Consider the following 72,089-nt stretch of genomic DNA (forward strand, 5'->3'; position numbering starts at 1 on the left):
ATGCTCAAATCATATTCATAAGCACTCATGAACGTTGCAGCAAACATTTGCTTATGTCTAATGCTCTTTAGACAATCCACACACCAATTCACGACAGTCTTCATTCATATCTACTTCCAACATATGAACGACTGCGGCCCGTTCGAATAATTCGATTATTCTTAATAAACTCAATTATTCTGGAAGTCAAAACATGCAAAGTGAAACACAAGAATAATACTAATCCCATATGGCCTCAAACCTTTGAGTATAAATAAAACACCTTTTATTTATCACCATATCAAATACTCATTATTTGTCGTTTCGGGTAATCAACTTCTTACTTGAATTCCAACACTTGTCCCATGCTCCTAACATGCACACAATGCTTACCTATGGTTCTTACTTTGTGAAATAGATCACATTGAACACATTTCTAATCCTTCTCATTTCACAACTCCAAATCCGTTTTTCATAAGTTAAAGAATATCAAATTCTTGTTACTTATAGAATATGCTAGATTCTAACATTCTATGCAACTATCCTTTCGTAATGTCACTGCACCAAAGTCACAAAGACTATTGCCAATGATATTACAAAGTCCTCTATCGGAGATTGTTACAAGACAATTCCATAGACGTGATGTCTCTCACTCAAAGTACATTCTTTGAACATCCTTTTGCATAGAAGTTTCTAATCTAGTCATAGATTTCTCAATATTCAATTCCCAATATGGACACACTTCCATATGTTCTATATGACAACTCATTCTTAATAGAATCTTATTTATTCGTAATGATGTTGATACGGTCCATCCAATATGGAAACATTTCCATATTTTCCAATACTATACTTCCAACTACTCACAAGCGACCAATCCTCGTCGAACTTTGGGTTGTCCTTTGATAGTTGTTTAATTGTTTTAGTCAAAACCAATTCTAGTCCCTTTTCCCTCTAAATGCGCTCGACATTTGGAAAATTTTAGAATGGTCAAACATTAAAGCATTTGCAATCGATCCTATACCCGAAGCGTATGGGACACGACGCATAATGTTTTATTTGCTATGTTCTCAAAATTCGAATTGTGAAGAGAGATGCCGTAATCATAATCAAAATTTTAAGAACACACTATGTACCTTTGACTAAATTTATTAATATTTCTCAACCTAATCCTTTAGATTTGAAATGAAGCATAATATTCTCTCCCTTAATTATAGCAAAACAACCTTTCAAGTCTTACAACTTTGCAAAGTATGACTCTTGTTTTCTATAATTAATATTGCTAACCTTGCAATACTTTCCTTAATAATCATACATTCATAACATTTATGCTCCCACTATCATGATGATTATTATAAAACATAACACTTATGATCCCACTAGCTTCGATATGTATTCATAAACATCTTAACTTTCAGAAAACAATACTTATTAAATTTCTTAAGTTCATGTTTCTAATACTTAGTGCTTTGATAATCTTTTATCAAGGCTTTTTGAACTTATACACCTTTGCCTTCGATAGTTCATATGTGTGTCTAGACAATTAAGACTAATTGCCAAACCTCACAATTCGAATTATGGAAAGGGATACCGTAACCATAATCGAATTCGAGAATGCAATTTTATAATCACTATCTTCTTAAAATCTTTCTTAGTGAAAGCATTTCCTCACAATCATTTTCATGAAGGAGGAAATCTTATGACACTTAGATTTAAACGGTGTATATGTTCCTATCCATGTGAATTTGTTAAAACCAAGTTTACGACAAATTCAAACTCATATGGAGCGAACTTTCTTAATCTTGATTTCTTGCCTTATGGTAGCACAGCTGCCCACCATGTCTTCCAAGTAGTTAAGCAGCTCACCCTTTCCTATCAATGTACTTTTCATTGATTAAGGTGCTTTGCCTTTTATGTGTTCAAAATGAGAACTCATAGAACTCACATGCATAATTAACTCGATTGGATTGGCACATAATCAAAATAATGTCAACACGATAGGTTGTAAACCTCAACTCGTGTGCTAGTGATGATCGATAAGGTTTATTTGATTTGTTCTTGAAACCTTTCAAGTCCATTAAGACTCCCACTGACTCCTTGACATATAAGATTCTCTTGTCAAAAACCATTTCTTGACAAACAAATATTCAAGAGTTAGTGTAGATTTTATCAAAACACTTCATAAATTGGTCCTAGTTGGTCTTTGTCTTATCCAAGACATCACAACTTTCCACATTTAATGAAAGTTACAAACCTTCTTGATACCTTTCACTCAATGTCACAATCTTAACTTTAAGACTTGTTATTGGAACGAAGTATGATTGACTTATTGATTTAACCATTTCTTTAATTCTTGATTCCTCTTCTTAGACATACAATTGTACTAAGACTCACTTAGAGGATCAATTGAGATATGGTTCTTAATCATTAAGACCTATCATAAAGCATAAAAGGTACTCTCCCATCTTCTTAGAATAGAGAAACTTTTATCTTTCTGCCTACTTGATTCTTGTTATTCATTCTACTATTGATTTAAATTTTTTCAATCAATTCATAATTACACCTAATCTTATAAGTATAATCATATTTACTAAACCTGTAGTAAATCATGACGAATATCTTGTTACTCTTATGGTGGACTTTGATCAACACACTACTTTGTGTACTCGATCTCCTAGTCCTTCAATTGACACTTTGTCAATGAATTAGTCTAATTTCCAAATATGAAATTTCTCATTCATCGTGCAACCAAGATGCATGATTCCAAGTTTCTGTCCAATTGAAACTTGGGCGATGAGAAACTCTCCCTATTTGGTAAATTCTCGACTTTCCATAAATAACATAATAAGAACCAAATCCACTATTGCTAATAATAGAAACATTTTAACATCAATTTTTCATACACGCCATTGTAAGGATAAATAAATAAAATTTAAAATCAAAATTTATTTTATTGCGGAAAAATTTTGTTCTTACAATGCAACTCATTGAAAAACTTATGTTAATACATCTTTCTTAGCAATCTAATTCTAACTCTAAGTAGTAGCTCAAGAATCTAATCTTCGAGAAATGCGATCGAAATCCATTCCTTTACGGTTAGATTTTGCTCACTTCTTCCCTTAAGCTCCCTTTCTTTTCTTCGATCCTACAAAACATCAATTGTAATCTTATTACATTATGTATTAAGAATCTAGAATAGAAGCTTAAAAGAGTTAGTAAATGGATTTTACCTATATTAGAGCCATACGTTTCGACTCTCCCATCTCTTAGATCTCTTAGGTAAATGGGGCAGCTTCGTCTCCAATGCCCCTTCTCTTGGCAATAAAAGCAAATCGACTCTTTTGGAACAGGACATGGAACTACTTCAGACATTGCCTTTTTCATATGATCAAACTTTTCGATCATAGCATGTCTTTCGTTGCCATTGTCTATATCCATAGAGGTCTCGAAGGCAGATTCACCAATCAACATTGCTTTTCTATTGCGCCAAATCATTTCTGATTCAGCAGCAATAAGCATATAGGTGAGATCTATAAGGGTCACATCGTAGTTCATCATATAGTACTCTCTTACGAACTCACTATATGAGTTAGGAAGTGACTGAAGAACCCAATCAACAGCCATTTCCTCACAAACAACGGATCCCAACATTCTTAACCTATCAATGTGTGACTTCATCCCTAGGATGTGTGCACACACCGACTTTCCTTCTTTATGTTTACTTGCCAAAAGGGCTTGAGTGATCTTGAACTTTTCAAGCCTTTGAACTTGTGGGTTAGGGAGAATAATTGGAGGAGGAGGAGGAAGTGAAGCATGATCTCTTGTTCCTCGATCGAATCGTGGAATATCATCTTCATGTGGAATGCTTGTTCCACGGGATTTGGGAAGACCATAGTTGTCGAACTTTGACATCTACAAAACGGGAGAAAAACGAATTCAAGTTAGTTGATAGATTGAGTCCTTAGTAAATCACCCAAATGAAATACTAAGGCTAGGACCCAACACAATATTCTACAACTCGGGAGAGGGATGCCGTAACCTTAATTGCAGAACATTTGAAGGTAAGTGAATGACGATTCACTAATTTCCACCATGAAAAACGAAAAAGAAATTTAAGTTTTAAATCTATAAAAACTCCTAGATCCTTTGAGATTCATTGAATTTTCAATGGCATGTTTAAATCTCGATATGCCCCTCTTGTTTGTGACTGGGATGCTGAGGATCACAAAGCGGGTGTGAATAACCATGCAAACTTACATGGTGCCCTCACATGTTACAGTCACCGATTCGATGTGCCGGTAAACCACACACGCTCCACCGAACTATGACAAACATTGAGTCACCCTTTGCTACCTTTGCTTAGACCCATTTAGTGTGCCGGTAAACCACACACGCTCCACTAACGTCTTCGCAAGGGCACATAGTGTAATTTCATGGAATTGCATCAATTCACTTTTGCCTAAGTAACTAAGATTGGGAATTTTATGAAAACATTTAGTTACTTTAATAATTCATTATACTTATAATGGAAGGTTTTGTCCCATCCTACCCGTTCGGCTAACGACCCTCCACTAGTCAAGAGTGCGGTGGGTAAGAGTGGATACCCATTCAATCGCCATTTTATAGGCAATTTCCTTAAACACCCCTTATAGACCAGCTTCGTGAATGAGGCCTACTAATGGTAAGACTGACTTTTACTCATACATATATATAATGTTAGACTTTTAATGTTATATATAGTATAGGGTGTATTTTATACTTTCAAAATACTAGGTGGTCTAATTTAACAATTATACTTTTAATTCAATTAAATTGTAGACCTTAAATTTTATGGATTTATTAAACTTCTTTTAATTATACACCTTAATTAATTAATAAAACCATAAGGGTGTGATTTGAATTTTTTTCAAAACTACACTAGAGTTTTAGAATTTAACATTCCTAATTAAACTTTTAATCAACTTTTAAATTCCAAAATTTGAGGGCAAGTTTTGAAACCTTTTTCAAAACATTAGGGTTTCAACTATTTGAATTTCAAAACAACAAAACTTTTGGGTTCAAATTTAAACTATAAAACCTAAAGGGCAAAATATGAAACTTTTCATAACAACAAGGATCAAATAACAAATAATTCAAATTAACATTTAATCACATAATTATCCATATTTGATGATTTCTTGCAAAATAATTTATCAATTTACTCAAAATAATTAATCAATTATCTTATAAGGAAACAATTATCTTATTAATTGATAAATATCTTCAATTAGATCAAAATTATAGTCAAATATATCATATAATCGGATTAATATTGATCTAACATGATAAGGTAACTATCCATAAGCAAAAACAGCAAGAAATCCCGAAGTACCCTCCTTCTGACGAGTTGACTCGTCGAGTCAGACTTGGACTCGTCGAGTCACCTTGGACTCGGCGAGTTCAGCCATGGACTCGGCGGGTCCAGCCTCCAGAATGCAAAAAATCGAATTTTTCAGTTACAAAAAGCATCAATACAATAGAAACCAATCAAGGCTCTGATACCACTGATGGGTTTTGGTCATAAGACATCCTATGTGCTCATACAAACCCTAATGCTTGGATCTAGGTTTCTCTATTGTACATACTTTGAATCCAAGACTATAAACCCTAATTCTAGCATATGGAATCAATATTAACATATAATTAGGTTTAAGAACATACCTTGATTGTTATATAGCAATAACAATCCAATTCCTCCTTGAATTGACCTTGGAAAGCTGAGAGTCACAAGTGTCACTCCTCTAATGTCTTACAAACACCATAAGCAAGTGGAGAAGGTATAAAGAGAGAGGAGGGAGGTTAGAATTCGTCCTTAGGACCTCTTGGGAAGGGTTAGACGAATTCCTATGCCTTAGGGGGTTTATATAGGTGTAAAGATTAGGGTTTTAGTCCTTATCCTTATCTAGTTGCTTATCCACCAAGCAACCATAAGATAAGTCCTAGAAATCCTTATCCTAGTCAAATTCTAAGTGATTAACACCTCAAATTCGTTCACCACATAAATAAGATAATTCTTACCTTATTTTGTGACTATCACATAATTACAATTCAGCCCCTCTAGTTTAATTAATTACATTTGATCACAAAATTAATTCTTAATTAATTATTGACCAATATTAATTAAACAAATATGATTTCTCCTTTAATATATTATTCTTATAAAATATTAATAAATCATAATAACTTCTCTCTCTTTATTTATTTCTCCATTCAAGTTGCTTTGGTGAAGGCAACCCAAAAGGACCATGCACCATCGGGTCAAGTACATACCAAAATAGTTATGGACTTAGACACTAATCCAACAAAAGATCCCCGACTACTGTCCCGGCTGCTCTCCGACTATCATGACAAGTCAAACACTAAATCAAAAGGGGAATCTCTTGATGGGTAAAATGACCATTTTACCCCTGTTATGGCATGGGTTACAATATAGCCCAAACCCTCAATTCCTTCCAAATCCATCCATGGCCCCGCTAAAGGCCCACTAATGGCCCAATTTGCTCCTTTGGCCCCCAAGCCCTTTATTGGACCTTACTCAAGCCCAATGATAATCCTTGGTCCTTAACAACTGAATTCTGATGGCCCAATAAGGCCCAAGGACCCTAAGTCTCAACTCAGCCCACACTGAGGCCCAAAATGCAATAAGCCCAACCGACTGTGCTACGCGGGGCGTACTCTAATATACGCTTAGCGTACTGGCCTGCTAGAGAGTACGCGGGGCGTACCTGCAATTACGCTCGGCATACTCATTCTGTTAAGACACTTTTCATTTAAGTGCTTAATACTCCGACTCAAGAGCCATAAACTTAGATCTAGGTATTATTCCATGCATTAAGCCATAAAGTCATTGACTTGGTGACTTTATATGACCCAAACCAACCCAAACTCTCAAAACACTCTTCTACTTCCATAAAGGGGACTAGATCTCATGCATGGACTTAATAGGACCACAAAGGTCGAAACTTTACTGCTTCTGGGACTCATATGACTCTAAGGGAGGCAACCTTGGTCTTAGAAATGAGCTTAAGTCATAAAGTCCCAATCTTGGGACCAAAAGGTCCAAAAACTTGCACTAAGGAGATCTAAGAGGTTAATCATCAAGCTCAAGGCTTTTACCTTGCAAAGGTCCGAAATGAAGCACTTATCCCAGATCTACAAGCTCTAGCCTCAAAGGTTCCTCCTTGCCAACCTTCTTCTCCTTGCTTCCAAGCTTTAATCCACCAGCATAGGTTCTCCAAGGTCAAGATCTCATAAAATGGAGGTAGGGACGTTCTAGGGTTTCTTCTGAGTTTGGGGAGTCTCATATGGGGGCTAGAGTTGAAACCATAATGTCCTTTATATATTGCTTAATTCGAAATTAGGGTTTCATAACTTTTAGCATACGCTGGGCGTACCTCCTGGTACGTTGGGCGTACGCCTTGGACATCCGCGACCAAGCTGCCTCATTACGCTGGGCGTACCCACGCGTGCTCCAAACATGAATGGAGGGCCTTCCATGCAAACTTTTCTCTATAAGGGCCATTCTCGCCAAATCTTCAAAGTGTCATAACTCCTTCGTTCTAGATCCGTTTCTGATAAACTTTATATCCACAGAAAGGTGGCGAGAAATCCTACGCTTCTAACAACATAACCCGACCCGGAAACTTCTCGAATAATAACTCCAAATTAATAAAGGACTAAAACGCCCCTGGCCTTGGCCTCTGAAATTCCATAAACGAATATTTTAGAACAGGGCGTTACATTCATGCTTAATTGTCATTTATCTTATGTTTATGATTCTAGTTCATATTTCTTATGCTTGTTTAATACTTTGATCATGAGCTTGGTACTTGAATGAGCAATTGTTGGTTTATTTCTTTGGTTTAGCATTGAATCAATGAATTTAATTAGAACAAGGGCTTTATGATGGTGGAAATCATCTCTAGCTTATGAATCATGACTCCTTTATGGATGTGTAAGCATTAACATCCTCTAGGAATTGGGGATTCCTTCATTCTTAAGGCTAATCAACTTCTTGGGTTCAATTGCTTCAGTTGGATCCTTGATTTTGATTAAGAAGGTGTGTTGTGGGCTTCCTCAACCTCCATACTACCTATGAGGAATCTTGGCATATCATGTTTCATGATTGATGATAGCTTATTTTATTTCCTTATTTCTACTAGTTTATTTTAGATTTTTAGCTCTTTTTAATTATTAATGCATTGTACATTCTTTATTTTCTTTATTATGGATCGTACCGGGTGCCTTTTATTTTGCATAAGGTATTTTGCAGGTTTTCAGTGCTCGTTACGGTTGCGAATTGATTGGAGAGTGGGCTCTTGAGGCATTGTTGGGCTTGGCGGATCCATAAAAGAAGATTTAGGCCTTAAGAGTTAAAGGCTTGGATATTTTGGGCTTATGAAGATTAAACTTCTATTTTTGGGCTTGGAGCATCCATTTTTGTAGCTAAATGATAATTGGTTGGTTTAAATCACATGGATATGGAGGGGACCAAAGGAATCTTTGATAGTGGAAGGGTGGAGTGGTGGAATGAAGGGCCAATAGCATTACAACAATACTTGCGCGGGTGGAATTTCCGTCGCGCAGGTACCCGCGCAACTACCCAGTTCCATAAGCTTGGGGGATCAGATCCATAAGCTACATTCTCGATTTTTCACCATTGGAGACCTAGAGGAGGCGATTTTGAAGCTCAAGACTCATTTCTTTTCATCTTTCCAAGATATTGATATTTTCTTTATGCAATTAGACTTTGGTGATTGTTACTTTGTTGCCATGAGTGGCTAATTTCTCTATATTGGTTAACTTTGGTTAATACCTTTGAATGTTTGTGGGTTTTTGAAGGATTCATGCTAGATTATCAATTATCTTATGTTTATGGTTCTAGATCATATTTCTTATGCTTGTTTAATGCTTTGATCATGAGCTTGGCACTTGAATGAGCTATTGTTAGTTTATTTCTTTGGTTTTGCATTGAATCATTGAATTAACTTAGAACAAGGGCTTTATGATGGTAAAAATCATCTCTAGTTTATGAATCATAGTTCCTTTATGGATGTGTAAGCATTGACATCCTCTAGGAATTGGGGATTCCTTCTTTCTTAAGGCTAATTAACTTCTTGGGTTCAATTGCTTCAATTAAACCCTTGGTCTTGATTAAGAAGGTGTGTTGTGGGCTTCACCAACCCCCGTACTACCTAAGAGGAATCTTGACATATCATGCTTCATGATTGCTATAACCAATTTGGGATGAATGATAAGCTTCATGTTGAATCCTAATGATAAACACACAAATGTTCATTGTGTTGAATTGCCTTAGTTAACCAACTCTCTCCAATATTTGAGCATCTCACCATCTTGCTTAATTGCAAGTTTTTAGTTATTCAAGTCTTTTAATTGAACTACTCTACAATCCGGAAATTGAAAAAGAAGCAAAAAGATTGAAAAAGTTAGCCAAACAAGCAAAGCAACAACAACTCGTTCAAGCTTCTTCCTCTTCTCCACTAATCAACATAAAAGATCAAGTTCATACTTCAAGTGATACCGACACCGAACCGAGTTCTCCAATTGTTGGTCAATCCTTCAAAGACATTCCGTCTGAAAACTACATAGCCATGAATCACAATCCACCTCATAATCCCAACCCAAACCCAAACAATCAAGATGCCAATACACCACCCAACAACCAAGACAACAACAACAAGAACCTCTCATTGATATGCCACCTTGGAATCAAGCCCCTCCTCAAAACCAACCCGATTATCAACCCCCACAACCACACAACCAACAATTCCACCAAAACAACCAACCTCAACCCAATGCTTTTCAAGTTCCACAACAAGTACATTACCCAAATCAACCCAATTACCCACACCCTCCAATGTATCAAAACCCAATGTACCCACAACAACAACCTCCCTACAACCAATACCCTAACTACCAACCTTATCCACCACCAATATACAATCCCCAATAATACCCATATCCACCTTACCAACAACCACCCAATTACATGCAACAATATCCCAATCACTCCTTTCAACCCAGTCCCCCTCAAGAGTTGAACTTAGACAAATGATGGAGATGGATGTTACTCATACACCTCTTGCTATTGTTTATCCCGCAAACCGCCAAGGAATTGAATTGAAGTCAAGTTTCATACATCAACTTACCAAGTTCCATGGATTAGATAGAGAAGATCCTCAAAAGCATTTGAAGTCATTTCATATGATATGTGTTAGCATGTTGCCCAAAAATGTGACATTGGATGATTTCAAGCTAACTGCCTTCCCGCCCACCTTGGAAGATAAAGCTAGAGAGTGGTTATTCAACTTACCATCAGGATCTATTCACACATGCTAAGAGTTACTCAAGGCCTTCAATAGCAAGTTTTATCCCACATCCCGGATATCAAGCCAAAGAAGTGACATTTTGGGGATTCATCAAGGGGAGAGTGAGACTTTTCATGATTTTTGGGAGCGATTCAACAACTTTTGTACAAGTTGTCCTCAACACAACATTCCCGAACAACTACTTCTTCAACAATTTTATGAGGGTATGAATGAAAAAGATCGAAGGATGATTGATGCTTCAAGTGGTGGTGACATCTTCAACAAGACACCTCACGAAATCTGATCACTTTTTGGCACCATTACTCAAAATCAAAGGAACTTTGGGACTCGAAATGAAATGAAGAGAAGTTCTCCACAAGTGGTTGGTGAAGGTAGCAACACTCAACACTTGGAATCAAAGCTCTTGGATTTGACTAATGTGCTAAGTCAAATGGTGGTGGGAAGTGGTCAACAATTGATGGTATGCGACATTTATGCAATGACGGGGCATTATACGGATAAATGTCCCTCACTTATTAATGAACCGGAAGATGTGAATGCAATGGGAGGATATCAAGGTCAACCAAGACCCATGGGATTTCAAAACAATTTCAACCCAAATTGGAGGAATAACCCAAACAACCCATACCCACCAAAGCAAAATCCACCAAACATTTTGATGAGACCTCAACATCTACAATACCCCTCTCAAAAACCTCCATATCCACAAACTTCTTATAACCCTCCAAATTACCAACAACCTCCACAACAAGGCCAATAAAGTGGCAACCATCAAATGAGCCTTCAAGAACTCGTTACTTCTCTTGCTCAAAGCCAAAGCCAATTTCAACAAGAGACCAAGAACAACTTCTCCAACATTCAAGCACAAATTGGAGACTTGGCCACCGCTCTCAGCAAGATGGAACAAAGGGGCAAACTTCCATCTCAAACCGAGAAGAACCCCAATGTGAGTGCAATAACTTTGAGAAGTGGGAAAACACTTGGAGAAAGCAACCCTAAAAGAGTTTCAAGAGAAAAAGAAGATGAAGTCATCATTGTTGAACCTTCAAAAGTAGTACCTCCAAAGGAACCGGTTGTTCCAAACATTGGTCAACCTGAATCTTCCAACAAGACAATAAAGCCATTGGTCATACCACCACCTTTTCCATCCCGGTTGGCTTCTTCAAAGAAACAAGAGGAAGAAAAAGAATTTCTTGAGACTTTCCGCAAAGTTCAAATCAACATCTCACTATTGGATGTCATAAAGCAAATTCCACGCTATGACAAATTTCTTAAGGATTTGTGCACCAAGAAGAGAAAATTCAAGGCAAATGAAAAGATTCAAGTCAATGCAAATGTGTCTGCGGTTATCCAAAAGAAGTTACCTCCCAAATGCAAGGATCCGGGAATATTTTCTATCCCTTGTACCATTAGTGATTTGCATGTCGAAAGTGCCATGTTAGATCTTGGAGCCTCGATCAATGTGATGCCATATTCGTTTTTTCAATCTCTCAATGTTGGACCTTTGGAAGAAACCGGAGTAATCATTCAATTAGCGGACAAGTCAAGTGTGTCTCCAAGAGGAGTGTTGGAGGATGTGTTAGTACAAGTTAATCAACTAGTATTTCCCACAAATTTTTATGTCATTGATCTTGAAGAGAAGACTCCTTCCAAATCATCTATGATCCTCCTTGGAAGACCTTTCATGAATACCGCTCACACGATCATTGATGTCCATAAAGGAAAAATTACTATGGAGTTTGATGGAGAGATCATTCACTTCAACATCTTTGAAGCAATGAGGTACCTTAGCAACATTTCTCCATTGTACCGGGTTGATGTGATTGAGCCAATAAACGGGATAAGCCCTAATGTATGCACACACAAAATTCTTATGGGAGATTATTGCAAGCCTATGAAAGAGGCTCAAAGAAGATTAAATCCTCCAATGATGGAAGTGGTCAAGAAAAAGATAATTACAAGGTTTAAAAGGTGCAAAGAGAAGAAAAAGGCATTTCATGACAAGCACATAACCCAAAAATACTTTATTCCGGGTCAAGAAGTTCTTTATCATTCACGCTTAAAGATATTCCCAGAAAAATTGTGATCTCGATGGCACGAACCTTTCATTGTTATAAAAGTTTTTGATCATGGTGTGGTTGAAATCAAGAGTTTGGAAATGAACCAAATCTTCAAAGTGAATGGGCACTATTTGAAACCATTTTATGAAGGCTTTGACACGGGAGAATTCGACAACGTAACATTAGAAACTATGATTTACGAAGATTGACGGAAGCGGGGCTATGTCTTGGCAAAGACGTTAAATAAATGCATTGTAAATAAATAATCTCCGCTTGAAGTTTTGGGTGTTTCTAAGCTTGAAGTTGGTCTAAAAATAAGCATATTGAAGTCTAGCAATGATTTTGGTGAAGTTTGAAAATTGTCAAAAATTTGCAACTTGCGAGGGTGCCCGCGCAAGCGTTGCGCGACCCAGCCCTACCCGCACAAAATCCGAGCTCAAATTACCCCCACATGGGATGTATTCTGATGTATGTGCGTGGCCGCCCCCCACTCGCGCAAAGTTTGCAAGGGTACCCGCACAAATATGACACTTCATAAGAAAATTCCGAGCCATTTCATATGCTTCCTTTGCGCGGCCAAACTTTCATCCATGTGTATTTAGGCGGCCAAGAACTCCACCCATACATCATTGTACGACCCATGTGTTGCTTCCATACCGTCCTCGCAGGCCTCTCCACCTTGATCCCGGTATGATCCTTCCTTACTCTCATCCTAAGCATTGAGGACAATGCTTAATTTTAAGCTTGGGGTGAGGTATTCTTAAACTTTATTTTTTATTGCATTTAGGTTGTATATTGTTGCATTTAGGCTCAGCGGAGTGGAGGTCGCCACCGGCCTCGCTACGCTCGTTAGCAAAATTGAAACACCACCCCTTTCCACTCGCTAAGGAGGTCGCTACCGGCCACTCGTTGAAGTTTTGGCGAGAAGAGAGAGAAATAGCAACTCGTTGTGATTGGTTGGAAGAAGACGGAGTGGAAATCGGGTTTTGATCTGGGTTTGCGCTTGATATTCTCCAAAACCATCGATCGGTTTCCAGTTGCTTGTGTTGCATCAAATCAAATATTAAGAGTGAGAAACGATTGTTCAGACCTCCAATAACTCGATCTCTTTCCTTTATCACAGTCTCAGTCTCGTTGTTATCCCGATCTGAAAATCTCTTATCTGTTTCATCTCGATTCATTGCAATTTGCTTCGGTGCTTCTTCAGGTAATCAACTACTTCATTGAACTATTGAAATTTGAAGGTTCCTATTAGTTACCATTCAAATAATTAGGTTCATTGAACTATTGAAATTAGTTCAATTTGGTGTTCTCCAAAACCATCGATCCGTTTCTAGTTGCCTGTGTTGCATCAAATCAAATATTGGGAATGTTAAACTTCCGTTGATGAATATTATCAGAATGAAGGGAGTACCCATCCTACACCAGTTACAGATGCAGAGAATCCTTTTCGTATTTGACCAAATTGAAAGACCCACTTTGTCTATCTGGAACATTGTGATCTGATGCTTTGCGCAGAGCGATAGTCCTGTTTTTGCACTCCATTTGTTTGATGAAATGCCCGACCGAGGATTGATAGAAAATAACCTGACCGTTGATTCAGATATAAAGACTTGGTTTCTTGGAACTCCATGATTTGTGGGTATAGTCAATCTAACAGATATAAAGAGGTTTTAATTAAAGGTTTTAATTGTTTTTGATCTTCTTCAAGAAGCTGATATGATCGTTGATTCAGTGACAATGGTGCAGGTTATATTAGCATGCATCAACATAGGTGACAAGAGCACTGGATGTCCATGGCTAAGTACATTAAATATAATACCATTGAAATGGATGTTTACCTTGGAAATATAGAAGTCAATCCACATTAATACAAGTTAACAACTGCAATGTTTTATATTTTCTTTGGCATTTTGCTTATATGTTTGAGTTCTGTAATCAACAATAACATAGATTAAATTGTGCTTTAAATTATTATAATCATTTTTATTTAATATGAACTGTCTCGTTAAAAGAAATCAAAAAAGTGTTTGTGTAATATTAAAAAAATGTTTGTTTATTAAAATAAAGTAATTAAATTAAATTAGAAAAATAAAATAAAATAAAAAAAATAGAGTGTTAAGTGTGTCACCACTCCTTACCAAATGTTAAGATAATATGTTAAATGGATAAAAGTGAGGTGGCATTCAAAAAGCTGACATGGCAAGGTGTTAAGAGTGTTACCACTCCCCTTAGCCTTAGAGTAAGTCATTTAGGTCATTCATAAAAATTGCATAAAAAATGCAAAAATATTGCATATTTTGTTTCTTTCATTTCTAATTTTCATACTTTTTAGACGCATTCTAGTTTAAGTTCATGCATTTTTGTTCTCTCTTGTCTTCTCATCCCTACAGATATCATAACGCCGAGTCATAAGTATTGAATCATAGATTGGTCCCGGGTCTTGATATGGAATTCCTTGTATTTGATAAATGGGACAAGTTTTGAGCCTCACAGACTATTTTGAGACCGCTTGTATGGGGGTCAGATGCAGGTAGCTTGATTGGGTCTAGGTGCGGAGGGATGTGGTTGGTCAAACCGATGTGTGTGAGCAAAGATTAGCCCTATATGGTATTTTGAAGACATTGAAGACTCGCATCTTGGTTTTGGGGGTAGTACCCCTTAGTACTCCCGAGTCTCGTCCGAGCCTTACTTAGTTAGATTCTCACCATCTTTTTAAGATATGTCATCATTTTTCTAGGGGTCTAGAGAAGATAGATAGATAGATTTTGTTTATTATACCTTGCATTGAGGTGCTTGATGAACTTTGAAGTTGGTCCCCCAATCCCACATTGGTAAAATAAGAAACTAGATGTTGGCATATAAGGAAGTGGGTAATCCCTTCTATCACCAATTAATTTTAAAAAATGAAAATTTGTTGTTCTTCTATGTTAGCATGGTTGGATTAGTAGCCATCCTAACAATTTACTCAATAGTTTATTTAATTGTAAATAATTAGCGTTGGCATTGTAGTTGGCTTTGATCTTTACGTTCGAGTGGTGATGCAAATGAAATAACAAATTTAGATTTCCTTCTTCAAAGAGTGGTTATTACATATTCTAGTGATATCGTGAAGGTGGGACTTATATCTTCTACCGGTGTCTTAGTGGCCTCCTTACATAATGGTATAGATGATATATGGTGGGTACAAATGGGTATTTTATTGAGAAAGTTTAGATTGGTTAGTTTGAGTAGCCAACCCATCATTCCCTTAAAATATGGTGAGTATTAATTATTATTACCTTAGCTTCTTACTATGTTTTCCTAATTAAATTTACTTTCGTTGAAAAGAAAATCATTTTTAATTAATAATTCCATTATCTCTCTCGAAGGAAAATTTCAATGCAAAAAAACCAACTTACAATATCGTCCACCGATACTAAATAAAAACTTACTAAAAAGGTCTTAATAAAATACAAAACATATATCATCAAGTACCTCTATATGAAATATAAAACACAACTTCCAACATTTTTTTTAAGAGTATAATTTCCCTGTCACATTTCCTACTTCATTCGAAGTGTCAATCGTTCTTCAAGCATTTTCTGCCCCATATACCTGAATTGTTAAAAAAAAAAAAAAAAATCTTAGTAATTTCTAGTATTTGAATATATTTCTATTAAACTAATAATGCATATATATGTATTAAGTATTAACCTTCCAATCATCATCATAGTAGCTTGAGGATTTGTTCCAGGAGAATTCAAAAGTGTTGAACTATCAATCACACGAAGTCCACCAACACCAACGACTTTATAGTTGCGATCAACAACTCTATCAACTTGACATCCTCCATGGTAATGCCAAATACTCATCACAGTGTCAATACAATACTGTTGAAGATCGAATGCGGTATTCACATGTCGAGGTCTCAAATTCAAAGGTAGAGCCACAACCAAAGCAAGCAAATCTTGAACTGATACTAATGGTTCTCTGAATGATGACAATGCTTTCGATTCCAACACCTTTACAATCGTTTCCATCCCTTGAACACATCGTTGGAGGTCTCGAGGGTCTTTAAAGTAGTTAAATGTGACTTTAGGATTATCATTGGGATTTATTGTCTCAAGCTCTAGAACACCTGAAGAAAGTGGGCCCATTACCTTTTCAAGGATGAGTCCAGCATCAAATCCTGATGGATCTATGTTCAGATGATGTCCAATTATAGATCTTAGCCTCTCAAGTTTTGTTGTCTGAAAATATTACAATCATAACATAAATATTAAGAAAACGATTTTGTTTAAACAAATTAGAAAAAATATATATATAACGATTTAATTATTACCTAAAATAATTTAGGTGGTTATATAAAAAAGATAATACAAACCTGGTTAGCAAAATGTCCAAAGTGGGAACTGAATTTATTGAGCAATGGCAAGTTAATATGAGTACTTGCGGTTTCAATAAAGCTTCCGAATCGGGTAATACCCACAATTTCAATGAGTGAAATCTCTACGGGTCGGGGCGAAGGAATGAGTACTAGATTCATTGGATTGTCAGATAAGCCCTGTCCAACCATGGGCTGGTCCAATAACACTTTGATCCCATGGCCCATTAAATGTTTAGCAGGCCCAATACCACTTAACATCAACAACTGTGGGCTCCCAAGTGTTCCAGCTGATAATATCACTTCATTCATCAATGACCCTTCGTTTAAAATCGCCATGTGCTCTTTCCCTTCCATATCTTTGTATAAAACACCCCGTGCTCTCCTTTCTGTTTCATAAAATATAAAAACATCAATCTATATATATATTGTAACCGCAACTTTTAGGGTTGTTTGATATGTTTTTTATTAGGTCCGAAAAGAAAATAGTCTGATCTGATCTGTTTCAGACTGTATGATATCACATTTAGAAGTGTATGATATCACATTTAGAAGTGTCTCACACTGTCATATTCATGGCCAGAGTCTTAATAAGATTGGATTAATCAACAACTATCAAACAAACCCTAACAACACTTCGGGTACACAACTACAACTCTAGGATCCTAGTATGTTTCTACAACAATGTGCTATATGCCGTAGGGCAATTTGATACGTAACATAGTCTAAAAAGTATGCATATATAATTAATTTAATACTTTATATGGCTAGTGACGATTGTACGTAGAAAAAAATATTATGCTGTTTACCATCGGTTTTGAATAGTACTCGGTGCACAGTTGCATTCAAGACGACAGTAATGTTGGTTGGATTAGCATACTCTAACAAATCGGCAGCTGTGTGTCGATTGCCACTCACATCAAAAATGCTACCACCAACTTTAGTTCCATAAATGTGTTCATAAGTAAATCCATTATCCGGCAACACTCCGACCTCCAGCAACCCATCTCTCACCGCCGCCTGCCATGCCAACACCTTCGGCTCAAACGCCACCTTCTTCTCCACCCACTCATAGGATTCCTTCACCAGTTTCGGATCGAACCCAGCTTTGTTAACATAATCAGGACTCGCCCTGGTGAAGAACCCGGCGTTCAGGGCAGACCCACCGCCGAGGACGCGAGCCCTCTGGCTGATAACACCGTCGGTGGACACAAAGGTTTGTGAGGCGGAGGTCGGAGTGAGGTCAGCGAGGGTGGTGATAAACCCGTTTATGGTGTTCACGGATGGGATGCCGTATGGTAAGTCACCTCTTTCAAGGACCAAAACTTTTGCGCCTTGTGAAAGTGTGGCTGCCAATGCGCAACCGGAAGTTCCACCGCCGACTACAATGTAATCGTAGGAAGACTCCGCCGGAGCTTTCGTTGCGTCTTTTGCAAATGTGGGGTATGGAGCTGTGAAGAAATTAAAGAGTAATTAATTAATGACGATATGCTGAGTTAATAACGTACTGAATGAATTCTATTCAATAAGCTTCATGATCAGTTACAAACCTTTTTCGGAAGTGGAAGAAGAAGCAAGAAAGAAGACGACGATTGCAAAGATAAACGGAGATGCATGAGAAACGGCGGTGGACTGCCGTCTGCGGCTGCTCCGATCCATGGTGGATTTGTGAATGAAATGGAGGTGATGATATTAAAAGAGAAGGATTGGTGAGAAAGGATTGACTATTTGAAGTGGATGAACTACCAGCGTTTATGCGTTTGCAAACACTGCCTTAATTGCTATGACGACACACCATATTTTGTTATAGATTTTGAGTCACAAATAATTATACAATAAAATATTCATATTATAGATTTTTTTTTCTTATGAGTTATGACATCTTTTTCTAGACGATAACAATTTCCTTTGAAAGAATCTATTATGATTACCAGAAATGGAAAATTTATTGATCATAATTATTATTCCGTGTTAAGGTTTTGCATTTGGTAGAAGATATTTTAAATAAAAATCTATCATAATGCACAAAAGTTACATTTTAAGGTTTTGCTTATAAAAAGATAGTGACATTTCCTATTATATTTTGTTAACTATATATGTATATATATGTCGGTAAAATGTTAAGCATAGATAAAAATCTGCCAAGTTACTAAACATTAATGATGTACGGTTTACGGATGGTTGGTTTGATGAATGATGTCTTTCAATATTCAATACAATGAAATTGTCAACAAATTTTTATATTATGTAATTTAAATAAAATTTTAGTTTTGTTTGTCAGGTTTTACAAAAAATAAGATGGAGTTACAATTTAACTGCAAAGTATACAACACCGTGATAATAATAATAATAATAATAATAATAATAATAATAACAATAGTTGTGATAATTAATAATAACAATAATAAACAAAAAAAAAAAACAAATATATATATATATATATATATATAATAATAATAATAATAATAGTAAATATAAAATATAAGAGTAACACACACACACACATATATATATATATATATATATATATATATATATATATATATATATATAGTGATAATTAAAAATAACAATAATAAAAAAAACAAATACACTACAACTATGAAAATAATAACTATAATATAATAATAGTAAATATAAAATATAATAGTAAGCTCATGGATACTAAACTCATTATATATATATATATATATATATATATATATATATATATATATATATATATATATATATATATATATATATATATATATATATATATATATAATGAATTATTTTTTTGATAACGTTTTTGAGGCAAAACTAAAGGAATTAGATTATGTCAAATTCTATGAAATTGAATATTTCTAAGGGTTAAAGAACTAAATTATTTTAATTCTACCTAATGGTAGAAATGTTTCCAAAAAAAACCTAATTTAACTTATATCTAAACATGTCATGGATATTAAACTTGAAATAAAAGTTTTAAATAACGTTAAGTTTGATTCCAAGGTAATGTCAAACCTCAACTTTTACGAATCGTAACGAATCACGTTGTTTGTAAGGCAGTAATTTTGTGTGCGTGTTTATATATATATATATATATATATATATATATATATATATATATATATATATATATATATATATATGTTAAGACAACATTTTCTTGAAACGTGATATAAAATACAAATTTTAAAAACGCGACAAGCTTTTTAAAACCTTTTTCGAAATAAGTGGTGGAAAGTAATGGGTCTTTGTTTGTTGAAAGAGTTTATATTAATAAAATAAAATAAAAATTAGCAGATGAAAATTCAATAGCTTCTATAAAAAATCAATAAAAATATTTATATGCTTTTACATAATTTACATTATAGTTTTTTGAACCTACTTGCAAAAGAAATATAACAAAAAAGAATTGTAATATGAAATATTCTAATTAATTTGGATTTCGATGCATTTTATTCATTTCAAAAATATTTTGGATGTGTTTGCACATAGTTTTTGGAAACTTCTAGTTTTAGCTTTTAAGAAAATTCACGAAAAAAAAAAAGTTTCTTTCGATGGTTGGAGTTTTCTAGTTTTATCTTAAACAAAAATATCCAAATAAAAAAACTAATTCAAAGTTGCTTTGACAAAAACTCATTTATATTTTTAGAAATTGATTTAGTTATCCTTTTCTAAAATCATGCTTGTATTATATATATATATATATATATATATATATATATATATATATATATATATATATATATATATATATATTAATTTCATTTTATGTATTTTAAAAGTTTTTAATTATTTTTACCGAAAAAAAAAAACCTACATCTTCTGGCTTCCAGATTCCAACTACCCAATTATTAGCTATCAATTACCAAATAATAGTTACCAGTTAATTTTTTTCAAAAAGACTCAAACTTTTCTTTGTTTGAAAAGAATTCTTTAGATTTGAACAATATTCTAAGTCTCTTAAAAAATGAAATCAAACAGTATATGAGTGACAATGTGGTCAATTTGGATTCTTAATTGAATTTTAATAGATTCAAGCGAACAAACTCCTCCTAAAAATGAAATCGTATTTTTTAACTTGTGAGACGACTTGTTTAAAAGATTGTAATATATTCATTGTTTAAACGAGTATAATATATTTTGCAATATGATAAAAATATTAATTCCAACCACTCAAAACCCATCTGTACAAGCTTATGCTATCCATTTTGTAACTTGTAAGACGAATTGTAAAGATGAGACTTTTTTTTGGCCAAGAAGCAGGACTCATGTTTGACATGTATCTATCAAATAAAAGATAGGGCTGTAAGCCTTTAACCTTCTATGGATGCTTATGCGACACATCTTGCAATTTGAAAACCAAACTATAAAACAAAAATACGAGTTCATATATGAATGAATCAATTTATATTTTTCATTATAATTCTTTTCTGAAAATATAAAACGAATTAAACCTGTTTTGTCAACTATAATTAAACAAAAAAAGTTTGAATTTCATTTTGCAATGTTTAGAGAAATAAGATCATGTTAGCCATATAGAAAAATATGAAAATCATTATCATTATCTTGGTTCGGGAATTCGACTTGACGTGTTTGGCACGGAACGTTTGAGAGCTTCTAGCGTTTGACAAAACGTTATGTTTTGAACAAAAAGTTTTGTTTGGCACTGCAAGCTTTTAGCCTTTAGTTTAAAAAAAACATCTAAATCTAAAAGCTATCTCATGTAACATTTAACAAATCGCTACCAGCTAGTTTTGTCGAATACCCTTTAAACTAATTTCTTTTTTAAGTCACTTGGTGAAAAAATTTATGATTAAAATAGTTAAAGAGACAAAATATTTTTCTATAATTTTTATTATACTCAAAATTTTAGTCATCAAGAACAAATTACCTTGATTGTTCGGTGCATGATTTTGTTTTCTAACAAAATCCAAGTAGTTGGATATTTTTTTGGAATTTTAAAAAAGTAGGTGATATTTTTGATTTGAGATTTTTTTTAATGAATTTTAGATGCATTGAAAAGATCTTGATTAGAATGATGTAAGGATGATGTTATGATAATGATTTTTATACAATAAAAGAACACCAATGGGTTAACAAACGACTACTTGAAATTAATAGTAGGGTTGTATATATGTCATGTGATTGTCATATTTTTAACCTTACTATTGGTGATAAGTCATTTTCTTTTGTTAAAGTTGTGTCTTTTTTTGATGTTACTTATCTATATTGTTTTCTAGTTCTACTAAAGGATGAAAAATATTGTTAGATAATGGTTAACCTTTAACTGTTAAATCTTTATCTAATACTCTTAGAAAAGTAGGATTAAAAGTGTCGAAATGATTAGATTTCCAGCTACTCAAATATTACTAGCTTTGAAAGAGTTAACTAAAAGATGTGTTAACCCAAAATAAATAAATAAATAATAAATAAATAAATAAACCAAAGCCAAAAATCTAGTTAGTGCCATCGAGAGTTTTGAATTTTTACTTGGTGTGAATTTTTATTTGTTATAAATATGGTAAATAAAATAGTTCAATTTAAATCTATTTGTCTTTTTTTAACAACCGAAAGATTTTATAAACAACTAGCTAAAAAGCTAGAAAAACAAATACAATTAGATGTGCATCAAAGGATTTTGTAACCAAAATGACAACTGAATCAAAAAATTTCTTATTTCTAAAAGAAAACCACTCAAAAGAATTGAGAACAATCAAATCCATAATGAGACATTTAGGAAAATTCGAAGCTTGGAACAATACGTTATTTCTGTCCCGCCACAAAATCCATATAGTGGAAAGAATGATAACCTCTAACACGTTTATTTTCTTACTCGATAATGGAACCGTGTCAACCCATGACATAAGCTCGACAATATTGATCAGAGGACGGAGCGTCAAATCCACCCATCTAGTAATTGCATTCCACACCTGGACTGCAATATCACATAAAAGGAAAACATGATTGCTATCCTCCACCGCATTGTCACACGAAGGGCAAAACATACACGGGATGTCAATACCACGATTACTCAAATTGATTCTAGTTGTAATACCATTCAAAAGAACCCGCCACATGAAAACATTTATCTTTATCAGGACGTATTTATTCCAACATGTAGAAACCGTGGTCGCATGCGAAGTTAAGTCATCAATCATTTGCCTAGTATTGCTAACTGAGAATGTATCATCAAGGACCAAATTCGACTCCCATGAGTCCAACTCCGATCCTACAACCACATCAGCCAGCCTATCAACCAAACCATACAACTAAAATGCCTACATCCACCTCTAACTTCTCTACACCAACCCCACACCCAATCAAACTCAAGCCATCGATCTGCCACCATGCAATCTTTAAACACCTCAAGCTTATATAATCTAGGGAAAGAATGACGAATGAATATTATTCCCAACCCACACTTCTTCCCTAAAATAAGTATGAACACTATTTCCCAATATTCTAGGATTGAGTCATTACGGATTAAATTAAGATCATGTTACTTGGGGAAAGTCTGAGCAATAGCAGCCCACGACCCTCTAGACACCGGATTGTAACACTAAAAAAATCACCATAAATTTAAAATTTTCAAAACCAACCATGAATCAATATTGTTTACAAAAAAGAGTCATTTTTTCAAAAGCGTTATTTTAAATCAGATTTTTCTCAAGACCCGAAGACATATAAACAAGAAGCTATATACGATCACACCTTCTTCTTTCCACGATCCTCGGACGTACATGATGATGGGTTTTAAACAAAAGAACATCCTATGTGCTCATGCAAACCCTAAAGCTTGGATCTAGGTTTCTATATTGTACATGTAATTCATCCAAGACTTATGAACCCTAGATCTAGCATACATATTTCAAAATTATCATATAAGATCAGATCTAGATGATTACCTCTTCAAGAATGGCTTGAATCTTCTTCTCTTGGAGCTTAGAGTCCCAAATGTCACTCCTCTAATGGCTTACAAATACCACAAGCAAGAGGTTGATATTGGAGAGAGGGGAGGAGGCACAATTTCAGCTATGAACTGTAACATACACGTTTTGAAATCGTGTTTTAAGTAAATAATATTATGAAATATTATGTGAATTTGAATGTTGAGTTCTAACAGATAGTTTTTACTAGAATTGAAGTAAAACTATGCTTAGAATCATTCAGAAAGTATTGGAAGTCTTATGAGATTCCAATTAAAAGCCAAATAGTGAAATATAGCAAAAATATAAAATCTGGAATAAGTAAAATTTTATTATTGAAAGTTATAGATAATCTCGTTAGAAACATTTAGGCGAAAACCTCATCAAAATCCGAGTTATAACGAAGAAGTTATGACCAAACCAAGTTCCGTGATAAATCCGGAAAATACCTTGTCGCGTAAAAATTTAGTTTTCGATAAACTAGTTTTTAGCCTTAGTGATGTAAATGAAAGTTGTAGAACTCGTGAAAATAATCAACTTTCATATAAAGACCGTTTGAATCTGACTTCGTATGAGGAAGTTATGATTTTTCGAAGTTTCAGCTTAGCAGTAGACAGCTAAAAACTCGAATTTTAGATCGAGTGATTTTTAGCCGACACAACCTAAACGAGAATTGAAGGTCTCGTCATTAGTAGTGCAACGGTAAAAAGTCTGACGAAAACGGACGTCGGATGAAGAAGTTATGAATTTTTAACGGATTTTCCTGTCCCGGTCTGTTAAAAATAATAATATTAAAATTAAAGTCAAAATTAGCCGACGAAGTCTAAACGAAAGTTGTAGAGCATAATTCTAGCTTCGCGTGGATATAAAGAACGTCAAAAACGGAGCTCGTATGCGAAAATTATGGATTTTAGAAGTTTTTGCACATTTTTCAAGAAAATTCGCATGAATAGTGAAACGCCACGTCACCCTCGCTCGGAGTTGGCCACGTATCCGAAGCTGCTGCGTGGCAATGCCCGAGAAGCGACGCATGTCGCACAGGAGTCCGAAGTCGTCACGTGGTACTCGCATGCCTGCCTCGTGCCCTACTCGCGTGTCGCATGCTGATTCGACCGAGGGTGCGGTCCAATGGCTATCCGACGCGCCTCGCATTGATCACCCTCGCATGCGCAACCCACCTGCGAGCCACCTGCTGTCCGAGCTGAAGACCGAGCCGAAGACCCAGCCGATGACGCGCCTGAAGCTGATGACTCCTCGCATCCGAAGCTCAGCCCTATATAAGGGGTGCGAGCCCTCTCGGCTAGTTTTAGAAATTTGGCATTTTCACCCCCTCTTTCAATATTTTTACGATCCCGACATCCCCCAAAGCCCCGATACTGATTCTAAAGCCCGAAACACGCCTTGAGACTCTCGAGAATCCCGAAAAATTTATCTTTTCGGTTTCGAAGCTCTACCTTCGCAGAGCCCGGTTTTCAAGAAAATTCCCGGTTTTCAACAACGAAAGTCATATTTAGAGCCGAAGTACTGCCCAAATTAATATTTTAGCCCCCGGTTATTTCACGGTGAGTTTAATATATAGAAATAATTGTATGTTATGTGTTATATGTGCTACGTGCTTTTTAGTGTTATTATTCCGGGTTATTTTCCCGGGTTATTTTTAATTGCTATTTTTAATAGCAACGAAATACCTTTGACCATGTGATCAGTGAAAGGACTTAGATTCACGTTGGTACTGGTATGTAGCCTCTGGCCATGTGGAACATGTCTCCGTAAGAGAATGAATTCTATTCTATGGTAGTGGCAGAAGGTTAGATAGGGCTATAAGCCTGAAATCTACCGAAATGTTAATCCGAAGTTGTATATCTTCTGTGCCGTTTGGGCCAAAGCTTTATTGATGTATATCAAAGCACGGAAATTGTTATGTCTCATTGATTGTATATCTTTAAATCAAGTCAATGATCGATATAGAATGTTTGTCACATAATTTACATATGCCCTTGTTGTTCCTTGTTCCTCTTTGCTTCTGCCCTACTAAAGTATATATATGGCATAACGTTATATTGTATCTATTATTGAACTCACTAAGCGTGTCCGCTTACCCTCTCGATGTTTAACAAATTGCAGGAGATAAACATCCAGTATAGTTATATACTGGTAGAAGATTTTTGAATAGTTTGAAACTATTGTATCGATGGAAGCTTATGAATAGTTTGAAACTATTGTATTTTGCACTCCCATATGTATAAAACTATAGAATCCTGGGAAGTTATGTAATATATAACACTTTAAAATAGTCGGTTTGTATCCAGTAGTTTGTAATCTCTTTATCAATGTAAAATATTGTTTTTATGAATATGCAAGTAGCATGTTTTGGAGTAACTATATTGTCGAGTATGAAAGTTTGGGTCTTTCATAAATACGAAAGTTAGGGTCTTTCAATCATGGTATCAGAGCAGTAGTTTGAGTGAACTAAATTCCACGGATTGGTATTTAGACTTAAACTATTGAAAGTTCAATATATGAACTAAATCATTATAAGTATAGGGATACAAACCATAGGAAATATATAAGTAAAAGTATTAGGTAATAATAAACCCTAATATTCTAAAATACAATGTTACTCCGTATTGCAAGGCAATGGCTGAACAGGTTAGTAGCCATACCCCTGAGGTTGGTGGAGGTCCTCAACCCGAGGAAGTGAATACTCCAGTATCTCCTCGCGAGGAGCGACTCTTGGGTAAACTTACCGGTGTTATTCGACAGACTCTCGAAGAACACAAAAAGAATGGTGATAAGGGTAAAGAGAAAGCCACTGGAGAATCTTCAAAAGGAGAGGTGAAGCGTCCCTCATTCAAAGATTTCAAGAGTAGTGGTGCTACAGAGTTTTCCGGTGTTCTCAATCCCATTATTGTTCTTACTTGGATCCAGAACACAGAGAAAGTGTTTCGTATTTCTCATGTGGATAATGAAGAAAAGGCTAACTATGCTTCCGCAATGCTCATCGGAGAAGCATTGGTCTGGTGGGAAGCAACATATGAAGCTCTCAACGGGTTTGACCAGGAGAATTTAGCTTGGGAAATGTTTAAAACTCGTTTGCTAGAGAAGTATTGTCCTCTAGACATGAGGAGGAGATTGGAGAAGGAATTCCTCGAGCTTAAACAAGGAGGAATGACTGTGAATGAGTATGAAACTCAGTTTAATCAAAGAGCAAGGTTTGCTACAAAGTATATTCCAACTGAAGACGAGAAAATTCAGTTATTCATGGAGGGACTACGACACGAAATCCACGATTTCGTTGCCAATCGAGAAGTTCTGTCATTCGATAAAGCCGTTGAATATGCTCGAAGACGTGAGCATGACTTAGAAATACGTGGTGCCACTATTACTGCTCCGAAGCAACCACGTACTGAAAGAACTGTTCCTTCTTTTCTACCAGCTCAATCCGTTCGGACTAATCCTGGTAATCAAGTTCAAACTCAAAGTGTCTCTCGTGGACGCGGTAGATCACAATCTTTTTCTATGCAATCGCCTTCATGTCGTATTTGTGGAAGGAATCATCCGGGCCAATGCAAAATAGACAAGGAATCCATTGTCTGTTATGGATGCGGAGAAAAGGGTCATATAAAGCCAGCTTGCCCAAGAAAGGATGTTACTTGTTATGCATGTGGTATTACTGGCCACAAGAAGCGTTTTTGCCCTACTCTTACTAGTCAGATGACGGGAAGTCAAGCTTCTGTTCAACAACCGGCGAGAAGCCAAGTCCCTGCTCAACAATCAAAGGGTACTCCAACTAAAAAGGAGGAGGTGCCGAAAGCTAGGGCTCGTGCATTTCAGATTACCTCAGAGGAGGCACGCGAGGACCCGAATGTTGTGACGGGTACATTTCTTGTCAACTCTAGACCTGCTCACATCTTATTTGATTCTGGTGCCTCAGATTCTTTTGTGTCTTACGAATTTGCGCATTCCTTTCAAATTGCTTGCTTTGTACTCGCGCAACCATTTCACGTAGATACTGCGGGAAGTATATCATTACTTGCTGATAAAGTCTATAGGGATTGTGTTATGGAAATTGAAGGCTATACTTTTCTCGCTAACCTGATCCCTATCTCCTTGCCCAACTTTGATATTATTCTCGGCATGGATTGGTTATCAAAGAACCACGCTGAACTCTTGTGCTATGAAAAGATAGTACGCATTCCTATTGAAGGGGAGAATCATATCTATGTCTACGGTGAACAAAGACTCTTAAAAATAATCTCTTTCCTTAAAGCTCGTAAATTCATATCGAAAGGATGTTCTATCTATCTAGCATACACAGTTGATGTCTCAAAAGAGGAGAAGAAAGCTGTAAATGATGTTCCCGTTGTTAACGAATATCCTGACGTTTTCCCTGACGACTTGCCTGGCCTTCCTCCGGATAGGCAAGTAGAATTTCGAATTGACCTTGTGCCTGGTGCTGCTCCGATTGCAATGACTCCTTATCGTCTTGCGCCAGCTGAGATGAAAGAAATGATGATCCAACTGCAAGAACTACTTGACAGGGGTTTCATTCGACCGAGTACCTCTCCCTGGGGTGCTCCGGTACTATTTGTCAAGAAGAAAGATGGATCGATGCGGATGTGCATTGATTATCGTGAGCTGAATAAGGTGACTATCAAGAACAAGTACCCACTACCTCGCATCGACGATTTGTTCGATCAACTTCAGGGTGTTAGCTATTTCTCAAAAATTGATTTAAGATCTGGCTATCATCAGTTGAAAGTTCACGAGCAAGATGTACCGAAGACTGCTTTTCGTACTCGATATGGACATTATGAATTCCTTGTTATGCCGTTTGGTTTAACAAACGCTCCGGCTGTATTCATGGATATGATGAATCGGGTATGCCGCCCAATGCTCGATAAATCAGTCATCGTATTCATTGATGATATTCTAATCTATTCCAAGTCTGAAGCTGATCATGCCATTCATATTCGTGCGGTATTGGAACTTCTTCGAAAGGAGAAACTATATGCTAAATTCTCGAAATGTGAATTTTGGCTTCGCCAAGTTCAATTTCTCGGCCATGTTATTTCTAGTGATGGTGTATCCGTGGATCCTATCAAAATCGAAGCCATTCAAAATTGGGAAGTGCCCCGTAATGCTTCCGAAATTCGTAGTTTCTTAGGTCTCGCGGGATATTACCGGAGATTCATTAAAGACTTTTCTCGTATAGCCGTACCTCTCACGAGTCTTACACGGAAAGAAGTGAAGTTCGAATGGGGTGAAACCCAAGAAAGAGCTTTCTCAACTCTAAAAGATCTTTTGACTCATGCTCCAATCTTATCACTCCCAGAAGGTGATGATGATTTCTCCGTATATAGCGATGCTTCAAGATTGGGACTCGGTTGTGTGTTGATGCAACGTGGCAAAGTAATAGCCTATGCCTCAAGACAACTGAAAGATTATGAAAAGAATTATCCCACTCATGATCTCGAACTCGCTGCAGTGGTATTTGCCCTAAAACTTTGGAGGCATTATCTTTTTGGTACAAAGTGCCAATTATTTACCGACCACAAAAGTCTCAAGTACATATTCAGTCAGCAAACTTTGAATATGAGACAACAACGAGCCATGGAGCTGATCAAAGATTATGATTGTGAAATCCTATATCACCCTGGAAAAGCTAACGTGGTTGCTGATGCACTTAGCAGAAAAGTTTATCGCAATAGTATGTGTTATGCCATTACTCATACTACAGTAAAATTCACTATTTTAGATGAATTAGAGAAATGGCAAGAAGAGGCCCTAAAGCCAGAAAATGTGAAGAAAGAAGGGATGATACATTATAATGATGCTCTACTTGATGATCCGCAAGGATTAAAAGTATTCAAGAATCGGTTGTGGATTCCAAAGATCGGTGGATTGAGACAGAAGATTTTAGATGAAGCCCATAAATCTAAACTGTCAATCCATCCTGGTACAAGTAAAATGTACTATGATGTAAGAGCTGATTATTGGTGGCCTGGATTAAAGAGAGACATTGGAAGATATATACAAGAATGCTTAGTATGCTTACAAGTCAAAGCAGAGCACCAAAAGCCTTATGGAACCCCAGAAAGTCTTAGTGTTCCTGTATGGAAATGGGAGGAATTGTCCATGGATTTCATTACCAAATTGCCAAAGACTGCTAGACAGCATGATAGCATTTGGGTAATTGTCGACCGCCTGACTAAAAGCGCTCATTTTCTTGCCATGCGTGAAACGGCCCCAATGGAGAAATACGCACAAGTATACTTGGATGAAATTGTGGCAAGACATGGTGTGCCACTAAAGATCATCTCCGATCGTGATACTCGCTTCACTTCTCACTTTTGGGCGAGTATGCAACGTGAATTAGGATCTCGAGTTGCTCTCAGCACAGCATATCATCCCCAGACAGATGGTCAAACGGAGAGAACAATCCAAACAGTAGAAGATATGCTTCGTGCATGTGTCTTGGAGTTCGGTGGTAACTGGGATAAATACTTACCTCTTGTCGAATTCTCGTATAATAATAGTTACCACGCTTCAATCAAAATGCCACCATATGAAGCATTATATGGTCGCAAGTGTCGTACTCCATTATGTTGGCGAGACATAGGACAGAAGATCCTTGGAGGCCCTGAAATGATTCAAGACACCACCGACAAAATTCAAATCGTACGAGAAAGAATGAAAGCGGCCCAGGATCGACAAAAGTCCTATACAGAAAAGAGAAGACGACCCATAGAATTCCAAGTGGGTGATTTCGTGATGCTGAAGGTATCTCCATGGAAAGGCCTTATGAGATTCGGGAAGAAAGGAAAGTTAAGTCCTAGATTTGTTGGTCCTTTCAAAATCATCCTGAGAATTGGAAAGCAAGCATACCGCTTAGGATTACCTGAAGATTTGGCAGGTATTCATGATGTGTTTCATGTTAGCTATCTGCGCAAATGCTTGAGCATCAATGATGAGACAGTTCCATTATCTGAAGTGAAATTGGATAATAAGTTAAGATATGTAGAAGAGCCGGAAGAGATCGTGAATGAAAGAACAACTAATCTACGTAATAAAGAAGTGGAGTTGGTGCTTGTCAAGTGGAAACACCATCGAGGCCCAAATTATACTTGGGAAAATAAGAATGAGATAAGAGCAAAATATCCCCATTTATTTTAATCGATGTAATTTCGGGGACGAAATCCTCAAAAGGAGGAGGTATTTGTAACATACACGTTTTGAAATCGTGTTTTAAGTAAATAATATTATGAAATATTATGTGAATTTGAATGTTGAGTTCTAACAGATAGTTTTTACTAGAATTGAAGTAAAACTATGCTTAGAATCATTCAGAAAGTATTGGAAGTCTTATGAGATTCCAATTAAAAGCCAAATAGTGAAATATAGCAAAAATATAAAATCTGGAATAAGTAAAATTTTATTATTGAAAGTTATAGATAATCTCGTTAGAAACATTTAGGCGAAAACCTCATCAAAATCCGAGTTATAACGAAGAAGTTATGACCAAACCAAGTTCCGTGATAAATCCGGAAAATACCTTGTCGCGTAAAAATTTAGTTTTCGATAAACTAGTTTTTAGCCTTAGTGATGTAAATGAAAGTTGTAGAACTCGTGAAAATAATCAACTTTCATATAAAGACCGTTTGAATCTGACTTCGTATGAGGAAGTTATGATTTTTCGAAGTTTCAGCTTAGCAGTAGACAGCTAAAAACTCGAATTTTAGATCGAGTGATTTTTAGCCGACACAACCTAAACGAGAATTGAAGGTCTCGTCATTAGTAGTGCAACGGTAAAAAGTCTGACGAAAACGGACGTCGGATGAAGAAGTTATGAATTTTTAACGGATTTTCCTGTCCCGGTCTGTTAAAAATAATAATATTAAAATTAAAGTCAAAATTAGCCGACGAAGTCTAAACGAAAGTTGTAGAGCATAATTCTAGCTTCGCGTGGATATAAAGAACGTCAAAAACGGAGCTCGTATGCGAAAATTATGGATTTTAGAAGTTTTTGCACATTTTTCAAGAAAATTCGCATGAATAGTGAAACGCCACGTCACCCTCGCTCGGAGTTGGCCACGTATCCGAAGCTGCTGCGTGGCAATGCCCGAGAAGCGACGCATGTCGCACAGGAGTCCGAAGTCGTCACGTGGTACTCGCATGCCTGCCTCGTGCCCTACTCGCGTGTCGCATGCTGATTCGACCGAGGGTGCGGTCCAATGGCTATCCGACGCGCCTCGCATTGATCACCCTCGCATGCGCAACCCACCTGCGAGCCACCTGCTGTCCGAGCTGAAGACCGAGCCGAAGACCCAGCCGATGACGCGCCTGAAGCTGATGACTCCTCGCATCCGAAGCTCAGCCCTATATAAGGGGTGCGAGCCCTCTCGGCTAGTTTTAGAAATTTGGCATTTTCACCCCCTCTTTCAATATTTTTACGATCCCGACATCCCCCAAAGCCCCGATACTGATTCTAAAGCCCGAAACACGCCTTGAGACTCTCGAGAATCCCGAAAAATTTATCTTTTCGGTTTCGAAGCTCTACCTTCGCAGAGCCCGGTTTTCAAGAAAATTCCCGGTTTTCAACAACGAAAGTCATATTTAGAGCCGAAGTACTGCCCAAATTAATATTTTAGCCCCCGGTTATTTCACGGTGAGTTTAATATATAGAAATAATTGTATGTTATGTGTTATATGTGCTACGTGCTTTTTAGTGTTATTATTCCGGGTTATTTTCCCGGGTTATTTTTAATTGCTATTTTTAATAGCAACGAAATACCTTTGACCATGTGATCAGTGAAAGGACTTAGATTCACGTTGGTACTGGTATGTAGCCTCTGGCCATGTGGAACATGTCTCCGTAAGAGAATGAATTCTATTCTATGGTAGTGGCAGAAGGTTAGATAGGGCTATAAGCCTGAAATCTACCGAAATGTTAATCCGAAGTTGTATATCTTCTGTGCCGTTTGGGCCAAAGCTTTATTGATGTATATCAAAGCACGGAAATTGTTATGTCTCATTGATTGTATATCTTTAAATCAAGTCAATGATCGATATAGAATGTTTGTCACATAATTTACATATGCCCTTGTTGTTCCTTGTTCCTCTTTGCTTCTGCCCTACTAAAGTATATATATGGCATAACGTTATATTGTATCTATTATTGAACTCACTAAGCGTGTCCGCTTACCCTCTCGATGTTTAACAAATTGCAGGAGATAAACATCCAGTATAGTTATATACTGGTAGAAGATTTTTGAATAGTTTGAAACTATTGTATCGATGGAAGCTTATGAATAGTTTGAAACTATTGTATTTTGCACTCCCATATGTATAAAACTATAGAATCCTGGGAAGTTATGTAATATATAACACTTTAAAATAGTCGGTTTGTATCCAGTAGTTTGTAATCTCTTTATCAATGTAAAATATTGTTTTTATGAATATGCAAGTAGCATGTTTTGGAGTAACTATATTGTCGAGTATGAAAGTTTGGGTCTTTCATAAATACGAAAGTTAGGGTCTTTCATGAACTCTTCTAGGGTTTCCAGTGGCTGAAAACTGATGCCCTAGGGGTCTATTTATACTTGTGCTACTAGGGTTTCAGTCAAAACCCTAATGGACAGCTTAGGCCTTAAGCAGTCCAAGGAATCTTCTGGAATAAGGCCTCTATGGCCGAAATTAAGATGGACTCCTCTTAATTTCTTCCATGCCCTAATCCATAAGGATTCTTAGGCCAATATCAACTATCACACAATTGACAGTTCTAGTCCCCTTTATTTATTTAATGTCTTTTAGCCACATAATTAATTCTCAATTACTTATTGTCTAATATTAATTAAACTATATGATTTCTCTTTTAATATATTATTCATATAATATATCAATAAATCATAATAACCTCTCTCTCTCTCCTTAAATCATCTTAACAAGTTGCTTTGGTGAAGGCAACCCAAAAGGATCATGCATAACCGGGTCAAGTACATACCAAATATAGTTACGGGCTTAGACATTAATCCAACACATGAAACCATAAACTAAAAATGTAAGCTAAAGCTTAGTAAGTTCCCCCAAAGTACCACCACACAAACATATAACCAGAAAAATCACGGGTCCAAAACTTCCAGGTTGGATTACCCCCGGCCCACAACCTTTCGGTTAGAATTCCCCAGCCCACAACCATTTGGTTGGATTGACAATACATATTGGGTCCACAACCTCCCGGTTGGATTACCCTTGACCCACAAACTTTTTGGTTGGAATGCCCCGACCCACAACCTTTTGGTTGGATTGCCAATACATACTAAGTCCACAAACTCCTGGTTGGATTACCCCGGGCCCACAACCTTTTGGTTGGAAGGCCCCGACCCACAACCTTTCAGTTGGAATGCCCCAGTTTGTTGACTGGCAGCACAAAGCAATACAGTCTTAACCCCACCATATCATGTCGACATATACATAGCAATTAACACATATATAGAAACAGATGAACATAATACCAGTCAACAAACAAACAGACAGATCTACATAATACTACAACATAACGACATCCTATATACCAGGATACACAATCTAGTGGTCTTGAACCGCTTCGCCACAGGCTGTGACTGAATTGGAGCCTGCCTCCTCTCTCACACCTGGAGCTCCATCTCAATCTCCCGCTTCCTCGTGGCCTCCTGTAGCTCCAGAAGTGTACCATAACACTGTGTGGATACCGGGTCATCTGAGCTTGCTTAGAAGCAACAAACTCAGGACACAACATAGCTCTCTCCATAAACATATTGGTGATCTCAGTCAACGACTCAGTCCCCTATCTTAGATCCAAATACTCCTGAGCCAGCCTCTCCCGCTCCACCAATGGAACATATCTCGAGCGGAACATCTCATAGAGTTGTTCCCAAGACATGGTAGCCCTCTTCTCCGGAGTGTACGGGCTAGTCACCAACCTTCACTAGTCTTTTTCCCCTGACTAAAGAAGGTTTGAGCACACTTAACCTTCTGATCAGCAGGGCAGGAGCATGTAAAGAAACGCCTCTCAACATCGGACAACCACTTCATCGTGATAATCGGGTCCTGAACTCCATTGAACAATGGGAGCTTCGTATTATCAAAATCTGGTACTAAAAGGCTTTCTCCCCATGAAACCCAGCGGCCACAATGATTGTGGTAGCTGCAGCAACAACAGCCTCAGAAAGTGCAGTGTAACGGTCGTCAAAGAACTCCATCATGGCGGTCTTGATAGACCCAAAAAACTCCGGTATCTACCCCCGGATAATAGAAACAACCTTAGCATGAATAATCTCCCTAACTCGGTCCTCAGTCATCCCTGGCCTATCTTGGCCACTCGATCCAGCTCTTGACTCAAATCTCCTCGTGACCACCATACTGAAAATATTTCATAAAATATCATATAAGGTGCATTTCATACCATATGTGACATTCTAAATAACAAACCCCTAGGGTTTGTGACTTCCCTGCTACGTGTACAGGTCTTGTGCTTTCATTAGTATGGGCCCATACTACCTTCCACACCTACTTGTATTTTCCTCAGAGATCATCCCAACAACCCTAAAAGCACACAGTAGAATACATATACATCTTATTCTCACTCCTTAGATAAAATCTAGACATTCCTTAATTGGTCGGCTGCTTACACAAAACCATCCATGAAACTTCCACCAACTCTGCAGCACTCGTGTATGTTAATCATGCATAACATTGGATCCTATAGACAGTCAAATACTTGATTCTACCCTAAGCCCTTAATCAGACAAGAACAGGAAATAAGGCCAAACCAAACATTCTCAGGTTACATAATCTTAGTTATGTACGACTATGATGCATACACTAAGCAACTATAGTAATGATGCCAATTCCATATAAGAAAAAGTCCTAGGCTATCAGGCATCAATTATCAGGAAATTCTATCATGCAATTACTGAAGTTCCCTAGCTACCACTAGCATGTTGTTCTATCATAAACATAATTACAAATAACAATGTGTGTAATTTGGGGTATACTTTATTGCTATGGTTCATCATACACATAACATCCTTCCTTGTTTACTTTTGAAAAGAAATTTTGAAACTCAGTTAAAAAACTTATGCAGCTCCCTAGTTTGAGTCTAAATTCACAACAATTATCATCCAATCCTCTCAAACTAAGGCTCTGATACCAACTTGTAACACTAAAAAAATCACCATAAAAATTAAAATTTTCAAAATCAACCATGAATCAATATTGTTTATAAAAAAATTCATTGTTTAGAAATCATTATTTCAAATCAGGGTTTCCCTAGATGCGAAGATATAAAAACAGGAAGTTGTATATGATCACGCCTTCAGCTCCCCATGATCCTCGAATGTACCTGACAACTTAATACACAAAATCCCAACTTCTTAACACCTTAAGACTATCTAGAGCATGCATGGGGAAGAACTAAGCATCAAGATCACATTTTTATGACTCAAGACCCCTCATTGGGTCTGAAAGGACAACTTATTCAATCAAGAGCATGCCATGCTCAAGAATCACCATGATTGGGACCAAGATGTTCATAACTTCATGGCTAACAAGATCTAAAACAAATCATCATCAATTTCTGAGCTTTTTACCTTAAAATGATGCCAAATAGTGAGAAGATTTTGGATCTAAGATGCCTCACTCTTCCAAGGTAGTCTTCTCTTCTTCTCCATCCTTCTTAAGTCCCAAAAGTACCCTCAAAAGCTCAAGAACACTCTCAAGGTGGATTAGGGTTCTATATGGACGAAATGGCAAGTGGAGTCTGAAGAGTGAATGAGAAATGAGGAGTTAATGATGTTTATATATGGACCAAACCCTAAAAATAAGGGTTTGAGGATTTATCACGTATGCCCAACGCACTAGGGTCCGCCCCAGTACGCCCATCATAGACAACGTACGCCTAGCGTACTAACTTTTTGGCCAAAATCACCAAAATGCCACTATGGGTCATTCTTGCAATCTTTCTCAAGCACAAGGGTCAAAATGCAATATTCCTTCATACATAGGGTTAAAATTGAAAATACCTCGTCGTCGGGATGTTACACGGATGACTACCAATTGACCTAAGCCACCAAAACGGTCGTGAATAGCCTTGACGACACGAACCCAAAGAGTATTTCTCTCCTTAAGGAAACGCCATCTCCATTTATGAAGGAGAGCTTAATTGAAGGCATAAAGACTACCAACACTCAAACCCCCTTTTTCTTTATCTATAGGCACCACATCCCACTTTATCCATGTAATCTTTCGATCTTCATCTATCCCACCCCATAAAAACCTAGAACTTAAAGATTCCAACAACTTGCAAACAGAGAACGTAACCTTATAAAGAGACATAAAATAAAGGGAAAATTTCACATATATCATTGCAAACATTAAGTATTACGCCTATATCCTTTTAAAATCCGTAATTACATATATATCCTTCTTAAAATATTAAACTCACATTTATATCCAATCTTATAATTTAATGAGATATAAATCAATTAATATCAAAAAGTATAATTTTAAATCACAAATACAAATATATTTACCAAAATACCCTTTGCATATTATATATAAGTTAAATCCTTTTCTTTTTTCTAGAAATCGTTAACTAGGGAAAAATCAATTCCCTCATGATCGATCATCCATCCAAGAACCACCTTTCTTCTCACCCAAAAACCGAGTTCATCTCTCCCTCCAATCTTCCGATCTCCCTCATGGCCTCATCTTCTTCCCTCCTATCCCTCTATCGGCTACCACCACCGACAAGCCTCAACGTCGTCCTTCATGCCCTGTTGCTTTAGAAAAATAGTGCGCCGACCAATAATAACCATAGCGACTTCGGTTCTCCTTCCCCTTGTTCACGATATAAAAATTGTCACCAACACATCCCCTACTTCTTCTTATCATCGGTGGCCATCAATTGAAGCGTCAACCCTCAATTTCAAGTGTGTGGGAGCATTAAGCCTCAATTTCAAATATAAGTAGGTGTTGAATTCATGTCTAATTTTGTATGTGTTGATTGCTTTATAAATTATGGATTTTTTGTGATTAACCTAATGCGCATAGATTGCTTATTATTGAAGATTCATGCTTGATAAAATTTACAATATTTTCTTAAAGAACTGGAGTCCTAGTGTAACATCCCAACAATCATAGAAATTTAAATTTTTAAAAAACAACCCATTAACCATAAAGTGTTTACAAAACCATTGTTTCAAAAGTATCATAATCAGAGTATCCCAAGATCCAATGTCATAAAAACAGGAAGATGTGCACGATTATGCCTTCGCTTTCCGATAATCCTCTAGAGTACCTGAAGCAGTAAACTGAAGTCATAATACAAAGCTTAGTGATTTCCCCCAAAGTACCACCACACGACATAACAAACTAGGGATGAGATTTAGAACCGGAAAACCGGACCGGAACAGGAACCGAACCGGAACCGGACTCGTTAGAACCGTAATATATAGAACCGGGTCCGGTTCCGGGTTTAAAAATTGGCTTTATCCGGGTTCCGGGTAATCCGGGTTTGGGTCCATTGGGTCCGGGTAAACCGGGTCTAAAATCCGGAACCGATTTTTGGAACCGGAACCACTTTTAGGGTTGGAACCACTTTTTGTGAAACGTTTACAAGGTGCATATCTTATTCGTTTCAACTCCAATTGACATACGGTTTTTTCCAACATGTAGTTTAGAGTTTGTACATGATTCTAGACTATAAATTTGTCATTTTAGTTTTATATTCATTGACTTACAGTCCTCACAAGTTGAGATACCAAAGCTGAAAGTTTTTAGTTTTTTAGTTTTTTTGTATTCGGTGAAAGTTTTAAAACATGCATATCTAATTCGTTTGAAGTCGGATTGACATGTGGTTTTTTCCAAATTCTAGTTTACAGTTTGTACATGAGTTTAGACTATAATTTTGTCATTTTTGGTTTAACATTCAATGATTTACAGTCCTCCGAAGTCGGGATATCAAAACTGAAAATTTTCAACTTTTCAGCTATTTGTTTTTGTACTTTGTATTATGTGAAAATATTAACACAAGTATATCTCATTCGTTTAAATTCGGATTGACATGCGGGTTTTTCCAGAGTGTATTTTAGAGTTTGTACATGATTTTAGACTCTAATTTTGTTAATTGTGGTTTTGTATTCAATAAGTTACAGCCCTCCAAAGTCGGGATACCAATATGAAAATTTTCAAAGTTCAACCCACTAAGTAGTAAGTAATTACCAAAAAATTCCGGTTTTTTCGGGTTTTCCGGGTCTAAACCCACTTTATCCGGTTCCAACCTACCCACTTTGATGTTTCCGGGTTTTCCGGTTCTAGACCCACTTTACCCGGAACCATACCCGGAACCGGTTCCTACATACCGGTCCGGTTTCCGGTTCTATAAAATCCCGTTAACCGGTTCCGGGTTTTCCGGGTCCTGGTCCATCCGGTCCGGGTTTGGACCCGCTTTCATCCCTATAACAAACAACAACATGCAAATATGAGCCTTCAGCCTGACTGGATCGCCTCGCAGGGCCTACAGCCTATCTGGACCGCCCCAGGTATCTTAGCCTTTAGCACAAAGTATGACCGCCTCAACCCAACCACAATATGTCGATATATACAACAGATAAACATAAATACATATCTAGCAAATACATGTAATCATACAGATCTATTTATCTATCATATAACTAGCATAACATCATCCTATATACCATGTCATATAAACTAGTGGGCTGACATTGGTGCCTTCGACCCACAAGTACAGTGAGGGAAACTCACCTCTCAATCTGAACAAATAGCTAAATAGGTATCTGCTCCGAATCTCAGATATACCTATCACCTATTTATCAAATAGTGACCAATCTCAAATACAACTCAAAATACCAAAAATACCCTTAGATAAAAATTGGTCAAATTCAAAAATTAAAACTTGGTCAATAGAGCTGAGTACGCCTAACGTACTCAGCTGATACGCATGACATATACGAAGATTGACCAAAACGCAAGGAGTTGACCTCGTACGCCCAACGTACCTAGGTTACACCCAACATACACGATGGGTTCCTTCTTTTCTTATTAAGAGCTTAATCCTTAAGCTCTTTTTCCCATAATCCAGATCTAGTCCTAAACCAACGTCCTTAACCAAAAAGTTTCGAACTTTATGGTCTTGCATGGCCAACAAGTGCCCAATAACAAAAACCCTAACTACTTAACCCATTAAGACATTGTAACTCATGCATGGAAGGAAACTAACAATCAATGTTACATTTTATGCTTCTAGATGCTCTAAAATGTCTAAAAGGACAACTTATATGGACTAGAGTAGCTCATACTCATAATACCAAACTTATGGGATCAAAAGGACACAATTTCACGGACCAATAAGATCTAATCAATGCTTCATCAAGTTCAGAGCTTTTTACCTTCAAATGGTGTCAAATTAGGTTGCTATTCTGGATCCAAAGAGTTCCACTTCTCCAAGATGACCTTCTCTTCTTTTTCCCTCTCTCAAAAACACTAAAACACACTCAAAGGCTCACAAGTACCCTCAAATGGATTAGGGTTTGCAAAGTGGTCGAAATGGGAATAGAGGCTGATGTGTGACATCCCCAATTTCATGGCCAGAAAAGACCGATTTGTTTATGCTTTGTTTTTAAAAATCAGAGTAATCGTTTAATGAAGATTGTTACGGAATTTGTCCCCAAAATAAAAAAATATGATAAGAATTTATCAAAGCATTTCTTAAAGAAAAGTATTTTCATTATATAACAAAATCTCGGGATGTCATGTTCCGATACAGACACATAAGCATAAACAGAACTTACATTTATTTACACTAATGATTTACATCTCCTTTATTCTCTCACTGAAATATATCTTCGTATTGATACCTGTGATACAAAGAAAACTGAGTGGGTCAGGCTTGGGAGCCTGGTGAGCATATAGGGTTTTCAGCCACAATAATACATTTATTATATTCAATTATCAACAATCAACCCAAATACCCATCCCAATTATCTTCTTTATTTATTAAGGTTTTACCCTAAGAATCGATTATACTTTCTTCATTCATTCCTAAGGGTTTACCTAAGGAACTGGCACACAGTCCATTTGCTACCACAGTTTATACAATAGGCACTACGTCGCATAGTCACCAGGGTTCATACAATTGGCACTACGTCTCATAGTCACCAGGGTTTACACAATAGGCACTACGTCTCATAGTCACCTGGGTTCATACAATTGGCACTACGTCTCATAGTCACAAGGGTTTACACAATAGGAACTACGTCTCATAGTCACCTGGGTTTACACAAAAGGCACGAAGTCACATCGTCACCAAGGTTTATCAAATAGGCACGAAGTCGCATCGTCACCAACTATTCCATCTACCCATGTTCTACCCCACATTTTTGTAGATATAAATACAAACACAATTTAAATCATTTAACACCCGTATAAAAACATCAATTCCAAATCCATCTCAAATAGATAATTAATATATAACACATAGCATGCATTTCATAGCTAATACTTTATATTTATGTATTAGAAGAAAGTAACTATGCACTCACGCATATAAACAACAATATATATAAATATACACATAACACGTATTTTATAAAATACTTCATATTTATGTGTAAGATGAAAGTGACTATACACTCACTTGATCAGAAGATAATCGGGCAGCACTACGGCTTGCAGAAGTAGTGTTTCTCCGTAGATCTGGAAGATCTTCACAAAAACCGGCTCCTCGCGGGCAGCGCTTCGGCTCGGGAATAACGCTCTTCGGGATCCTCGGGGCTTCAGATCTCGCTTCGGGGCTCGGGAATAATACCGGGGCTTCGGGGTACAAACGGCACGCAAAACGAGGCAAATAACTAGAGAGAAGGATGGAATTTGCAAAAGAAACTCAGCTGCCTTCGGATCCCCTTTTATATGCTGAACCCTCGCACGTACGCGGGGCGTACGCCTCGGTTCGTAAACGCTTGCATCATCGGAGGTACTCAAGTGCTGACTTCGCCATCCTTCGCTGTACGCGGGGCGTACAACAGTACGCGGGGCGTACTTCGGATAGACCGGCTGACTCCTCTTCGGATAATATCGGAGGTTTAATTAAAAATAAATATTAAATATTTAGTAAACTTCAAAAATTCATATCTTCTTCATACGAACTCCGTTTTCGACATTCTTTATATCCACACGAAGGTGAGACTACGTTCTACAACTTTCGTTTAGACTCCGTCGGCTAATTTTGACTTTTGTTTTTATTAATTATTTTTAGGAGGTCGAGACAGAAAATTTCGTTATAAATTCATAACTTCTTCGTCCGACGTCCATTCTCGCCTAACTTTTCATCGTTTCGCTACTAACAACAAGATCTTCGATTCTCGTTTAGATTGTTTCGGCTAAAAACCGCTCGATCTCAAATCGAGTATTCGGGCTGCATACCGCTAAGTCGAAACTCAGAAAAATCATAACTTCCTCATACGAAGTTAGATTTGGACGTTCTTTTTATGCACACTCACGGTTTAACGAACTCTACAACTTTCATTTAGATCACTAAGGTTAAATATCGCTCTAACATAAATTCACTTTTTACGTCATTCAGCGTTGTGCCGGTTCTGTCGCGAAACTTCGACAGGTCATAACTTCTTCGTTATAATTCGGATTTCGACGTTCTTTATATGTACAGAATCCTTGTAACATATACTATAACCTAGTTAAGATTATTCACTCTAAATAATCTCCTATCAGAAACTCATTTTTGACGTTTATCGTCTTTAAATTGACTAGCACTGATCTACGGGCGTTACATGATGAAAGGAAGAAGATATGGGAGTAAAAGATGTTTAAATAGGGTCCAAACCCTAAAAATTAGGGTTTGAGGTTCTGGCACATACGCCCAACGTATGTACACCGAACGTACATGAGCTCCGCCCAATAATTACAAAAATGTCGTTATGGGCCATTTTGCAACACTTCTCATACATAAGGGCTAAAATGCAAATAATCTTCATACTCAGGGTTAATTGGAAATACATCATCATCAGGATGTTACACCTAATGACATTTACCTATTTAGATTTGGTCAATCATTTACCTGTTCCATATAGAAGGAACTAGAGTCTTAGTTTGGCTTAAAACCACAAATTCAAATGAACCAACTCTTATGTTTGGTTTCACCTGCTTGTTTTACACAAAATTTAGAAGAAATTTTGCTGGCTAAATATTTGACTTTATCTATGATTTTCTTCTTGATGTTGACTTACAGAAGCAAGAAAACAAATGAAGGATGCAAGTAAGATATTGGGTGGTCAATTATGTCTCTATTTTCATTCAAAGTAAACATTTGGTGGCTCATATATTCTTTTTCATATTCAATTTGATGTAGTTGCAATAAAGATATTTATGGCAGTAGTTCTTTACGTGGATATTGGAGGGTTTTGTATTTTGTATTCATGTGGATGAAGTTTTCCCACAATGAATTAGGTTTAATCCTTATTAAATGTATTTATGTCTAATCTTTATTAATTTGTAAAGGGTATTTTAGTACAATCATCTTTTGTTTTGATTTATAAATATAGTTTATGGTATTAAATTGATTTATACCTCATTAACTTATAAAAATAGAAATAAATGTGAGTTTAGTAGGTTAAAAAGAATATATATGTAATTATGAACTTTGGAAGGATATAGACATAATTCTTAACGTTTGCAAGGTCATGTATGAAATTTTCCCTAAAATAAATATCGAGGCTTCCAAGAACCAATTTGATTAAAGTCAACCTACCTCTAATAGACAAGAGCTTAATGTTCCAGTTTGCAAGCTTCTTTTGGAATCTTTGAACGATAATCTTCCATATATCAATCTTTGACATCGAACCACCAACAAGAAGCCCAAGATAAGAGAAGGGAGTTGACACAGCCCCATAACTGGTAACCAAAGCTAACTCTCGAATATCCTCCATGGAGCAACCAATATCAAACAAGTTAGACTTATGGAGATTTATCCTAAAACCAGACACTAAGAAAAAGCACTGCAAAATAACCACTATAGGTCTTATATTAGGCTCATCCCGCTCTCCTAAGAAAAATGCATCATCAACATAGAAAAGGTGAGAGACTACCATCATATCACCACCAACCCTCGCAACTCGGAACAACCCATAGAATATTGCATCTTCCAAGGCCACTTGTAGCCCTTCCATTGCGATAATAAATAAGAACGACGATAAAGGGTCACCCTGCCTTAAACCCCTATGTAGGCTAAACTCCTCTATAGGACTATCATTCACTGAAATTAACGCTCTTGAAGAAATAAGACACGTTTAATCCACCTTATCCACATATGATCAAAACCTATAAACTCCATAAGATGAATAAATAGTCCCAACTCAAAAAATCATATGCTTTATCAAAGCCCACTTTTAAAAATCATCAATCTCTGGCGCTTTTTTAATACTAATCAATAATTTCTCCAACTATTAATGGGTCATCTGAAATTTATCATCCAATGAAAAACGATCACTGCACTATACTAATAATCCCACTAATCACCTTCGACAACTGGTTTGCTAACAACTTAGCAATAATTTTATATTTTACACCAATCAAGCTTATTGGTCTATAGTCCTTCATAAATATAAGATTATCCACCTTCGTGATCACTGTTATAAACGAGGAATTACATCCTTTCGGGATAAAAACAAAATCAATGAACTCCTCCACGAAAACAAGTACATCCAACTTTAAAAGATTCCAATACTTCTTGATGAAACTGAACGCAAAACCATCCGATCCTGGCATGTTGCTCCCACAACACCAAACCGTCGTTTTGACCTCAGACTTAGAAAATCTCATCAAAAGATTTTCACGAATGCCCATGTCAAGCATTGTCAACCTCGGACTCGGATTCTGCCGATCAATTCCTTGAAATGGTTGAAATGTATCACGAAAAGAATTAAAGAAAACATTTTTAACTTGATTAGGAGCCGAGAGCCAAGAACCGTCAACCATAAAACTAGACACCTCTAGGCGCCTACGTCTTTTCTTTAAAATCGAGTGAAAATATTTTGTGTTTTCATCACCATCCACACCCCTATCTAATTTTAGATATTTGCAAAATATCCATATTTTCCAATTTTGCAAAGTCACCCAAAGTTTTTAGCACGTTGAGCAGCTAAATCATGACCATCATTTCCACTTTCCAAAAGAGTAACAATTTCATGTAGTATATTTATCAAAGAAACGTTTTCCCACTTCTTTGACTCCTAACAATCTTATGCCAAGCTTTTAAAGCATTCTTCATATTTTTTTAATTTATCTTTAAAAACAATAAATTTACTTACCCACACCTCATGTTGCACACTATTCCACGATGAAAGAACCAGACCATCAAAGACCTTCAAGATGGAACCATGAGACGAAAAGCTTAAAAGGAATGGGCCCAAAATCCTTCGGATCATTTTTAAGAATAATTAGGCAATGATTCGCACAAACCCTCGAAAGCACAAGAGCTGACAATTCCAAGAATCGATCTAACCAACTCCTCGAAACCAAAAACCAATCAAAAAACTCTTTATCTTGATGCCACTGTTAACCAATTACATGTAAAACAAAAAAACCTTGATGCTTAAGTAAATAGATGAATAGTAACAAAATAACCAAAAGCTTTTTATTAATAAGCAAAAGAAATTTACTGCTTGCTACAATAAACCAACGACCTTATTTATACTAATCTAAAAATAGTCATACTCAAACACAAATAAAACAAATAAAAATAAACTTTCCTAAAAAGATGAGACTTTCCTATTAAACCTATGGATCAAAACCAATTAACCAACAATCACACCTTAATTGGTTTGATCATACCACTCGTTCACAACCGCCTTTAATCACCTTTTTTTCATTCCAATTCTCAAACTTTTCCGGACACCTAACCTTCACCTTGATCACATCCAAAGTCTTCTCTCAATCCATTTGATTGTTGACAACACATGTAACATGTATCATGACATCCCGTTGGACACGTTCATTACCATCTCGACTTTTCACGGATCCCGACCTCTTCCTCGGCCACATCCAAAGCCACTTGATTTGAAATTCCACAACCATAATGCTTTCACTGTGTTGTTTTTCAATTCCCTTATTTTCTAGACAACCATACCTTTGCCGAGCAATCATATTCCGAGATTTTCTTCCACCGAACGCCATCGATTTAACCGTATCCCATATGTCGTATGCATTAATAATCAACTTGACTTTGATTGAAAACACCGGATAATTCGTTGGAGTCAAAATCGAAACTTGATATGTCATCGAACCTCCTTCTTTAACCAACGTCAACCTATTATTTTGACAACCCCGACTTCTTCTATCAATCTTGTTCCGATAGCACTTTTCCATGAAACAAGACAAGGTCACGACCACCTTTACCGTCTTCCGTCACTCGCAAAAACGAACCGAATCAAATCCACCCACTTTGACATCTTTATGTCCGTTTATTCTGCGCCTCCGGTTAGTCTCTCATAAGTCCAAGAGAAATTGGGGTTGCTTGTAATCAACCTTGAATCACACCCCCTTCATGTAACACCCATAAAAGTCAAGCCAATTTAAAAGTTTTTAAATCATTCAAAACCAATAATTATTACAAATTTGTTTTCAAAATGTTTTCGTGTCAGAGTATCCCAGAATCAAATCATAAAAATATAAGGAGGTGCACAATCACGCCTTTGCCTTCCCGCAATCATCAGAAGTGCCTGAAACACACTCAACAACTATAAGCCTGAAGCTTAGTGAGTTCCCCCAAAATACCAACACCATACAATCATAATCATATCATAGCAAATAAACAGCATGCATCATGAGCCATCAGCCTGATTGAAACCGCCTCGAAGGGCCATCGGTCTATCTGGACCGCTCTCCGAGCCATCGACACGTCTGGACCGCCTTACAGGGCCTTCAGCCAATCCAGACCGCTCGCCAAGGCCCAATATCAAATTCACTATCCAAAAGTCCATATACATAAGGCCCATTATTGGCTTAATTTTCCCAATTGGGCCCTAACTCCCAAATAGAGCCTCGTTTTAAGATCCATTACCACTACTGGCCCAAAACACATTTATTCAGAAAGCCTAGAAAGGCCCGTGTCAAACTGGCCCAAAAAGGAGTCCAATACCGAAGCCCAAATCGTCAAAAGCCCAACAGAGGGCGTATGCAGGGTGTACTCCTCTAGTACGTTGGGCATACTTCCGTTTTGTGTTGACCACCATCGGGGTGGTTAACTCAGTATGCTGGGCGTATAGAAATTATGCGGGGGCGTACGCAAGGTTTCACCAAAACCATAATAAGTGCTTAATGTCTTAAGCACTTAATCCCAAACTCCAGATCCATCGAACAAATGTGCCTTAGAACCATAAAGTCTTGAACTTTAAGATTTTGGACGTCTAGAAAGTTCTTAATACATGGTCTTAATCCATTAAGACCTTTCTACTACATGCATGGGGCACTTTTAGTCATTGAGACATCATGTTTATCACTTAGGACCCTTCCTACGGTCTGAAAGGACAACTTATCTCGTTCAAAACATAACATGCACCAACTTGGGACTTTTGGGACAAGAAATGGTTTCATAAAGCTACCATGGCAAGATCTACATCATACAAGCTTAAAGGTTGGAGCTTTTCACCTCCTGGAGCTTCTAGAGCACACAGGCTTGTCTTCCTTTTCCAACCTCTTGATGCAACACTTTCTTCTCCAACTACTCAAAACACACACTTTTAGCTCACACACTTAAAAAAGGGGTTAGGGTTTGGGGAAAATGGATCAAAGTTATGGAGGCTTAAATGTTGGAGGGTTTTGAGCTCATAAGGACGTTTATATAGCACCTAAACCCTAAATATTAGGGTTTCTATCTGACGTGAGTACACTTAACATACACAAGTGTACGCTCAACGTACCTTTTCCTGATACCAAAGTTGCAACTTTATCCCTTAGGCTTCACATGGACCGACTCTTCCAACCCCAGGGACTACAAATGACAAATTAATAATAGAAGAGAGGGTTCAAAAATACCTGCCAAATCTCCGGATGTTACAACTCTCCCCCACTTGACCTAGACTTCGTCCTCGAAGTCTGCTGTAGCAAATAGATTCGGATAATGCTCCCGCATCTCGAACTCTGGCTCCTAGGTCCACTCGGATCCTTTCCGATGCCGCCACTGTACCTCTACCAGACGTATCTCCTTGTTGCGTAGAACCTTTATCTTCATCTCCAATACAACCACCGACTACTCCATATAATTCAGACGCTCATCAACCTGAATGTCATCTAACGACACTACCACATCCTCGTCCAATATGCACTTCTGCAGTTACGAAATGTGGAAAGTGCTATGAATCTGACGGAGCTCCCCCAGAAGATCCAGTCTATATGCCACCTTGCCACACCTTAGCAATAACCTGAAATGGTCCAATGTATCGGGGACCCAACTTCCCCCTCTTCCTGAAGCGGATCACACCCTTCCTGGGTGAGACCTTCAGCAATACCATGTCGCTAACCTGAAACTCCAACTCAATTGGCCCCGGTCGGCATAACTCTTTTGCCGACTCTGAGCAGTCTGCAACCACTGTCTGATCTGCTGAATCCTCTCGGTAGTCTGCAGAACTACCTATGTCCGTCCCATCACCCTGTGACCGATATCACGCGAACGAACTGGGGTGCGACATCTCCGTCCCTACAACAGCTCATATGGTGGAGCACCAACACTAGAATAAAAATTGTTGCTGTAGGAGAACTCTGCAAGAGGCAGGTAGGAGTCTCAATTCCCACCGAAGTCAATAATGGAGGCTCTCATCATATCCTCGAGAGTCTGTATGGTCTGTTCACTCTGGCCGTCTGTCTGCAGATGATAGGTTGTACTGAAATGCAGTCGCGTGCCCAGTTCCTTATAACATCCGAAATCCCAGGTACATCATTTTTATTATTTATTTTTGGAAGTTTATAGAGTGACTCGACGAGTTGGTGCTATGACTCGTCGAGTCGTATCGCGAATGGTCACGTGGGTTTAATGATCTACTCGACGACTCCGAGATGTGACTCGCCGAGTAGGTGCTGGAAGGAGAAACCCTAAATCCCTGGGTTTTGAGACCTATTTAAAGGCACTTATAGCCTCCTTATGCGGCTACACTTCACAAAGAGAAACCCTAAACCTATCCATTCGCTGTACAGAGAGAGAGAGGGAGAGAGAGAGACCAAATTGATCATTCTTGTGCTTTTTGAAGGAAGATTTAAGGAGCATTGTGGATCTTATCAAGGAGAGGTTGTGGATCTAGTGCTCTTCTATCATTAGCATCTGTTCAGAGGTAAAAAGCTCTCATCTTGGTCACATTTTTCGTTAGATCTCATTTTTGGGAGTTTTTAGGGTTTTCCTCCAATCATCTTGTGTCCTTGAGTTATTAGAGCATGGTTTGAGGTTAGAACCTCAGATCTGGACTATAGGAGGCCTTGAGAGTCCAAAGATACGAGCTTTATTGAGCTAGGGGCATGCTCATGAGCACCTAACCTTTCTTTGGAGCATGAAATGGCATTATGGAGCAAATAAGCCATGCATGAATGTAAAGATCGAAGCTTTACGTGATAACCGAGCCTAGGGAGCCTAGATCTAGTAGTTGGAGTGATAGATTTGCTCTAAACCGTCTGAATGGGAATAGAGATTGAATGAACTCGTCGAGTCCATGAGCTGACTCGACAAGTCGCTTAGGGTTTATCCCAATAAGTCTGAGCATGTAGTAACTCGTCGAATTAGCGGGTCAACTCGACGAGCAGAGTTGGTTTTCATGGGGTCTCTGAGGAAAGCGGGGGGACTCGACGAGTCCTCCTGATGCACTTGACGAGTTGGGCCAACATGGACTGTTGACTCAAGTTTGACTTCATTTGACTTTTAGAGTTTTGACAAAATATGAGTAACTGATAAGTGTTTAACGACTTAAGCATTTAAGCCCAAGCTCCATATCCATTAACCAAATGTTCCTTAGAACCATAAAGTCTTGAACTTTAAGACTTTGGACATCCAGAAAGTTCTTAATACATGGTCTTAATCCATTAAGACCTTTTTACTACATGCATGGGGCACTTTTAGCCATTGGGACATCATTTTTATCACTTACGACCCTTCTTAGGGTCTGAAAGGACAACTTATCTCTCTCAAAACATAACATGCACCAACTTGGGACTTTTGGGACAAGAAATGGTTTCATAAAGCTACCATGGCAAGATCTACATCATACAAGCTTAAAGGTTGGAGATTTTTACCTCTTGGAGCTTCTAGAGAACAAAGAAACCTCAGATCTACAAGCTTGTCTTCCTTCTCCAACCTATTGATGCAACACTTTCTTCTCCAACTACTCAAAACACACACTTTTAGCTTACACACTCAAGAAAGGGGTTACGGTTTGGGGAAAACAACTCAAAGTTATGAAGGCTAAAATGATGGAGGGTTTTGAGCTCATAGGGACGTATATATAGCACCCAAACCCTAAATATTAGGGTTTCCATCTGACGTGAGTACGCTTAGCATACACAAGTGTACGGCCAACATACTAGGGCGCGCCCAGTACGCTCAGCGTACCTTATGTACGCTTAGCGTACTCTTCCTGATCCCAAAGTTGCAACTTTAGTCCTTAGGCTTCACATGGCCCGACTCTTCTAACCTCAGGGACTACAAATGATAAATTAATAATAGAAGAGAGGATTCGGAAATGTTACACTTCAACGAAACCGCTCTGATACCAAGTGTAAAACAAAGAAACCTCGATGCTTAAGAAAACATATGAACCGTAAAAAATTAACCAAAAGCTTTTTATTAATAAGCAAAAGAACGTTACTATTTGCTAATAAACCAACGACCCTTATTTATACTAATCTAAAAAGAGTCATACTCAAACACAAATAAAACAAATAAAAATAAACTTTCCTAAAAAGATGAGACTTTCCTATTAAACCTATGGATCAAAACCAATTAACCAATATTACATAGTATAATGACATTTTTTAAGCATTTTAGAAATAAAGGGATTGCTTCAAGTATAAATATTGTTAAAACTATTGCATTTGATATGTATATTGAACCTACAAATCTATTATGACACCGTGTTATTATAAAAATTAAAAAATTAAACAATTAAAATTAAAACCTGATAAATTAATCTCGTACAAGCTAGTCATACAATCATCGAAAAACAATTTAAGATTTATTACTTTTGTGGTGTTGTGGATATGACAATTATTTCACTAATTACTAGATTAGAAGAATTAATAAAATTTGAAAACATTTTTGGATTTTTATATGAAAAAATTAATGAAGTTTGTGTCTTGGAGGACTTTAATAACAACTACCAACCCATATGGAACACAATTTACTTAGCAAGTCATGAATATTCTCCACTTGAATAACCCATAAAAATCTTTTCGAAAAATTTCATATCCTCTTATTTTTTGTTCGTAGTTATGTTCATATTCCTTTAAAATAATGACACGTGAAATCCTCTTTCTCTCTCTCTCTCTCTCTCTCTCTCTCACACACACACACACACACACACAAAGATGATCTATCTATTACATAGATCGGGACTCAATCAATCGAAAGGATTTCCCCACAAATTTCTAAAGTTTTGAATTGTATCCATCTACATCATATCTCCTATCAAGATCAGTTATGATATCCAACCCTAACTAAAATCAAGGGAAAGACCTTTAGATGAATTGAAACTCTTAGGCTACTGAGTGTTTCAGCAATGACCTCGACGAGCTCGGCGAACATCGAGCTGAGCCATCGGCATGCCGAGCTCGACTCGACAACTCGGTGGAAACTCGCCGATGAGAGAGAAAGGGTATTGTGTTTTAATGTGAATGGTGAAAATGGTGGTAGATAACTAGAGTTTCAACTTTGGTGGATCCAGTCCCTGCAATATGCTCTACTAACAGATCCTACCCCAAAGTTGAAATATCTCTTTGAAATTGACTTCAAGAAATTGCATAATACCCCCATGAACTTGTAGAACTTATTTATATTAAATAATTTAATTTATTTTTAATTATTATTATTATTTATATTATAAAACCTACAAAACTTGGTCTTTGATTATTTTTTATATTAACTATTTTTAAAAAATTATCATGACAAATGTGGCAACCCACATCATGTAAATGACAAATTTTGGCTAAAATATGGCAAAACTGACGTAGTGTTTAGTTGCTTACGTAGATTGTGGCAAATGTGACCCCACTCCTACGAGCCTTAAAGACATCCTTCAATAACTTATAAGTGCCGGGTTCAAATAACAAAATTCTAGCCCAGCGGTATCAGGTGGTGCCCTCCCTCTTTGAGGTCGAGGGTTCAAGTCCCGTCGTGGATATAGGTGGAATTAGGTGTTAGTTTAGAAGTAGATTAGATATATATGTATTTGCCGGTTAAAAAAAAAAATCACAATATTTAATGTTATTACAGATTAACTTAAATTCAAATTAACCAAATCCACCAACCAAACGGTCACTAATGAACGACCACTTATTTAGGTCCATTCATTACCAGTTAGACAAAAATGGACTTATAATGGGGCAATCTTTGGTGGAAACATGTGATTTTTTAATATGTGCATGTGATACTAAACGGTTAAAGAATATCTGTACCAAAAGAAAATTGGATTACAATATAATCTTTGATTCCATTTGATGAGGAACGAAAAATAAACACATTCATTCTTTCATAAGAAGTGCTTGATTTCAATCTTATATGAGAAACCAAAATGTTTTTCTTGATCTAAACATAAACAGCAATTTCATCTTTTATTATTGCATATCAAATGTTTCGTTGATAGAGTTCACCAAACAGAATTTATAAAAAGATATAACATAACTCAATGTATTAAGTTACAACGTCTATTTGATGTATAATATTATACAAGTAAATTTTTTCTAATAAGTTTTAAATGAGAATATAATTTGTTAATATCCAAATTAATTTTACGAAAAATCTCCAAGGCCCATATTAGTTACTTGGTTGTAACCCATTACTCATATGAAAATGGTATTATTTGTAGTAAAAGTCAAATTGTTGATCAACAATCCACGGTTTTCTATCAACAAATTTTCTATTTTGGTTCTTATATATTTTGTTTTAAGATAAAATAAGGATTTGGTCATTAGACTTATCATATAAAAAAATAAAAAAATAAAAAAATAAAAAATAAATAAAATGGTAAGTAGTAGACAGATACGACAAGTTTTCCAATTAATTTTATGTTATTCAGGGAAAATTGTACATCTTCAAAAATCAAAAGTGTCGTCTGTTATGACAATACTAATAACTATATGAAAATGACAACGACAATTACTTAAATACATGAGGTGTTTGAAGACCATTGATTTCAAAGAACCATTTAGGTTACAAGCTAGCATTTTTTTTTTCTATTTATGTCTCTAAACTTATCCACCTCAACAGTACTACCAAAACAGAAATGGGTTAACCATGTAATTTTTCAAAATCACATACAAATATTAGTCTTTTGGTCTTTATTGTTAAAAAAAATAATTATGCCGGAATATAAGAACTTTAATGAATATTTTCCCTTGCCATATAATTTAAGCAATTACCTAGATAACGATAACTAGGTAATTGCCTAAATTATATACATATTAAAAACCATATGACTTATGAACAGTTCTAGTTTAGAGCCGAGTGGTTTTTTGTTTAGCTGTCTAACAGGCAGTTTAATGTTGGCATGCGTTTGAAGCCGGGAACATGTACTCCATTGGTCGCCAGCTGTTGATCGTTAGTAGAATATTAAGACAATGAAAAGTTAACGACTTGTCCAAATAGGATACTGATGAAAATAGTATTCAAGGTTATTAACTATTTTGGTAATATTTCTAATAATAGCAGTGTCCTTTTGGGTTTGCCTCATGACCCAAATAGCATAGGAAATGGAGATTAAATACTTTGTTAATTTTGTAAGAGATTAATAAATTAATTAGAAATTATTTTGGCAATTAATTAAAATGTTTTAATTAATTAAAGAGTTTGGATTATAATTAATCCAAGAGATTGATTAGAATATTCCAGAAGCTCATGGAGAGCCTCGTGTGGACAGTTTTAAGATGTCTCTGGATAGAGATATGTCAGATATGTCAGGTTTAAATCACATACGGATTAACTTTAGAGTTTAAATTCTTTAGGATTCTATTTGGTGCTTAGTAACAAACTGCTATGGGTCAAACCTTAGAGCTAGTTGTTCACCTAGAAATTGTCCACCTCTCTCCATCTCTCCTATTATACAAATTCATAACTTCTCTCTTAGGGTTAGTGAACTTTGCATAAACCCTAAACTAGGGTTTCTTCCTTTTGCTTTTGGTGTTGTGGTTCTGACTTTATTAGTGGGGTGCTACGTTGGATCCTTCATCCATTGCGACAAACTGGCAATCACAAGATCACAATCAAGCAATCAAGAGAGATTCCTTTCTTTTGTTGATTTTTAAAGTATGTTGCTAAAACTAGTAAAACCTAGATTCTAGGATACATGAATACTTAGGTAAATCTTTTGATTGTTTTCGTACCTTAGATAATGAATTTGATACTTAAGTGTAACACTCGCAGATTCGGACTAGTTAATTAAATTATAATAAACATTAAAAATGACTTTTTGATAGAAGGTTATTTAGGATAAATAACATTAACCAAAGTTATAGTATATGTGACAAATATTCCGTACATATAAAGAACAATGAAATCCGACATCGTATAAAGAAGTTATGCTTCTTCGAAGTTTCGCGATTAAACCGGCACGGATACGTTTGTTGTAAAAAATGAATTTTAGATAGTTTGATTACGCCTAAGAAATATAAATGAAAGTCATAGTAATCGTTAAACAAGAGCATGCATATGAAGAACTTCCAAATCTGACTTCGTGAAAGGAAGTAATGATTTTTCGAAGTTTCAATGCATCTATGTTAAAACAGAAATCGAAATTCTAATCAGTTGATTGTTATCTGAAACAATCTAAACGAGAATTGAAGATATCATAAATATGAACCTTTTGATATAAAGACAGTTGAGAATGAAGTTCGTATGAAGGAGTTATGGATTTCACATGGACTTTAACAGTCTAAAACGATCTATATATGAATTTTTGTTGGATTAAGAATTAGAGGTTGAGACCTTAATGAAAGTTGTAGAGATTGTCGAAAGGATTCCAGATGTAACATCCCAAAATTTTCAACAAATTTGAACCTTTCAAAACTACCCATTTACTAACAAAAGTGTTTACAAAACCATTGTTTCCAAAACATTATTTAAAATCAAAGTCTCTCAAGATCCAACCAGTTGTAAAACCAAGGATGTGTACGGTCACGCCTTCGCCTTACCACGGTCCTCTGAAGCACCTGAAACAATAAAATGAAATTATAAGCACAAAGCTTAGAGAGTTCCCTCAAAATACCACCACACAAACAATTTACATGCATAAATACCCATGCCTAGCCCAATTAGCCTCGGGCTGGAATACCAGGCATGTCTACGATGGGCCCAGTCATCCTCAGGATGGAATACCCTCGTATCATCATTATGTTTGGTATAATCAACCATCGGGTTGGAATACCAAAACATGTCGGGTCTAATCAACCATCGGGTTGGAATACCCCCGGCCTGTTGACTAACGTACAAAGCAGTTAGTCTTACCATATACCATAACAATCATGTTGGGTCCAATCAACGATCGGGTTGGAAAACCCTAGGCCATGTCAACCATCGATTTGGAATGCCAATATACCATGGGTCCAGTCAACCATCGAGTTGAAATACCCTCGGTTTGTTGGATCACACACATAGAAAAAAAGCCTCAACCACCAACAAATATATGCACATATACCAGATAAACATATAATCAGTCTACAAACAATCAGCCAGATCTATAGTTCACTAAGCATATCATCATCTTATCTACCAGGATATAGATCATGATAACATACTATCACATAACAGGATATCTAATCTAATGGAATGGCGTTGGTGACTTCAAACCATAAGTACAGTGAGGAAAAACTCACATCTCGATCTGATCAATAGCTAATGAGGTCCCAAATCCAACTCTCAGCTCCAGCCAACACTCATCCATCCAAAATGCTAAATTTTCAACACCATCCAAAGATCAATCCTCAAATACCAACCAAAATACCCATGGGTCAAACTTGGGCAAAGTCAAAGTCACACCAGTCAAAATCCATAAGTCAACTGAGGCAACCTAGCCGAGTCAAAACAATGTACGTACATGGGGTGTACTCCATATGTATGTGGGGCGTACTCCAACGTTGATCGCAATCGAGGGACTTGACCACATACATGATGCGTACTCAAATTACGCAGGGCGTACATCCAGCTTTCCCAAAATCGTTAAGAGCTTATTGCATTAAGTTCTTACGTCTAATCTTCAGATCCAGGGTCAAAATACCACTAAGAGTCATAAAGTTTCCAACTTTATGACTTTTCATGGCTAATAAGTGCTTAATCCATGAAAACTCAACATCTTAATGCTTTAAGATATTCCATACCATGCATGGAGCAAAACCAACCCTTAATACTACATTTTTATGGCTTAAGACCCCTCCTAAGGTCTGAAAGGATGGATTAATGGGTCAAGAACATGCCATGCTCAAAACTCCTCAATTTGGGACCAAAAAGGACATAAGATCAACACATAAACAAGATCTAACAAACTAGCCATCCAGATATGAACTTTATACCTTCTAATGAGGGGAAAGATGCCAAACTTCCAGATCCAAGCTTGCTTCTAGCTTCCAAGCTTCACCACCACCTTCTTCTTCCTTTGGAACACACCAAAACTCACACTCAAACTTCCAAATGGTTAATGGGGCTAGGGTTTGCAAGAGAAGACGTTTATGATGATGGAGGCTGAAAATGGGGAAGCAAATGGGGCTTAAGGATGTTTAAATATGGATAAAACCCTAAAAACTAGGGTTTGGAATCTAGCTACGTACGCCCTGCATACTAGGGCGCGTCCGAGTACGCCCAACATACGCACCACGTACTCCTCAAGGTCTAAATTTACAAAAATGCCACTAAGGCCTCTTTTACACTCTTTTTTCACTTAGGGACTAAAAATGCAATACATCTTAATATAAGGGTCAACAATGGAAGTGCCTTAAAACTAGATGTTACACCAGAGATATAAAGAACGTCGAAAACAGAACTCGTATGTGAAAGTTATGACCGTCCAAATATATGTGAGAAAACATATGTGATGATGACATGGCAGCACCAAAGTGCGCCACGTGGTAAGTCGACCGCCCACTCCTCCAAGAGACAAGGCGACGTGGCACGTTATGGACGTGACATGTGGCGCCATAAAAAGCGAGCACATAGCAAAGTTCTAGAAGAAAGGACGTGGACAGACAAGAGTTGGACACGTGACAGGGAGGTAGAGGAGCCAACACACCAGACGTGCACGACACCTCTGTCTGGTGTGCGACGCGCACCTGCTGAGGCTATATATACCCACCCCCTCGAAAACTCTCATTTCTTCACTCAAAACCATCCATTTCTCTCTGGAAACCTCCCAAATTCTCGAGTTCGATTTTTCTAGATTTCTTAAGTATTTTAGCTAGGCTCTAGAGTATCTAGGAGCCTGACAAAATAGAGTTTTCGGTTTCGGAGTCCTGTCATCATGTTTTCCCGGTTTTCGCTAAAACCTCTGTAAGTTAAGCTACACTCTTTTTCTTTTAGTGTAAATTATATTTATATTCATAATTCGTTATTATGAACCTATAAATATATTTATCAGTAATTCCAAGTCATTATACTGATTGATCTAGTTACGGGGATGATGTCTAGGTTGGATTTAGTGATGTGTTTAAAGTGGGATTTACAAAAAGTATACTCTATATACGAAACGGACCCTACATCCGATATGATCCTACCTGGTTATTCCTAGGGATGAGCATCGAAACCGACCTAACCCGAAACCAGCACGGGAACCAAACTTGGTGAAAAATAGGAACCGAACCAGACTGTTGGTTCTACCGATTCCGGTTCTTACCAGTTCTTGTCGTGTCTTCAATATTGGAACCGGTCCTCGAGAAATAGCAACATATGATTTCGGTTTTTGCTGGTTCTACCAGTTTTTTTCCGGTTCTACCAGTTCCTGGTTCCAAAAATCCACAAGAATATCGTCCATGTCCCGACCCGATCGGTTCTATCCGGTTCCGGCCGGTTCCCCGGTCCAAATGATCATCCTGATGGGTTTTGAGCACTCTAACAACCTTGCGGTGCACATACAATTCTAAATGCTTTGGATCTATGTTTTCTCTAATTCTAAATGCAATTTGATTTTCCAAAGCATTATCCTAACTAGCATGCAAAACATGGGTACTTGTATAACAAAACTAGTTAGTTGACGTACCTTTTCTTGTAGCTTGTTTCCTTGGACCTTTAAGAGCCTAGCACCCCAAATGTGATGCCTCAAATGCTTCACACAGCACGACCAACAATGGAGGACTTTATAGACGATTACTTGCACAGAAAATCAGCTATGCTCTTCCAAAGATCACTAGGTGTTGATTTTAATAGCCTAGGGTCTTCGTATACAGTGTGGCTAGGATTAGGGTTACATCCATGTAAATCCTAATGTGCATGACATTTCATCTTACTTAGGATCCATGGGTTAAACCTCCATGGACTATCCATTGACCACCATATTGGTTTAGCCTATCCTAAATAACCATAAGCCCAGACCATAAAAATGATTGATTTACCAAATCAACCCCTTATATTTAATTAGTCTCTTTTGATCACTAAATTAATTACAAATTAATTCTTGATAAATACTAATTAAATAATAATATGATTTCATATTAATATATTAGAACTTATAATATATTAATAGATCATAAGTATCCTCTTCTCAAAAGTCCATCCTTACAAATTGTTCTGGTGACATGCAACCCAAATGGACCATGCTACTCTCGGTTCATGTACATACCAATTATAGTTATGGGCTTAGACACTAAATCCAACAATCTCCCATTTGGATAAGTCTAATAACTATAACTGCAAGTACGACTTAAAACACCGACTAGCAATCGTAGCTCTTAAAAGCCTCTGTCGAACTGTGACGCGCCATTTTAGATAAAGGATCTTCTACTCCTCTGTTCTCAAGATATCAGCCAGACAAATACATGGAACAATGTCATACTTATTTTCCAGCAGTTTGTTTCCCGATTTCCGATTTGTTTGACATAGAATTTAATCGAACACATCAGTTTAGTTCTGACGGGTCCCGACACATAAGTCAAAGCAAAATCATCGAGGGGCCTAAGATATCGCTTTTAATCCTCCAAGGACTAAAAGGAACAGAAAAACTTCGACTCATATGCTTGTACTAACTACTCGTTAAATTGTACACAACAAAACATTTTATAACATCAAGTTACTGATGCGGTTTCGTACTATCTATGTACCACCAACTCATAGTCAACAACCCATATCTCTTGGTTTGAAAACTTATATGATATTATCGTCTCACGATCACTCAAGATAAATTCCATGAAGTGATACAAGTGAGTGTGAGTTTAATCCAATACTCAGACCTTATGAGCACTCATGAATGTTGTGGAAATCCTTTGCTATATCTATTAAACTTCAAACAATCTACAAGCCAAATTCATGACAGTCTTGCCTCAATACCTACTTTTAAAGTATGATCGACTGTGGATAGTGTAAATAGTATAATTATTCTGGAAGTCAAAACATGCAAAGTGAAACAATAGTAAATGATCGACACAAGATAGTAACATTACTTATAAATAAAAAACTATTGGATTAGTGTCTAAGCCCGTAACTATATCTGGTATGTACTTGACCCGGTTGTGCATTGTAACGTCCGTAGATCCGGGCTAGTCAATTTAAGGATAATAGAGGTCGAAAACGACTTTTCGGCAAAAGATTATTTAGAATAAATAATCTTAACCAAGTTATAGTATATGTCACAAGGTTTCCGTACATATAAAGAACGCCGAAATCTGAGTTATAACGAAGAAGTTATGGCCCGTCGAAGTTTTACGGCAAAACCGACACTGCACCAGAAAGCGTAAAAAGTGAATTTACGATAGAAGATTTTTTAGCCTTAGTTATCTAAACCAAAGTCATAGAGTATGTTAAAACGAGAAAATACATAAAAAAGAACGCCCAAATCTGACTCCGTATGATGAAGTTATGATTTTTCAAAGTTTCGGCTTAGCAGTGTACAACCCGAAACTCGAATTTTAGTTCGAGCGGTTTTTGTCTTACGCGACCTAAATGAGAGTTAAATATCTCATCAATAGGAACTCAACGGTAAAAAGATGGACGAAAACGGAGTTCGTATGAAGGAGTTACGAATTCTTCGCGGTCATTTAATACTCTAAACGCCTCCTACTGTTAAATTTATGATCGGTCGAGAATTAGCCGACAGAGCCAAAATGAAAGTTGTAGATATTATTTTTACCTACGCATGGATATAAAGAACGTCTAAAACGGAGATAGTATGAGATAGATATGGACGAAGCTTAGTCTCTACTCTTCGAGCGCGATAAATTCGATACAGTTTTATAAATCCGAGATAGAATGAGAATTAGCCAACAGAGTATAAATGAAAGTTGTAGTACTCGTAAATACCAACACGTGGATATAAATAAAGTCGGAAACGGAGCTCGTAGGCAAAAGATATGGACGAAGCTTAGTCGCTACTCTTCAAGCGCGATAAATACGATACAGTTTTTGTAAATATGAGATAGAAGAAGAATTAGCCGACGAGGTCTAAATGAAAGTTGTAGTACTCGTAAATACCAACACGTGGATATCAATAACGTAGAAAACGGAGCTCGTACGCGGAAGATACGAACGAAGCTTAGAGACTACTTTACTATAAAACTCCTATAAATACAAGGGTGAACTCCTCATATTTTCTTCACACCATAAGCCTCTCTTTCTCTCTCTAACTCCTCTCTAGCCTCCCTAAACCCCTCCCAAGTCTAGGGAACCTCCCTAGCACGAGAAGAAAGCCCCGGAGCGCCCGACGGCTCCGAGAAGAAAAGCTTTCGGCTCGGAAACGCTGCTCCAGCGAAGCCCGGTTTTTAATAAAAACCGCTGTAAGTGAGCTACGCCTATACTATATTTAATATAGATTTTATTTTATTATAGTAACATTATTAGGACCTTAAAATAATTATTTGGGCTATTATTATGAGTTATATTGAGTGTTATTTAACGCTTATATAATAGTAATAATAGCTAGAGTATTAATTAGTCGCGGTTAACGTTAAAAACTAAACCCTAGTGGTATTGATACTAGGTTTTGTCGAGGAAAATTGTTTTGAGATGATGAAGTGTTGTCTGAGTTCGGAATCACCACCTAATCAGGTGAGTGCATGGTCCCTTTCATCTTATACATAGATATGAAGTATTTTAATATAAATTACGTGCTATGTGTGCATATTATCTGAATACTTGTTGTCTCTGCTGGTGAAAGATTTTTATACATGTTTTAAATGATGTAAACTGTATAAAGTATTTTATATCTACAAAATATGTTGGGTAAAACATGGGTAGATGAATGATGAGGGATAAAAAGCTGAAATAGAGGAACATTAGTAGTACAGACACTACTAGAAAAACAGCCTTTTACGACGCTCATTGCGCGTCGTAAAAGGCTCAGACGACGCGCAAATGCGTGTCAAGGAAGGCCCTGTCATAAAGAGAGACGACGCGCATTTACGACGCTCATTTACGACGCGCAATTACGACGCGCGTTTACGACACGCAATGCGTATCAAGGAAGGCCCTGTCATAAAGGAAGATGACACGCATTCGCGTGTCGTAACCTTACGACGCGCGTGTTAATGACACGCAATGCGTATCAAGAAAGCCCCTGTCAAGAAAGGCCATGTCATAAATGAAGATGACACACATGTTTGCGTATCGTAATTTTAAATGTTTAAAAAAAATAAATTTATATATTTATTAATTTTTAAATTAAATTTGCATTTAATTTTTCATAATAGAAATAAAATACCATATACAAAAAATACAATCCATTGCATAATATAAAATAAAATTTCATACTCAAAAAATAAAATAAATTGCACAAATTGTAATGTCATACAAAGAATCATTCAAATGTTAAACAAATATAATACATTGCTAACATAGGTTATACATTCCTATAAAACTAACAAATAATCATACAACTCTGTTTCTTACTGGAAAGGAATGTCAAACATGATTACAAGTCTCCCTTAATCTTGATTACTCACCTGCTTAAGTAGAATGTTGTTGTCGAGAAGGTTACCTAGCAACAGAGAAGTATACCAAGACATTTGTAGGAGAAGAATACTCTCAATAAGATAATTTAATTAAAAAAATGTAATGATAATGATAATGAGTTCATACCTGTGAAGTAGTGCAGAATGCTCATCATCATATGTATAAAGCTCATACTGCTTTGCAAAAGCATTTCCAAGAGAAATGACCCAATCAATGTCTTGAACAACATCCAAAGTTTCTGCAAGAAACTACAAACAAAAAAAGAAATAAATAATAATGACATGAAAAGTAAGGCTATCAGTCTATAACCTCAACAATAAAACAAAACAAATTATTATTAAAATCAAATAATGATAATACAAATTGTTAAAAATTATGGGACAGCAGGGTCTTCTATGCATGTAGATTGATAAGGTTGTTTCTTTTTTACTTAATAAAATCAAAATGACTTGTCGTGCTAAGTGAGAGGTTGGTCACTTTATGTATTAAGACCCTCCCTATTACAATATTACCCTTGTTTATTTTTTTATTTTATTCAACTTTTGACAATCTCATGAAAAAGGCACTATCGAACCCAGAGCTCATATCATAAGCTGATTTCATAAAAAGATATAAAAAGAAAGACTAAAGAGCCAGTACCAGTTGATCAAACCCATGACAATATTCTAAAGAACAAAATTTGACAATATCCTAGACCAAATGACCATTTTTACCTTACATTCTAAAGAACAAAATTTGACAATATTCTTTAACGTGAGAGGATTGGGAGGAAAAAAGAAGAAGGGCAAATAGGTAATTAGTGTCTTAACCAATTATTTCATTCTGTCCAGGTTAAGTGAAAAAGAAACAGCCATGTAAGAGAAAACCAAAACTGTTGAAAATAAAAAATAACTATAAAAACAGTATGCAGGGGCATTTTGGCCCAAAACTGTTAAAATCAAATTTTTTAACTATAAAAATAGTATGGAGGGGCAGTTTGGTCCAAAACTGTTAAAATCAAATTTTCTTCACGATTATTTCCTACTGCTTACATGAGACCAGATTTGGAGGTTGAGCAAAAAGAACCATATCAGCAAGTACCTACCTGTACATGGAACCATTTTACTATAAATAGAGTATTTCTTTCCAATCGTATTCAAACAGGGAAGCGGGTATTATTATAAGGGAAAAAAGACTTACTCTTGGGGTTTGATGAACTCTCATAGGCCAAGAAGGGAACATGTCAAAAGTAGCCGATGGCCTTGGTACTGTTGTGTATAAAACTGCAACAAAATTACACAATTAAAAAAAATCTTTTACAATAAATCACATCCAAGAATTAAAAACAAAACATAATCACACATTAAAAAAGATTGAAGTGGGTAGAAAATGGATAGCTAATCCATATCTTTTGACACTTTCAAACCCTCTTTTTCTAATTAGACATACTAATAAATGTATGTTCTTGAGGGTGTGGTTTTCAAGTAATAGATAAAAGTGAACACAAACTCAAAACTCAAAAACATACAGGACAGTGAAGCAGGTCCATCCCATGACTCCATTAAAGTTGATGACCAGGAAATCAAAACTACTATTGTTATCTTTTATAAGAAGACTTCAAGTATCCTTCCACTTGTATATTATATATTATGGGGGTGTTTGGCAAAAAAAAAAAAAACTTATTGCTTATTAGCTTATAACTTATTAGGTTATAAGCTAATAAGTATGGGGTAACTTATGAAAAAATGACTACTTATTAGAGGTTTCCATCAGAATAAGTTATTTTTTATCCAAACACTTTTTTTTAACTTATATATAGCGGTGTTGAACCTCTAATAAGCTAATAAGTTGTTTTAATAAACTTAGCCAAACACCCCCTATATCAATCAAAATCAACAAAAGTTTCCCTATTTAAACAAGTATCACACTAGAAAACACAAAGTTTGACAGAGAAGAAAACTCCAACAACAATGAATTTAAGGAGAATTGAGAATGCACATATATCTTAGTATTATGAACACACAATGACTCTTAATTTATCTTATTATTGGATTGGAACAAGAACAACTTAAATTAGAATGAATAATTAAAATGAAATACAAAAACTTTGCAACACAAGGAATATAATGGACTCTGTAGTTTTGATCAGCATCATTTTGAGCTTACTCAAAATACAACAGTCCTGTTGTGTTGATAAGGTAGAACGCGTAACTCACAATATGACTTGATTGCCTTCATAAGGCATTGTTTTTCAAGATTCTCAGATTTCTGAATAAAACTCAGCAAATTATCCTTGTGCGAGACTCTCTCAACCTGCAAACCCAAACAGAAACTATTTGACTTTTCACCTTAGCATATATATACTGCATACTACTGATACTGAGAAACTTAAAACTCTTTGATTACCATCTGCTTAATGATTGGGCCCCCATCAAGCTCCTCCGTGACAAAATGGGTTGTGGCACCAATCAATTTGACCCCAGCTTCAAAAGCCTGTCATTCTCCAGTAAAAAACATAAAAACATAAAAAGCTTAAAACAGAATTTGGAAATTGGAACACAGAACCTGCCTGCCTAGATGGATTTCCTCCCTTGAATGATGGCAATAAGCCATGATGTATGTTGATCACATCCTTCCCATATCTTTTCAAAAAGTTTCCAGACAACACTTGTCCTAGGTAAATAAACAAATAAGACCTTTTTCCCAATCCTGCTGCTATACTACTACTAGAAAAACATTTACCTGCATGTATCTAGCAAGGACCAAGAAATCTGTATCTTCAACCAACCCCAATATCTCATCTTCTACATTCTTCTCCTTTGACTTGGACAGATAATGATATGGAATCTCATGTCTTTCAAGGAACCGCATCACATGGGTATTCCCCACCCTATCATGATTGCTGTTCAAAATACAGACATATTATACACATCATTTACTGGTCAAAGATAACAAATAAAAAAAAAGTTCCATGCTTTACCTGATTACAGAGCTTATCTGAACCAGAAGTTTTCCATCTTGCCAAGCATGCAGTAGATCAATAAGACAATGGTCCTGCACCAGCAACCTCCTTACTAATGTAATACTATTTTTGGTTTTCACTAACAATTTTTTCTAGAAAGAAGAAGAAGAACCTGCTTAGAAGCAAGCAGAGCAATTTTATATTTGGGGTCTACAGAAGGCACTCGAACAAGCGACTTAACTGCATTGAACATCTTTGATAGGTCAAGGAAGTCCTCGTTCATTTGCTTCCGCTGCCATTTAATTGGGTCGAACACAAACTCACTGAAACACAATTTATTCTTACTTGTTACTTATCAACTTCATGTCAAGTTGGGATTATTAGTAGATTAATATACTTGCACTTGTAAAACCAACATACAGGGGAAAAAATCCATTCATTGATTGGGATAAAAAAAAGAAAGATGCCCAACGTATACAGGGGAAAAAATCCATTCATTGATTGGGATAAAAAAACATACAAAAGAAATACGAACCTCCTTTGAAGTCATTCAATCTGGCTAATGCAGAAAACGGATCGTCGTCGGTATCAGCAAGTGATGACTATATTCCTTTTTCTCTATTTCTTCACATCACCATGGCACCTCCGACCCACCACGACCGTCGATGAACACCAACAGCAATCCCTTAAAATGTTATGAAATTGAGGCTGACCCGCCACCGACTGAATCGCCACAGTAGCATATCGCCTGGAGAATCCAAATAAGAAAGAAGAGGTGGGGAAAGGAAGCAGATGGCAGAAGGAAAGGAAAAGAAAGAAAATAAAATAAAAGGAGTCGAGACGAAACCTGAAAGTATTCCACTGGACCAAGAAAAAACCCTAAATCTTCTCATTTTCTGCAATCGATTGTAATAATCACATCAACATGGCACCTCCGACTCACCACCACCGTCGATGAAGACCAATCGGGAAATCGAAGCAGATCTTTACCATTTACGTTCATAAGAGGTCGGAGTGGATATTAGCGAAAGCAGCGGTGGTGGAGAAAATGAGAAAGAGTTAGGGAATCGATTCCCTCTACCAATTAGATCACACGGGACCAACAGTTTTTTCTTCCTCCCAACCCCGAAAGACGTGGAATCAATGCCCTCTATTTTTGGAAGTCGGATCGATGGATACTCGTCCTTGTTAGATTTTTTTAGGCTTCAAAATTGATAGATTTTTTTTTCGATTCTTTCAAGTTTGAATCAGAAAATGAGAAAGAGTTAGGGAAATCAAAAGTGCAATGCTCGTCCTTGTTAGGTTGAAGATGAAAGATAGATAGAAGATAGAAAAAAAAAGGCGGGTTTTCAACATTTTGGGGATTTCATTTCCCCCCTTGTCTACTAAAAGCGCGTTTCATTAAAATTATAAAGCGACAGGTACAGACGACGCGCGTTTAAGATAAAGCGCCCTCCGTGTTTTTAATTTTTTTTCTTGAGACACCAAATTAAGGGCACGCAATAAAGCGTGACGTAAATCCTTAAATTTTTTGGAGAGATGACACTATTTTAAGGGCACGTCCTTTTGCGTGTCGTAAAAAGCGCGTCATTAAAGGTCTTTTTTCTAGTAGTGGGACCTAGTGCCCTATAGGTATACATTGGCAGCAGTGGACCTAGTACCCTATAGATGAGCACTGGCAGCTGCGCCACAACGCGTAGATGATTTAGATCTACGGTAAACGTTCTAGCAGCTGCGCTCTAAGGATAGTATCGGTAGCTGCGCCTAATAAGGAGCCTTATGACCATGACAGTAGTGTTTAAAGGTTAATACCGGCAGAAGCGCCTCATAGAAAATGTCCTAATTCTGGCAGCTGTGCCTAAGTGACAATATTAGCAGCTGCGCTTGACCAATGTGTCATTGGCAACAATGGACTTCATGTTGTTTCCTTAGGATGATCCTTAGGAATGAACGAATGAGAAATAGCTGATTTTTAGGGTAGATCCTTAAGACTAAAGAAGATAATGGGGATGGGTAATTGGGTTGATTGTTTGATTGTTTAAACATAATAATTATACTATTGTGGGTTGAAAACCCTATGTACTCAACAGGTTTCCCAACCTGACCCACTCAGTTTATTTATATCACAGGTGTTGATATGAAGTCACATTACACTGAGAGATTTAAAAGAGATGTAGATCACTAGTGTAAATGAATGTAAGTTCTATTTATGCTTATGTTTCTGTATTGACGATGACATCCCAAATGTTTTAAAAGTGAATAAAAATATATTTCTTTAGAAATGCTTTGATAACCGATTATCATGTTTTTCTGGGAACAAATTCCGTAACCTTTTTTATTAAAAGAGATACTCTGATTTTTATAAAGCATAAACAAAATCGGTCTTTTCTGGCCGTAAAAATGGGGATGTCACATGCATGGTCCTTTTGGGTTGCCTTCTCCAAAGCAACTTGACAAGGTAATTTAAGGAGAGAGAGAGAGAGAATATTATGGTTTATTAATATATTATACGAATAATATATTAAAGGAGAAATCATATTTATTTAATTAGTATTAGTCATAAATTAATTAGGAATTAATTTGGTGATTAAAGAGATTAATTGAATCAAGGGGCATAAACTGTCAAATGTATGATAGTTGAGTTTTGGGTTGGGAAACCTAATGGACTACGGGGGAACGAAATTATGATGCGCCTCGCATGTTGTAATGCTTAACCCTACCCAGTCCCTTCATGAGGGGATCTGCTGGGTTCTCCTCTGACGATACCCTTTTTGCTACGATGAGTCCTTTTTCTATCCGATGTCTTATGAAGTGATATTTTATGTCGATGTGCCAGGATCTGCCATGATCCCTTGGTTCCTTGGCTAAGGCAACTGTATTCTCGCTGTCACAGAAAATCTCCATAGGCTCCTTTATAGCTGGTACAACTCCAAGGTCTCCGATGAAGTTCTTCAGCCATATTGCCTCCTTAGCCGCCTCGTTTGCTGCTATGTACTCTGATTCGCAAGTTGAATAAGCTACTGTCTCGTGCTTGGAACTTTTCCAAGTTATTGATCCTCCATTTAGGGTAAATACTCAGCCCAACTAAGAGCGGAAATTGTCTCTGTCGGTTTGAAATCTGGCGTCACTATACCCCACCACTCTCAAGTCATCACTCCCACCGAGGGTAAGGACCCAGTCCTTAGTCCTCTGCAGGTACTTGATAATGTTATTTACCACAGTCTAGTGAGCCTTGCCAGGATTCCCTTGATATCTGCTGACCATGCTCAAAGCAAAGGCCACATCAGGGCGAGTACAAGTCATAGCATACATGATCGAGCCAATAACAGAAGCATATGGTACTCGACTCATCTCAGCTATCTCAGCCTCTTTACTCGGACTCTGAGTTTTACTCATCTTGGCATTGCTCTGGATCGGTAAGTCACCTTTCTTGGAATTCATCATGCTGAATCTTTTCAACACCTTTTCCAAGTAGGTACTTTGACTATGTCCAGTTAGTCTCTTACTCTTGTCTCTCAATATCCTTATCCCAATAATATAGGCAGCTTCCCCGAGGTCCTTCATAGCGAAACACTTCCCAAGCCAGGACTTAACCTCCTGCAAGGTTGGGATGTCATTTCCTATGAGAAGTATGTCATCCACATACAACACCAGAAAGCTAACTGTACTCCCACTAGCTTTGACATATACACAGGACTCATCCTCGCTTCTCGAAAATCCAAACTCTTTGACTTTCTACAAGATGCTTGTTTCAATCCATAAATGGATTTCTCAAGCTTACACACTCTATTAGGGTACTTTGCATCGACAAAATCCTTTGGCTGACTCATGTAAACATCCTCAGCCAACTTTCCATTAAGGAAAGCGGTTTTGACATCCATTTTCCATATTTCATAATCATGAAATGCAGTTATGGCTAGCATAACCCTAATAGACTTAATCTTGGCTACTAGTGAGAAGGTACAGACTCATCAATCGGCTCAATAGGAGTTTCCTCCTCAGGTTGATTGCTAGTGTTTGAGGTTCCTTCACCGCTTGACTCTTGAAGCTCTTCAAGGTCAATTAGCCTCCCACTGTCTCCTTGGCCTATGAGCTCTCTCTTGCGGAAGACTCTTCTCCTCGCAACGAAGACAACATTGTCACTTGGTCTGTAAAAGAGATAACCAAAGGATTTCTATGGGTAGCCGATGGAAATACACCACTCACAAAGAGGTTCGAGCTTGTCGTGAGTCTCACGTCTCACGAAATCCTCTCAACCCCAAACCTTGATGTGTGCTAACGAGGGAACCTTCCCTGTCCACATCTCGTGATGGCAACCTTCTTAGTTGGGGCTAGATTAAGGATATGGGCGGCACTCTCTAAGGCATACCCTCATAATGAGATAGATAACGAGGCTCGACTCATCATGGAAAGAACCATGTCCAACAAAGTTCGATTGCGCCTTTCAGCCACACCATTAAGCTATGGTGTCCTAGGTGGCGTCAATTGTGATACAATTCCACATTCCGTAAGATAGTCAAGGAACTCGATACTAAGATACTCACCATCTCGATCGGATTGGAGCGTCTTTATCTTCCTACCCAGCTGATTCTCCACTTCTTGTTTAAACTCTTTGAATTTCTCAAAGGTTTTTGACTTATGTTTGATTAAGTAGACATAGCCATATCTACTGTAATCATCAGTAAAAGTCACATAGAAGCGGTTAGCATCCTTTGTGGTGGTTCTGAAGGGTCCACACACATCGGTGTGTATGAGGTCCAACAAACCTTCACCCCTTTCACAAGTACCAGTGAAGGGTGACTTGGTCATCTTTCCAAGTAAGCAAGATTCGCAAGTGTCATCTGACCTTAAGTCGAATGACCTCAAAACTCCAACCTTTTGGAGTTGGCCTATGCGCTTCCTGCTGACATGTCCAAGACGACAATTCCACAAGCATGCCTTATCCAATTAATTGGAAGAATCAATGTGCAACACATTATTTCCTAAGTTGTCTACAACCATCACAGTTTCATATACACCATTACAAGGTAATGCTTTAAAATAAAAAAACATCATTATAAAAAACATTAATAGCACCAATTTCATTATCAAATGAAAAACTAAAACCTTGTTTGTACAAACCATGAAAAGAAATAATATTCCTCGCCATTTCAGACGAGTAGCAAAAATTATTCAAATCTAACTCTAACCTACTACTAAGCAATAAAGAGTAAACTCCAATCTTGGTGACAGGTGAAACCTTCTTATTCCCCATGATCAAGTTTATCTTATCGTGCTCCACATCCTTACTTCTTTTTAGGCCCTGCACATCAGAACAAATGTGAAATCCACAACTTGTGTCAAGGACCCAAGAACAAGAATGTGATGAGTTATTAGATAGAATAGTATAAATACATGCATGGGTGGCCTTAACCTTCCCATATTTAACATCCTGCAAGTATTTGGGGCAGCTTCGCTTCCAATTCCCTTTCTCATGACAATATTTCACTCTGCTTCCTTAGGAATGGTAGAGGGAGAACCAGCCTTGGTCCCACTTGAAGAGGATCCATCAAGAGACTTTCCCATGCAGATCTTAGAGGGAGCCTTCCTCTTCTGCCCCTTCCCTTGTCCAATTTCCAAAACAGGGGCGGTGGTAGGAGTAGTAACAACCGATTTACCTTTGAGACTACTTTCAGCAGTCCTCAAAAGCCCTTGAAGTTTACTATGTGTGACCACCTCCTTGTTCATATGATAGGTCATGCGGAAATGATCATAACATGGAGGTAAGGAGTGTAGAATGATATCTATCGCTTGCTCCTCATCAAAGTTCACATTTAATTTTAGCGAACAGTCGACACACCTTTTCATTTTCTGCAAGCGGGCTGTGATGGGTTCACCATCCTTCATCTTAGTTGTTATCATGGAAGAGATGATTTCATACCTATCTTGACGAGCACTCTGATGGTATCTTTTCATCGGGTCTTGGTGCATCTCAAAAGGGTAGAAGTCCTCATAGGACTTTTGGAGTTTAGCTGTCATGGTGGCCAACATGATACAAGACACCTTGGTGGCATTCTTCTCATGACTCCTAAACTCAGCAATCTCCTCAGGAGTAGCAGAAGACTCATTGATATCCTTAAGCTCCTTGTCTAGGACATATTCCTTGTCCTCATAGCGAGTGACCATCCTGATGTTCCTAATCCAGTCATTGAAGTTGGAACCATCAAAGATGACTCTCCCACACAAGTTCATGAGACAGAAGGAGCTAGTAGGGTTTGAGCCAGAGGCAGTGTTGGAAGACATATGAAAAGAAAGAAAGACAAAGTTTAGATTAGATAAAAGTCCTTAATATAACACACAATTGAAATATTAAGGCTAGGACCCAACACAATATTTCACAATTTAGAAGAGGGATGTTGTAATCCAACTTGCAAAATATTTGAAGGTAGGTAAATGATGATTTACCAATTTTCCACCATAAAAAAAACGAAATAGATTTTTAAGTTTTAATTGGATTGAAATTCCTAAATTCCTTTGAGATTCATTTAACTTTTCAATGACATGTTTAAATCTCGATTATTCCCTTCAGGTTTGTGACTGGGATACCGAGGATCACAAACAAGGTGTGAATAACCATACAAATTAACTTGGTACACTCGATATCATTTATCACCTAATCAATATGCCGGTTAACCACACGCGCTCCATCGATCTATGATAAACACCAAGCTGCCCTTTGCCACCCTTACTAGTCCAAGTTAATGTGCCGGTTAACCACACACGCTCCATTCACGACTTGGCAAGGTGTAAAGTGCAATTTCATGGATTAGCATCAATTTCACATTTTCCTAAAGTAACTAAGATTGGGAATTTAATAAAACATTTAGTTACTTTATAATTTCCATTATACTTTTAACGAGAATTAATGTCTTATCCTACCCGTTTGGCTAACGAACCTCCACCAGTCAAGGAAGCGGTGGGTGACAGTGGACACCCATTAAACCACCATTTTATAGGCAGTAACCTTATACCCCCCTCCCTTATAGACTGGCTTCGTGAATGAG

The 72,089-nt window shown here is 37.0% G+C and overlaps 3 protein-coding genes and 2 long non-coding RNA genes across 7 annotated transcripts; 1 reads left to right on the top strand and 4 right to left on the bottom strand.

Moving 5' to 3' along the window:
• Window positions 1-11,142: 11,142 nt before the first annotated feature.
• LOC145090152 (uncharacterized) lies at window positions 11,143-12,453 on the top strand. Its single transcript, XM_079028483.1, has one exon. The coding sequence runs from the start codon at window positions 11,143-11,145 to the stop codon at window positions 12,451-12,453; it is 1,311 nt and encodes a 436-aa protein (XP_078884609.1).
• A 3,311-nt stretch (window positions 12,454-15,764) lies between these two features.
• LOC145088804 (protein HOTHEAD-like) lies at window positions 15,765-18,579 on the bottom strand. Its single transcript, XM_079027213.1, has 5 exons — window positions 18,344-18,579; window positions 17,603-18,244; window positions 16,794-17,182; window positions 16,124-16,659; window positions 15,765-16,024 (listed from the first exon to the last, which is right to left on the bottom strand). The coding sequence occupies exons 1-5, from the start codon at window positions 18,450-18,452 to the stop codon at window positions 15,973-15,975; spliced, it is 1,728 nt and encodes a 575-aa protein (XP_078883339.1). The 5' UTR covers window positions 18,453-18,579; the 3' UTR covers window positions 15,765-15,972.
• Window positions 18,580-36,904: 18,325 nt separating this feature from the next.
• LOC145090153 (uncharacterized) lies at window positions 36,905-43,947 on the bottom strand. Its single transcript, XM_079028484.1, has 5 exons — window positions 43,530-43,947; window positions 43,349-43,356; window positions 42,840-42,922; window positions 37,191-37,203; window positions 36,905-37,066 (listed from the first exon to the last, which is right to left on the bottom strand). The coding sequence occupies exons 1-5, from the start codon at window positions 43,945-43,947 to the stop codon at window positions 36,905-36,907; spliced, it is 684 nt and encodes a 227-aa protein (XP_078884610.1).
• An 18,877-nt stretch (window positions 43,948-62,824) lies between these two features.
• On the bottom strand, window positions 62,825-66,005 carry LOC145090855 (uncharacterized). 3 transcript variants are annotated; one of them, XR_013701787.1, is made up of 4 exons: window positions 65,894-66,005; window positions 65,582-65,794; window positions 63,285-63,367; window positions 62,825-63,189 (listed from the first exon to the last, which is right to left on the bottom strand). It is a non-coding gene; the product is annotated as an uncharacterized LOC145090855 (long non-coding RNA). The 3 variants fall into 3 exon arrangements; XR_013701788.1 differs by having other exon boundaries at window positions 62,825-63,209; XR_013701786.1 differs by having other exon boundaries at window positions 62,825-63,367.
• On the bottom strand, window positions 64,903-65,173 carry LOC145090854 (uncharacterized). The gene is made up of 2 exons (XR_013701785.1): window positions 65,065-65,173; window positions 64,903-64,986 (listed from the first exon to the last, which is right to left on the bottom strand). It is a non-coding gene; the product is annotated as an uncharacterized LOC145090854 (long non-coding RNA).
• Window positions 66,006-72,089: the final 6,084 nt, after the last annotated feature.

This window comes from Lactuca serriola, chromosome 2 (genome assembly GCF_051521515.1).
Source record: "Lactuca serriola cultivar US96UC23 chromosome 2, Lser_US96UC23_V15, whole genome shotgun sequence".
NCBI lineage: Eukaryota > Viridiplantae > Streptophyta > Magnoliopsida > Asterales > Asteraceae > Lactuca > Lactuca serriola.

Bases quoted from the DNA above. Each gene is read 5' to 3' on its own strand.
- LOC145090152 (XM_079028483.1), top strand. From the start codon at position 11,143: ATGAGCCTTCAAGAACTCGTTACTTCTCTTGCTCAAAGCCAAAGCCAA.
- LOC145088804 (XM_079027213.1), bottom strand. From the start codon at position 18,452: ATGGATCGGAGCAGCCGCAGACGGCAGTCCACCGCCGTTTCTCATGCA. The intron at 18,245-18,343 runs GTTTGTAACTGA...ATTTCTTCACAG, and splicing joins TTCTTCCACTTCCGAAAAAG to CTCCATACCCCACATTTGCA. The intron at 16,025-16,123 runs GTTAATACTTAA...TTAACAATTCAG, and splicing joins ACTATGATGATGATTGGAAG to GTATATGGGGCAGAAAATGC.
- LOC145090153 (XM_079028484.1), bottom strand. From the start codon at position 43,947: ATGGAAGGGCTACAAGTGGCCTTGGAAGATGCAATATTCTATGGGTTG.